The sequence below is a fragment of the Rutidosis leptorrhynchoides genome, chromosome 2, assembly GCF_046630445.1.
Source record: "Rutidosis leptorrhynchoides isolate AG116_Rl617_1_P2 chromosome 2, CSIRO_AGI_Rlap_v1, whole genome shotgun sequence".
NCBI lineage: Eukaryota > Viridiplantae > Streptophyta > Magnoliopsida > Asterales > Asteraceae > Rutidosis > Rutidosis leptorrhynchoides.
In genome coordinates this window covers 528,923,915-528,996,003 of record NC_092334.1, presented here as the reverse complement: position 1 = coordinate 528,996,003, position 72,089 = coordinate 528,923,915, and the positions used below count along the sequence as shown (strand labels likewise).

The window sequence follows — 72,089 nt, the reverse complement described above, 5'->3', positions numbered from 1 at the left end:
GTAAGATCCAACGGATTAATCTTGGTTTAGCATCTTGTTTTGAAAATAGGTATCTAAGAGCAGAATGGTCGGTATAGACCACCGTTTTTGCTAGAACGAGATATGATCGAAATTTGTCAAAAGCAAAGACAATAGCAAGTAGTTCTTTTTCAGTAGTTGTATAGTTCGTTTGTGCTCCTTGTAATGTCTTACTAGCATAATATATAGGTTGAAATCTTTTTTCAATCCTTTGTCCTAAAACGGCTCCCATTGCAAAATCACTTGCATCGCACATTAGTTCAAATGGTAGATTCCAATTTGGTGTTATCATGATCGGTGCATTAGTGAGTTTTTCTTTAAGAATATTAAAAGATTTGATACACTCATCTGAAAAGATGAATGGCGCATCCTTTTCTAGGAGTTTATTCATAGGAGTGGCAATTTTAGAAAAATCTTTTATGAAACGTCGGTAAAAACCGGCATGCCCTAGAAAACTCCTAACTCTTCTAACATTGGTGGGATGTGGAAGTTTAGCAATTACATCTACTTTAGCTCTATCCACTTCAATTCCTTCTTTTGAAATTTTATGTCCAAGAACGATGCCTTCTTTAACCATGAAATGGCATTTCTCCCAATTAAGTACTAAATTTGATTTTTCGCATCTAATTAGCATTCGTTCCAGATTAACTAGACATGATTTAAATGTATCACCGAAGACTGAAAAGTCATCCATGAAAACTTCCATGCATTCTTCTATCATGTCGTGAAAAATCACCATCATACACCTTTGAAAGGTTGCAGGGGCGTTACAAAGTCCAAATGGCATGCGTTTGTAAGCAAAAGTACCATAAGGGCACGTGAATGTGGTTTTCTCTTGATCTTCGGGTGCTATTGGAATTTGAAAATATCCGGAAAATCCATCTAGAAAACAATAGTAACTATTTCCGGCTAATCTTTCCAACATTTGATCTATGAAAGGTAAGGGAAAGTGATCTTTTCTGGTGGCGTCATTTAATTTTCTATAATCAATACATACACGCCATCCTGTTACAGTCCTAGTAGGAATAAGCTCATTTTTCTCATTTGTAATGACAGTCATGCCACCCTTCTTAGGCACGCATTGAACTGGGCTTACCCATGGACTATCAGAGATTGGATAAATTAAACCTGCATCTAGCAGTTTAATAATCTCTTTCTTAACTACATCTTGCATATTAGGATTTAGTCTTCGTTGGCGTTGCACATACGTTTTATGATCTTCTTCCATAAGGATTTTATGTGTGCAATACGAAGGACTTATTCCTTTAATATCATGAATCTTCCATGCAATGGCTGGTTTATGAGCTTTCAACACAGAAATGAGTTGTGATTTCTCATTTTCAGTAAGAGAAGACGATATTATTACAGGTAATTCAGATTCACCATGTAAATAAGCGTATTCCAAATGGTTTGGAAGTGGCTTTAACTCTAATTTCGGAGGTTCTTCTATCGATGATTTATATCGATATCTGTCTTCTTCTTTTAGCATTTGAATTTCTTCTGTTGTTGGTTCATATCCATTAGCTATAAGTGTAGCTAACATTTCAGCTTCATCAATTGGTTCATTACCTTCTCCTAAAGAACATTCTCCTGTTCCTTGTAATTCTGGAAATTCTTCTAATAATTCCGCATGTGCATCTATAGTTTGAATATAATAACATGTATCATCTGCAGATTGTGATTGTTGCATTGCTCTATCAACTGAAAAGGTAACACTCTCATCCTCTATACTTAGGGTCAGTTTCTTACCGAACACGTCTATCATTGCTTTAGCCGTGTTTAAGAATGGTCTTCCTAATATGAGAGGAACTTGAGAATCTTCTTCCATGTCCAAAACAACAAAATCTACTGGAAATACTAAAGTACCAACTTTAACTAGAATGTTCTCCATTATCCCTCTAGGATATTTTATTGATCTATCGGCTAGTTGTATGCTTATTCTGGTTGGTTTCAATTCTCCAAGGTCTAGTTTAGCGTATAGTGAATACGGCATTAGATTTATACTAGCACCTAAGTCTGCCAATGCTTCTATTGAACTAAGACTACCCAGAAAACATGGAATTGTGAAACTTCCTGGATCAGATAGTTTTTCTGGTATCTTATTCAACAGCACTGCTGAACAATTAGCATTCATAGTAACAGCCGAGAGTTCTTCCATTTTCTTTCTATTCGTGATTAGATCTTTCAAGAATTTAGCATATCTTGGCATTCCTGAAATCACATCAATGAAAGGAAGATTTACATTTATCTGTTTAAACATATCCAAGAATTTGGATTGCTCGGCTTCAAGTTTTTCTTTCTTCATTTTACTCGGGTAAGGAAGTGGTGGTTGATATGGTTTAACATAAGGTTTATCCTTAACTGTGTTATCTTCATTAACCTTTTCAACTACCGGTTCTTTTTCCTTATCTTGATCAGGTTGTGGTTCTTGTGGAGTAGGAATAGTTTCATCAGAAGTTACAGGTATTTCAGGTGGTTTAAGTGTTGTACCACTTCTTGTGGTAATAGCTTTAGCTGTTTCATTCCGGGGGTTAGCATTTGTATCGCTTGGTAGACTTCCCGGTTTTCTTTCACCTATTAACCTTGCTAGGTTACTTACTTCTTGTTCCAGATTTTGAATAGAAGCTTGTTGATTTCTAAATGCTTGAGCATTTTGTTCATTGGTTTGTTTTTGAGATGTGAAAAACTGCGTTTGAGTTTCAACTAGCTTCGTCATCATATCTTCTAAATTCGGCTTTTTATCATCGGTTTGTTGTGGTGGTTTGTTTTGAAAATTAGGTCTTTGCTGATTATAAGTATTATTGGATACTTGTTGATTGCTAGGACCTTGTTGGTTGTTGTATGGAATATTTCGGTTATAATTCTGGTTTTGATTGTAAATCGGTCTTGGCGGTTGATAATTATTCTGATAATTATTTCCAGGCCTTTGGTTTATGTATGAAATATTCTCTCTTTGTTCCATTGTTAATTCAATACTGAGACAATCTTTTGTCAAATGTGGTCCTCCACACTGCTCACAACTAATTCTTATAGCATGAATATCTTTAGTCATCTTTTCCATTCGTCTCTCGAACGCATCTATCTTTGCGGAAATGGAATCTAAGTCATGGCTAGAATCGGCTCTAGCTGCTTTAGATGATCTAATGATATCTTTTTCTTGGTGCCACTCATGCGAGTGGGAAGCAGTATTATCAATAATTTTGTAAGCATCAGTTTCGGTTTTCTTCATAATAGAACCACCAGCTGCTATATCTATGTCTTTTCTTGTAGTGATGTCGCATCCTCGGTAGAATATTTGTACTATTTGACAGGTGTCTAAACCATGTTGCGGACATCCTCTTAATAACTTTCCATATCTTGTCCACGCCTCATATAGAGTTTCATTTAGCTTCTGTGTGAACGTAACAATTTCTGCTTGAAGTCTTACGGCTTTAGATGCAGGAAAGAATTGTTTAAGAAATTTATCAATTAAAACGTCCCATGTATCGATCACCCCTTCAGGTAACGATTCCAACCAATCTTTGGCTTCTCCCTTTAAAGTCCAGGGAAATAACATGAGATATATTTGTTCATCCTCCACTTCTCGGATTTTAAATAGTGTGCAGATCCTATTAAAGGTACGTAGATGTTCATTTGGATCTTCCTTCGGCGCACCACTAAATTGGCATTGATTAGTCACCATGTGTAGAATTTGTCCTTTGATTTCATAATCTGGCGCATTAATGTCTGGATGAGTAATTGCGTGACCTTGGCCAGTGCGTTTAGCTCTCATTCGGTCTTCCATACTTAAAGGTTCCAGATTCTCCATAATTGAATTTGTTGACTCGGTATCACTAGATGGTTCTGATTTAATAGTTCGTTCCTCAACAATCTCTGTTTGAATGATTGGTGGTTCCGGAGGAAAGTTTAATGGTTCAGGATCTATGAATCGTTCCTGAATATTCTCCGGATTCTCAATTGTGAGGTTGGGTTCAAAAAATGGATTATCGGAAATTTGAACTGAAGTACTTGGTCGACTGGATGACGATTCTAAAGAAAAATCAACGGCGGTTATATTTGTTAAACGATGTCTTGATCGAGTTACAGGTGGTGAACGTACAAAAGGTGATGAACGTCTTGCTCGGTGCATTCACTGAATATCCTATTAGTTTTTAAAAAGGAAAGAAAAATTATAATAAGTTATCCAATCAATAGACTTTTCTGATTTTGCCCACGTTTCGAATAGCCAAAAGATGCAGCAGAGGGGCAGGATTCGTTTGGTCTCAATATAATTGACGACTGTTTGGCTCCAATAACCCGGTCCACGTACAAATCCAACTATTACTACGAACCAGAAAATTTTGATGTCTATTAATTTAACCACTTAAAATAAATTTTCGTAATTTTAAGAAATTTAGATAAGAAGTAGAAAAAATTCTAAGTCCTAAAAACTAGAATGGCGAGAAATAAGAGAGAAAAAGAGTTCGTCGAAAAGGGTTGAAAAAGAAAAAATGGTTGAAAAATAAAAGACGACGGAAAAATAAAAGAAACTTATAAAAACTTAAAAATACTTTACTAACCTAACCTTATTACTACAACTAACTTAAAATTATAATCGCAAATTGAAATTACTAATTGGAATGATAATTGATACATAGTAAAAGGTCTAAAAATATTAAAGCTTACAGGAAAAACTAAATCCCAAATGGAAATAACTTAAAAAGAAACTAAAACTTAAAAAGGCATCGCAAAATTCTAAAGCACCTAAATCTAAGTCTAAAGAAAAAGCACTTAAGGAATTTTACGGCAAAGCCTAAAAATCTAGGAGTAAAAATGACTATAGCAAAAACTAAGTTTAAAATTAAATATGAGCTAAAAATACAAATATTACGCTACAACGATTAAAAAGGGACAAAATATTAAAAGAAATAAAAAGTGATAAAAAAAATACAATTTTTATTAAAATATTATTTTTATATTAATTATATTAAAGTATTAAGTTTTAAATATAATAAAACTAATTAAAAGTAGTTAAAATTAATTAAACTAAAAACTTAATTAATAATAATAAAATCAAATTAGGGTTTAATTAATAATAATAAAATAATATCCGTAATAAATGCGTTTTTAGGGTTTGTTTGTGGCCCTGTCAGACCCCTCATGCGAGTCGCATGGTTTAAGGGGGTGGGTCATGCGAGTCGCATGGACACCCTGAACTGGTTCAATTGGACTGGTTCAAATGACAGGTCACGTAATATTTAATATTTTATTTTCTTTTTTTTCTGTTTTAAATTTAAATAAAATATATATATAATTAAAATAAAAACTTAAAAATAAACTTAAAATACTTTATAATTTTGTAAAAATAAAAGAAAAACTTAAAAATATACTTAAAATATTTTTTTTTTCGATTTTAAAAGCTTTTTTTTTTTATATATTTTTTAATTTTTAAAAATATAAATTTTACCAAAACTAATTATAACTTAAAAATTAAAAATTATAACGTTTCGCTTTGGCGAATGTCCCCGGCAGCGGCGCCAAAAATACTTGATGTCAAAGCGAGGTGTATATAAAATAGTTTATATTTTACTAGGAAAAACTATTAAATACGATACAATTTTACACAAGATATTTATTTATTTATAGAATGGATATACTTAAACCTTGCTACAACACTTATAGGCAGTGTACCTAATCGTACAGTAGTGTAGTTTTTAGTAAGTCCGGTTCGTTCCACAGGGAAATCTTTAAACAAAGCTCAACGCTATATTAGTTTACTTTTATAAAAATACAAACATATATATAAGTAATATTATTATTATAAAGGGGGGTTTTTACCGTTTAATGACCGGTTTGTCGATTTTAAGACTTTAGTCGCAGTTAAAACCTAATGTAAAATATAAAATAAATACAAGACTTAAATTAAAGCGTAAAGTAAATAACGATAATGAAATTGCAAATAATAAAAATGCGATAAAATAAAATTGCGATAATTAAAAAGTACGATAATTAAAAGTGCGATTAAATAACAAATAATAAAAGTGCGATAATTAGAAGTGCAATTAAATATAAAATAAAGGAAATTAAATATGAAATAAAAGAATTATGCTTATTTAAACTTCCGTAATCATGATGTTTAACGTGTTGATTTTAGTTTTATGCCCATGGGTTAATTGTCCTTTGTCCTGGATTATTCAATATGTCCGTCTGGTTTTTGTCCATAACAGTCCATCAGTCATAAATATAAAATGCGAGTGTCCTCATCAAATTATTCTTATACCCGAAGTTAAATATTCCAACTAATTGGGGATTCGAATTGTAACAAGGTTTTAATACTTTGTTTAATGAATACACCAGGTTATCGACTGCGTGTAAACCAAGGTTTTACTACTTTGTTAACAATTACACCAATTACCCTTGAATGTAATTTCACCCCTGTTTTAATTATTCTAGTGGCTATTAATCCATTCCCGTGTCCGGTTAAATGAACGATTATTCGTACATATAAATACCCCGCCCATCGTGTCCGATCGAGTGTATATGGTAATTTATAGGGACGCCCAATTGTAAATCTTTATATTAACATTAACAAACTTTCATTTAGTTAAACAAATATAAAGCCCATTAATAGCCCATAGTCTAGTTTCCACAAGTGTCGTTCTTTTATCCAAACCCCAATTATGGTACAAAGCCCAATTACCCAATTTTAGTAATTAACCCAACATCATGATTACTTCGTTTTAAATAAGCATAATAATAACTTAGCTACGAGACATTAATGTAAAAAGGTTGAACATAACTTACAATGATTAAAAATAGCGTAGCGTTACACGGACAGAATTTCGACTTACACCCTTACAACATTCGCTAACATACCCTTATTATTAGAATTTAAAATTAAAATTAAAATTAAAATATAAATTATATATATATATATATCGTATATATTGAGAGAGATTAAAATTATGTGTAAAACTCGGCAGAAAACTGGCTTTATATAGGACCTGACCAACATTTTCACTCCATGCGACTCGCATGGATTTGTGCCTCTGGCCATGCGAGTCGCATGGCCACTCTGGATCCAGCCAAATTAGTTTGTTTTCTTCTTGCCGACGTAATATAATAATAATATATAATATAATATATAATATAATATAATTATATATATATTATATTATATTCTTGTGCATAGTAGACTAGATATTTTTGGTCCGTTGCATCGGGCGTTTCTTCTAGGCTCAGGTCCCGGTTCCGGATTTTCGGACGTCTTTGCGTATTATTTTATATCGTGTACTTTGCGTCTTGTAACTTGTACTCTTGTCATTTTGAGACGTTCCTCATTAATATTTTGAACCTTTTTAATTGTATCTTGTACTTTTTAGCTCTTTGGACCTTTTTGTCTTCAATTTGTCGAATCTGTCTTTTGTCTTCACCTTTTATTATTTAAACGAATATCACTTGTAAATAGAACAATTGCAACTAAAAGCTTGTCTTTCTTGAGGAATAATGCTATGAAATATATGTTCGTTTTTAGCATTATCAGAAACCTTCAAAATTGATTTGATACCCGTAGAATTAGGAAGTTTTGATGTAATCGTTGGCATGGACTGGATGTCCAAAACAAGAGCGGAAGTTGTTTGCGCTGAGAAAGCAATCCGCATCCCTCGTAAGGATGAAACGTCATTAATGATTTATGGGGAGAAGAACAACTCAAAACTAAACTTTATCAGCTGCATGAAGGCCCAGAAACTTATAAGAAAAGGTTGTTATGCTATTCTGGCACACGTAAAGAAGATCGATACTGAAGAAAGAAGCATTGATGACATGCCGGTTGTAAGAGAATATCCCGGAGTATTTCCAAAAGAATTACCGGGGCTACCTCCACTCAGATGTGTAGAATTCCAGATTGATCTCATACCAGGAGCTGCACCTGTAGCCCGATCTCCATATAGACTTGCACCTTCAGAAATGCAAGAATTACAAGACCAGTTGCAAGAATTATCGGACCGTGGATTTATTCGTCCTAGTTTTTCACCTTGGGGTGCTCCTATTCTGTTCGTCAAGAAGAAGGATGGATCTATGAGAATGTGCATAGATTACAGAGAATTAAACAAATTAACGATCAAGAATCGGTACCCATTACCGAGGATTGATGATTTGTTTGATCAATTGCAAGGATCAAGTGTTTATTCTAAGATTGATCTACGCTCCGGATATCATCAACTGAGAGTGAAGGAAGAAGATGTTCCTAAAACCGCGTTCAGAACCCGTTACGGTCACTATGAGTTTCTAGTCATGCCTTTTGGATTAACTAATGCTCCAGCAGTATTCATGGATCTAATGAATCGCATCTGTAGACCGTATTTAGACAAATTTGTCATTGTTTTTATCGACGACATATTGATTTACTCGAAGAACAAGGAAGAACATGAGCAACACTTAAGACTGGTACTAGAGATACTCAAGAAAGAAGAATTGTACGCAAAATTTTCGAAGTGTGATTTCTGGTTACAAGAAGTACAATTTTTGGGCCATGTTGTCAGTAAACATGGAATTAAAGTTGACCCCGCCAAGATCGAAGCCATTAGTAAATGGAAAACCCCGAAGACTCCAACACAAATTCGCCAATTCTTAGGTCTTGCTGGTTACTACCGAAGATTCATTCAAGATTTCTCTAGAATCGCCAAACCCTTAACTGCATTGACTCAAAAGGGAAAGAAGTATGATTGGTCCACAGAACAGGAATCCTCATTCCAGTTATTAAAGAAGAAGTTAACGTCTGCACCCATTTTGTCATTACCGGAAGGAAATGATGATTTCGTGATCTATTGTGATGCTTCACGCCAAGGTTTAGGATGTGTATTAATGCAACGCACAAAAGTTATCGCATATGCCTCACGACAACTAAAAATTCATGAAAAGAACTATACGACACACGATTTGGAACTTGGAGCTGTAGTTTTTGCACTCAAAATATGGAGACACTATCTATATGGCACCAAGTGTACAGTGTACACCGACCATAAGAGTCTTCAGCATATTTTTGATCAAAAACAACTCAATATGAGACAACGTCGCTGGGTAGAGCTGTTAAACGATTACGATTGTGAAATCCGTTACCACCCCGGAAAGGCTAATGTTGTAGCTGATGCCCTAAGTCGAAAAGAAAGAGTAAAACCTCTTAGGGTCCGAGCTTTGAATATTACAATTCGTACCGATCTCACAAAGCAAATTCAAGCAGCACAGTTAGAAGCTTTAAAAGAAGAAAACGAAAAAGGCGAAATGAGCAAAGGGTTAGAAAAACAACTTGAAGTAAAAGCCGATGGAACCCTGTATTTTGCTGGTAGGATATGGGTACCAAAACATGGTAACCTAAGGCAACTAGTACTGGATGAAGCACACAAAACGAGGTACTCAATTCACCCAGGAAACGGGAAAATGTACCACGATCTCAAGAAGTTTTATTGGTGGCCTAATATGAAGACAGAAATTGCTACTTATGTAAGCAAATGTTTGACGTGTGCAAAGGTCAAAGCTGAGCACCAAAAGCCGTCAGGATTACTGCAACAACCGGAAATTCCGCAGTGGAAATGGGAAAGAATAACCATGGATTTCATTACGAAATTGCCAAGGACTACAAGTAGTCATGATACTATTTGGGTGATAGTTGATCGTCTAACTAAATCAGCTCACTTTCTACCAATAAAGGAGACAGACAGTATGGAGAAATTAGCACGCCTATATTTGAAGGAAGTAGTTTCCAGGCATGGTGTACCCATCTCTATCATATCTGATCGCGACACCCGATTCACATCACGTTTCTGGCAGTCATTACAAAAAGCATTGGAAACTCGATTAGATATGAGCACCGCTTATCACCCACAGACAGATGGTCAAAGTGAAAGAACAATACAAACATTGGAAGACATGTTACGGGCATGCGTGATTGACTTTGGAACCAGTTGGGATCGACACTTACCGTTGGCAGAATTTTCATACAATAACAGCTATCATACGAGCATCAACGCAGCGCCATTTGAAGCACTTTACGGTAGAAAGTGCAGATCTCCTATATGTTGGAGTGAAGTAGGAGAAAGACAACTTACTGGACCAGAAATTATTCACGAAACCACCGAAAAGATCATTCAAATACAACAGCGATTGAAAACGGCCATGAGTCGCCAAAAGAGTTATGCTGATGTAAGAAGAAAACCGCTAGAATTTCAAGTGGGCGACAAAGTCATGTTGAAAGTGTCACCCTGGAAAGGCGTTGTACGATTCGGTAAACGAGGAAAGCTAAGTCCTAGGTACGTAGGACCCTTTGAAATCACCGAAAGAATTGGAACAGTTGCTTATCGATTAAAGCTACCGCAAGAACTTAGTAGTGTTCACAACACATTTCACGTGTCAAATTTGAAGAAATGTTTAGCTGAAGAGGATGTCGTAATTCCTCTTGACGAAATACGAATCAATGATAAACTCCATTTTATCGAAGAACCTGTTGAAATCATGGACCGTGAGGTCAAACAATTAAAACAAAGCAAAATACCGATAGTTAGAGTTCGTTGGAACGCAAGACGAGGACCCGAGTTTACTTGGGAACGTGAAGATCAAATGAAGCAAAAGTATCCACATTTTTTCACTGATATCGCTCATGAAACAGGTACTACTCAAAATTTCGGGACGAAATTTTCTTTAACGGGGAGGTACTGTGATGACCCGAAAAATTTCGACTAATTTAAACCAATTCTCTTTAGGAATTAATATTATGTAAATATACATATATGTATGCATATATATATATATATATATATATATATATATATATATATATATATATATATATATATATATATATATATATATTATAAGATGTACAAGTAAAAACGACTTTCCTACAGTAAAACATTAATTGCTACAGTAAAAATGACTTTGCTACAGTAAAACACTATTTGCTACAGTGAAACCGTATTTTGCTACAGTGCTACAGTGAAAACGACTTTGCTACAGTGATTTGCTACAGTAAACACTATTTGCTACAGTAAAACACTATTTGCTACAGTAAAACACTATTTGCTACAGTAAAATACTATTTGATGTCGACGAACTAGCAAACAGAAACAGAAAAGGCGGCCATGCGATCGCATGGCAAAAACACTGAAAACTCATGCGATCGCATGAGCTACAGTAAATCGAAAAGTACTATAAAAGGTCAGTTTTGCTCGACGAATTTTTCATAATAATTTCTTTACGTAAAATTTTATATTTATAATTATAATTATAATTTTAATTTTAAGTTTAATAATAATAAAGTATATTCGAGGGTATTTTTAATTCGGGTTTCAAACCGTTTTAAAATAAGGAAATTTTGGGTATTGTTCGGGGTATTGTTCTTGAATCCAAGACCAACCATACAGTCGTCTACCATCATTATGTCTACGCAATTTGCCTACAATATTGAATCGCAATATTGAACTGTGAGTTATAGTCTCCCTTTTTAAATACTTTAAATATTTTTGGGCTGAGAATACATGCAATTTATTTTAAACGCAATAAGACACAAGTACATACAAAATTCTACACTGAGTTAAACCGAAAATCCCTTAGCTTTGGTAACTAGTAGCTGCCAGTACATAGGATATGGACTGGTGGGCGCGAATAATTGTATATGGATCCATAGGGCTTGACATCCCCGTCCGAGCTAGAGCGCTAGCCTTTTAACGGACGTATGTTATTTGAGTTTAAGACACGTTGGTTTGCGTGTATTAAAACGAATGGGGTAATTATCACTATAGCGTTAAGTTTATTTACAAGGGTGCTCTGTTACGTAGAATCTATTGATAAACTTTTGATGAAATCTTGTGGTCTATCTTTATACATGTTTATGACTCGAGCAATTAAACCTATAACTCACCAACATTCGTGTTGACTTTTTAGCATGTTTTATTCTCAGGTCCTTAGAATGCTTCCGCTGTGATGTGCTTGTTGCCTGCATGGAGTCTCTCATGCTTTGTACAAAGTTTATTGCATTCAAAATAAAACTGCGTTGTGTAATAAATAATTGGACTGTGATGTCAACCTGTAAATTAAAGACTTATGTATTTCGGGGTTTTGCTTATACCTAAGCACTCGCCCACATGTTTATAACTTTCTATGTTTAGAAAGTCACTTATTTTAATGAATGCAATATTTTATCAAAACGTATCATATAGAGGTCAAAACCTCACTGTGGAATCAATGATTAACGTGCCGCGTCAATAGCGATTTTGACGGGTCGTTACAGTTAGTATTAGAATTATCATTTAACATTAATATTAGTATTAATAGTATTATATGATTAGTAAAATTTCTATAAAAAGCATCATGTTTATTAAAATTACCATTATTGTTAAAAATATTATTTTTATAAAAACTATCATTTTATCCTATCATTATTATTATTATTAAGAGTATCATTATCCCTACTATTATTATTAAAACCTATTATCATTACTAACAATTTATTTAAAGTTATCATTAAAACAAAAAGTATTATGATTATTGTAATATCAATATCATTATTATTAAAAGTATTATGAATATAAAAATAAAAGTTTTAAAAATATTATTATTAGGATTATAAATATATATTAACCATATTAATAAATCTTTTTAGAAATATTCATATATATAATAATTTAGGTATTTTTAATATAACACTAAACAGATATACATATATATTAATATAACTATAAAAATATTAATCATTTTGAATATATACACAAATTAAAAATATATGTTATTAATATAAAAATGGTGTAATTAATAAATTTATATATATATATATATATATATATATATATATATATATATATATATATATATATATATATATATATTCATTCGATTACGATTATATGTATTAATGAATATACAAATGATCTAGGTTCGTGAATCCGAAGTCAACCCTGCATTATTCAGTTTCGTCGTATGAATATTTTTACTACAAAATATTGGATCTTGAGTTTCATTACTCCCTTTTATATATATATATTTTTGGGACTGAGAATACATGCGCTGATTTTATTAATGTTTTACGAAATAGACACAAGTGATCAAAAACTCCTTTGTAACTATCCATGTGCGCCGATTTTATTAATGTTTTACGAGTAGATGACTTTTCGTTTAAGACTCGTCTTAATCCGATTTATGGTTTAGGATTTGTAGCCTTCCGAAAGTCACTACGCCTTTGTAACGTTGTGCTGAAAATTATTACCTACTCGCACTTAAACCATCGCCACGGTCAAACGAAGACAAGTTAGGTTCTGAAAATTGGTCAGCAGTTAGAGGACTCACATATGGAGCCTTGGCCACTGGTCTCACGTCATTTCAGTTTGTATAGAGGTCATAGCAGCTGAACGAAGTTAGCCTTTGTTTCGATCTCTATTCTTGATTGAAAACTTACTTTACTTTTTACGTATGATGTTGATGATGATGACACTTAAGACTTAACTTACGTACATTTAAACCCTTTTGGGACAACTTACTAACTTAGTAACTTTTGACTTAGGTTGAGGACCTTTCGGACCGACTTACCTGCTTACTTATCTCGTATCGACTTTTACCGCACTTTCACTGTGAGTTATAGCTCCCTTTTTACTTTAACTACTTTTGGGACTGAGAATACATGCGCTTTTTATGTTTTACTTACTAAGCACGAGTACTTAAACTTTATATATGTGTGGGTGATATAACGGCATAAAATTTCCCCTTAGCTCGGTAACGTTTAGTCATTGATTTTTGAACCGGTGAACGCGAATCTTAGATATGGATCCATAGGGTTTGACATCCCCACTCGGGCTAGTCGCGCTAGCATTTAATGGGTGTTTAATACTTCGTAAACTTACTCGCCAAGTGTACTTTTAGGGGGTGATATATACGTTAAGTTAGTTACCAAGTGCCCACGGTTAAGCATATACTTTAACATTCGTGTTGAATTTTTAAGCATGTTATTTCTCAGGTGCATAGACGTATGTTGCTTTCTCTGTATTAGACTCTTGGTGTTAGACTTCCGATGCATTGCTTAGAGATGTCTCAATTACGAAACTTTTACTTTGCATTCATAACTTATGCTATATTTGAACAGTGGCTTTTTAATGACCTTCGTGTCAAGTACTTATATTAATGCTTTCTATTTGTAGAAGCACACTATCTTCCGTAAAATGTTATCTTTCCATGAATGCAAACTTGTTTTAAAACAGCATATAGTGTTGTAACCTTGTAATGGACCTGTTGTTGATGATCCGTACACGTTATTTTTTTACGGGGCATCACACAAACCACCCGACACATTAGTGCACTCAAGAATACCCCAAGAACAGCCACCAAGTCATGACCAACAGCCACCATTCAACTTGGAGCTGTAATCCGTTTAAAAACATGTTTTACTCATAACGGGTGATCCGTGGCTCGGATTTCGATGATCCGAACATGAAAGTTCATCCAATCATCAATCCTAACACACTAGTACACCCTAGAGACTCCAAAAGTGGTCACAATGTCGGACCAAACCTGAACACATTCGTTTTTATAATTTAATTTCATGAAAACACCATTTTAATCATATCTTAAGTTTCGGGAATCGAAATAACATGAATCCGGAGTCTAAAATCAATGTCTTGATGAAAGGAACACATCTAAACACTTTAATTTTACAAAAACATCAGTTAAGTTTACATAAATGATCAAATGCTCTGCTGTCCAAAATCAATCAAACCGAAATCATGAATTAACGAGTGATTCTACGCATACAATCAATAATCCAACATCATACAAGCACTATACTATCATAATAACATATAAAAACAGAAAAATGAAAGAAAAATCAAAAAGCTAGTGTTAGGGTTTATACCCTAATCAGGAATTGAATGATATGAACGTGTAGAGATCGAAGAGATGAACGCGATGATGATAAAAGCCCTATGATCCAAGCAAGAAATAAATTGATGGTGATGATGTTTTTGGTGTTCGGCGACGGCCAAGGGAGAGGATAGGGAGGGGAAAAGTTGAGAGAAAATATTAGGTTTGATTTAATTTGATAAAATGAAGAATAAAATGTGGAAGTGGAAAACAAAAGGGGTATACCTCCTCCCCATTTGGTTCGGCTGAATGGATGGGTATGGGGTGGGCTCCATGGCCCAATTTTGTTAAATGTTTAAATCCTTATGGCCCGAATGCCCGAACGAAACCCGAAACGTGAAAACGCTCTTACGCGATTAATAATTCAGAGAAATAACAAATACGCGATGAATAAAATATATAAACACTATATATAATTATATGACTTTGAAATATCATATTAAAAATAATTTGGATTTAAAAATCCCAAAAGCTTGACCGTTGGTTTGAAAACCGAAAAGATTCGCCGGATAGAAATCCACGATTCGTATAAACGTACAAATTTAAAATATGAATACAAATATTCACATAACACATAATAATTAATATATTATTACTAAAATAATAATATAGGTCATAGAAATGACGTGGCACGAATAACAATTAACGGACATTATATAATAAACGGTAAAAGATAATGAAAAAAGTAGGGTCGTGACACCCAGCCTGAGCCAGAACCCCCTGTTGTCATAGCTCCTTCTTTAAAAAGATAGGAACCCGAGACCTCAGATATCGAGAGTTCAAACTCATCTAAAGAACCCCGTCTTACCACTGTTCCCGTGTTTTGCACCAACTCTGTAGAACATGCTATGGTAATGAGTGACTTACATGAAGTAAAGACAGAGTTTGGTAAGTTAAGGGGACTTATTGATGGTCACTTTAGTACGCTTGAAGATCAACAAGAGGAATTGTCAACATACTCATATGATGTGTATAACATCTTAAAAAAGACTGCTATGAGACATGACAGAGAAATTGAGCAGCAAAATCAAAGGATTGGGGAACTGGAGAGGGGTATGCAGTTTCTCAAGGATCTTCTGTGGGGAAGTTCAAGACCCAACCCCCACGTCCTAAGAATGATTAGATCTTAGGATTTCTTTTCTATTTCCGTATTAGTTTTCGTTCATTGTAAAGGCTTTGCCTAAAACTACTATTCTTGTTTCGTCTCATGTGTAATAAAAGATGCTAGTTATCTTTGTGATGTTTAATGAAATTCAAGTGTTTTATTATATCTTGTTATTTCCCCTATCTATCTTACAAATTGTTGTGGGATCTTACTTGCTTACCACATTATATTTTTAACTACATTATAAACTTCTCAACAAACGCCAACATAATTATGTTTTGAAGAAACATGGTTCCCGGCGGATCAACCAACACAATTCCCAACGTCACTTTGACATTTGCCCAAATTCTAACAACTGCTTGCTGCCGCATAAAGTAATGGCAATAACCACACACCACGAAATCTTTCGACTATATGTCCACATAAGACTTCCATGAACTACCAGCTCCTTACATGCATGGAGATGGTAGATACTAATCTCATAAACTACACCAACCGATTGCAAGAATTTGCTTTCAAAAATCCTCACATGACTACTCGCGAAAAATTTAGGGATCCAATGCTACTTCTATCTTCTTTTTCTCCGTTGAAACTTCCATCTCGTAAAAAGATAAATATTGACTAAATGACATTAGTAGAAACTTTATGTAGTGATAAAAGTATGATTTAGTATAATATAATGATGCCTGATCAACGTGGTTATATTATGATAAGTCATGCAGAAATCCTAATGGATCATGATGGAAATAAGGTCTGATCAACCCTATGACCCTCGTGAACCATTACCTGACTCCTTACCCCTATATTGTAAACTAAAAATATCAACCTTAGATATTATATGAGACCACAATTTCTTTCATTTCCAAATCGATTTAACTCCCGGTGCTGCACAAATTGCAAAGGCACCATACCGATTAGCTCCATCTGAGATGAAGGAATTATCCAGCCAACTCCAAGAACTTTTAGAGAAAGGTTTCACTCATCCTAGCTCGTCTCTGTGGGGAGCACCCGTTCTTTTTGTAATGACCCGACTTTTTCGACTTGCTTTCGTGCCTTGTATTTTTGCGAAACTTCGATTTTGTATGTACTATGCTACTTTATACTCTGGAAACTTAATATACGTGGTTTACTTCCAATTATATGTTAAAACGTGCCTTAGAGTACGCAGGATACTTAACTTGTTCACCGGAAGCCTTTATAACCGTTAGTGTTACTTGACGTTTCGAATAAACCGCGAACTGCGCGCACATTTGACTTTTGTCATAACCGGAATATTATGACTGCAAAATATTAATTATTATTTTATAATAATAATTACCTGGGTTTTTGGATGCTTAATTACGCGTAGGAATTTAATTAAGCTCACTAGTTAGTCTTGTTGGACTTTCTACCTTGTTGGACTTAAGCCCACCCTACTCTACCTAGTGGCCCAATTAATTAGCCCACTTATTAATTACTAGTGATCCATTAATATATAAGACAATTACCCATTTAATTAGAGGGAACATGCTAGCAAAAATGTCAAGTATTATCCATAATGTTACATGGGTTCCTAGCATAAGTACCTACTTTAGACAACCACTAACCAAAAAGCAACTTTGTGTCCCCCCCTCCCCCTACCAAAATCACGGCCACAAAGGCCTCCCCCCTCCCCCATTTGCCTATAAATACTAGCCTAATCCCATCCATTTAACACTTGCTCTCATTTAAATTTCACACACAGTTGCTCTCTTATTTCCTTTCTAGTCTTTCTCACTCTAGAAACTTGTAAGTTTTGCTTTTTCTTCTTCTTCTTCTCCTTTCTAATTCGTGGTCATCATCATCATTAAAGGTCTTGCTTTTTAGCTTTGATCTTGATTAGATCTTGTAGATTCAAGCATGAATCCTTCAAGAACATGGAAGATTCAAGCTTTCTAGCTTTGAATCTTCACCAACTTTGTAGATCTATATTTTTCTCACTTTAATCTTGTTATTTTGTTATAAAGATTCAAACTTGTGTTTGTAATATTCATGTATCTTAAAGATCAAAGCTTTATGCTTCAAGATCTTCAAGAACAACCAAGATGCAAGCTTTCTAGCTTGAATCTTCATATCTTGTTGTTGGATCTAAGTTTTCTAGCTTATGATCTTGTTGTTTTATTATAAAGATCAAAACTTGTGTTTATGGTCTTCATGAAACTTAAAGATCCAAGCTTTATGCTTCAAGATCTTCAAGACCAATAAAGGTTCAAGCTTTCTAGCTTTGTGACCTTATAAATTGTGTGAAAGGGATCCAAGCTCTCTAGCTTAGGGTTCCATCACTTCATTTGACTTAGATCATGTTCATACTTGTTTGATTGATGTGAAGTTTGTAACTTTGTTTGTAAATAGGACTTGTAATTGTGTTAAGACTAAGGATATGATGTAACCTTGGTTCATCATCCATCTAAGACTCTTAAATGAGTTGTGTTACCACTTGGTCTTAACATATTGTGTATTGATGGTAGAATCTTGGTCAAAAGTGATGCTAAACCATCAACGAGTTGTACACTTGAAGCTACAAGCATCAAGGATGAGAACCGTGATGAGCATCAAGCACCAAGAACCCCACCGGAGCACTTGTCCACTGATTTTCGTATCTGATCAGGCCATCTGGGCTACTGTAAAGTTTATTTTCAGTTAGTTCGGTTCGAGTAGATGATTTTCTATTTAGGCCTCGTCTTAATCCGAGTTACGGTTTAGGATCTATGGCCTTCCGAAAGTCAATACTCCTTTGTAACGTTGTGCTGAAAATTCGGACCTACTCGCACTTAAACCATCACCAAGGTCAAATGAAGACGAGTTAGGTTCTGAAAATTGTTCAGCAGTTAGGGGACTCATATACGGAGCCATAGCCACTGACTATGCATCTTTTCGATTTACGTAGAGGTCGTAGAAGCTGACCGAAGTCAGCCTATTGTTTCGATCTCTATTCTTGTCGAACTTTCTTAGCTTTTATGATGATGAACGATGATGATGACGACACTTAAACTTATTTTATGCACTATTAGAATTTATAAAGACAACCTACTGACCTAGTAACCCTTGATTTAGGTTGACGACCTTTTGGACCGACTTACTACTTGCGTACTTTCATTACCGACTTTACCGCTTTTATCACTGTGAGTTATAGCATCCCTTTTTACTTTAATTATTTTGGGACTGAGAATACATGCGCTTTTTACGTTTTACATACTAGGCACGAGTACTTAAACTTTATATATGTGTGGGTTATACAATGGCATAAACATTCCCCTTAGTACGGTAACGTTTAGTCATTGGTTTTTGAACCGGTGAACGTGAATCTTAGATATGGATCCATAGGGTTTGACATCCCCACTCGGGCTAGTCGTGCTAGCATTTAACGGGTGTTTAATACTTTGTGAACATACGCACTCTCCAAGTGTACTTTCAGGGGGTTATAAACGTTAAGTCTAGTTACCGGGTGCCCACGATTATACAGATACTTTTCATACTGTTTTGTTATATTGAAATCTCGTGGCCTACCTTACGTTACTGTTACAACTTAAACTATAGCTCACCAACATTCGTGTTGACTTTTAAGTGTGTATTTCTCAGGTGCCTAGAGGTTTCTTGCTACCGCTGTTAGATTTGCTGTCTTGCTGTTAAGGACCTGCTGTATTAGTTATCCGCTGCATTACTAGAGATGTCTCATTCATGGAACTTTTCTGTTACATTCGTAGTTTATGTTAATTTCAAACAATGGCTTTGTAACGACCTTAGGGTCAAATACTTATGTTTATGCTCCTATTCATAGGATGCACGTTATCTTTTATAAAACGCTATCTTTTTATGAATGCAAACTGGTTTTCAAACAACATATAGTACTTGACCATATAAAGATCCTGTTGTTGACGAATCGTACACGATGGTTTTGTACGGGGCGTCACATTTGGTATCAGAGCATTGGTTGTAGGGAATTAGGTTGCATTAGTGAGTCTAGACCGAACCTAAGTAGGATTCACTAATAGGACTAATCTACAACTTGCTAGTTTACTTGTTTCTGCGAAACTTACTGCATGCTTTTGTCTACATTTTCAGCTGTATGATCTTACTGCATGCTATTGCTTATCTTCACTGCCATGCGAACTTGTTGTATGTTTATTTCCGCTATTGAATGATTACTATCTGCTTTCACATGTTTACTATCTGCTTTCACATGTTATTTCTGTTTAGCCCTGTTATTATTACTGCCATGCTAGGTTGCTGTAGTGCCTAATACGTGCTTGCTTTATGACTTACTGACATGAAAAAGTTATTTTTCCCTGATCAGATGTCGGATATTCCACCTGTCATCATTTTGGGCAGCGATTCAGACTCTTCAGCCACTTCACCTGCCACTGTTGCCGATCCTTCGATCCCGTCGGCGACACCCACCAGTGACCCCGGCGCTTCATCCTCCGGAACCAGCAGCCGTACGCCTGCCCCAGTGGTTACCTCAGACGGAGCCCAGGACCCCCCGGAGATTTCAGCTCTACTTGCCCCAGGACCCTCGGAGCCACAGCCCCACTCCGGTAGTGTTGTGATTCCCGGGGAATACGAGGACGTTCCATTCCGTAATGAGCATAACCATTGGTGCCGACGCCTTCCTGATGGACGTGTCATACCGATCCCACCTTTCAGATACAGGATCATGACTACCGAGCGCCGCCACCTCCAGCTGTTTTTGACAATTCATCATCCGAAGACTCATCCACAGACGACTCTAGTAACGATGACTCCGACGAGGAGGACCCTGATGATGCACCTGTACATCCACCCTCCACCCTGCCAAAGAAGCGGTACCGTTTCGACGGCACCGTAATTTCGGGGATCAACGGAGGTCGAGCGTTCACTGACGCACATGGTCAGCATCGTAGGGTTACCGCCCATAAGCGGGTTGTGCCTTACCCTGCTGATCCTTTCGTACGTAAGCCTTACCGCTATGCAGCATCTGCTTCTGGTGCTGGACCATCTGCACCACCGGCACCACCTGCACCAGCAGCACCGCCTGCTCTGCCAGCCCCTCCCTCTGTTGACGAATTGACGAGGGAGGTGGAGATCCTCCATGCTCGGGTAACTGAGCTCGAGGACCAGATGTCCCACGTAATGGACATCCTTTACCCACCGTCACCATAGGGCTTTGTAGTAGATTTCATTATGTAATCTCGTTTGTAGTTCATGTTTTACTTATGTATTGTACGAATCTATGCGAATGTATGCAACTCTTTATTAATGAATGGAACTTTGTATTGTTTAATTCTTGCACAGTGTTCTATTTACGTTACTGTGTGTTGGTTTTGCGGTATTTGTACCTGGTTGCGTTACTTAATTGACATGCGTTGTGTTGTTCCCCTGTTTACCACATACTATATGATTATATATTAAATGCTGGATTTTGACTTAAGTTAAAATTTCTGTTTAGAAGAGCAATGGCAAACGGAAGAGCAGTGCCCACAGCAGCACAAATTGAGGAAATGATTGCGGAACGAGTAGCTGCAGCTATGGCAAATGCTATTCCCCCAGCCCCACCGGTTAACCAGAATGTCCAGAACGGTTGCACTTACAAAGAGATTCAAAGCTGCAAGCCCCACAACTTTAGTGGCACTGAGGGGCCAGTTGGTTTGGCTAGGTGGTTTGAGAAATTAGAAGCTGTGTTCCGCGTTAGCAACTGCTCAGAGGCGAACAAAACCAAGTATGCCTCATGTACGCTGTCAGACGGTGCCCTAACCTGGTGGAACACACTGGATCAAGCTAAGGGTATTGATGAGGTTTATGCCATTCCGTGGGAAGAATTCAAGGGGGCCACGATTGAAGAGTACTGCCCCAGGACAGAGATACAAAAGATGGAGGCTGAGTTCTGGGAGTTAAAGGTTGTGGGCAACGATCTTGATGGTTACAATCGTAGTATCTGAAATTAGCGCTGATGTGTCCCACGATGGTCACCCCGGAATTTAAGAGAATGGAACGATACTTGTGGGGACTTCCCAAGTCCATTCAGGGAAATGTCACCTCTTCTAATCCACCCAACGTCCCGGCAGCTATGCGCATGGCGCATACCCTTATGAACCAAATTATCAGCAAAGAACCGAAAAAGGGTAAATCCAAATCGGGAGCCAGTGGTGAGAAGCGTAAGTGGGACTACAACAACAAGGGGAGAACCTATGATCAAACCTCCGCTAAGAGGCCTAACGACGGAAGGAACCCCAACCCGAACACTAGCTCGAACCCCAACTACAAGGGTACTCTACCACAGTGCAAGAGGTGCTACAAGTACCATACCGGGTACTGTAATGTGGTCTGTGAAAAGTGCAAAAGGACCGGGCATATTGGCAAGGACTGCAAGATTCCCATCCCAGCTGTGAGGACCAACCCAAATGGACCAAGGAAATACTATGAGTATGGACAGCAGGGCCACCTTAGGAATGAGTGTCCTAACAAGCGCAAGGACGGAGGACCACCGGGTGGAAGAGCTTTCAATGTGAACGCAAGAGATGCCCGTGAGAACCCCGACTTGGTTACAGGTATATTCACTATCAACAAACTATTAGCCTCTGTCCTATTTGATACTGGTGCCGATAGAAGCTATATCTGTAGAAACGTTTGCTCTAAGATAGATTGGTCATTAGTGCCTTTAGAGGAGAATATGCTAGTTGAGGTAGCCAATGGGAAACTTGAGAAAGTTGACCAAATTGGCCGAGGAGCTATTATTAACATAGCTGGCATGGATTTCGAAATTGACTTGATACCCATCAAATTGGGAAGCTTTGACGTGATTGTCGGCATGGACTGGTTGACTAAAGTAAGGGCCGATATTATCTGTGGAGATAAAGCTCTTCGTATACCACAAGGAGACGGTGAGCCATTGACTATTTACGGAGAGAGATGTAACTCGAAGCTGAACCTCATTAGTTGTATGAAAGCGCAGAAGATCATGAAGAAATGACGTCTTGCTGTTTTAGCACACGTGAAGGCTTTAGAAACAGAGGAGAAGAGTGTGAATGATGTGCGAACCGTGAATGAATTCTCCGACGTCTTTCCGGAAGAACTTCCTGGATTACCGCCACCGAGAGCCGTGGAATTCCAGATCGATCTAGTGCCGGGAGCTGCACCCGTAGCTCGCGCACTTTATCGACTAGCACCTTCCGAACTGCAAGAGTTGCAGAGTCAACTTCAGGAATTGCTCGACCGAGGGTTTATCCAACCAAGCTCGTCGCCTTGGGGAGCACCTATTTTATTCGTGAAGAAGAAGGACGGATCCTTCCGCATGTGTATCGACTACCGTGAACTCAACAAATTGACGATCAAGAATCGATATCCTCTTCCCCGAATTGACGATCTTTTTGATCAGCTACAAGGATCGAGCGTATACTCTAAGATTGATTTGCTATCCGGTTACCACCAGTTGAGGGTGAAAGAGAGTGATGTGATGAAGACTGCGTTTAGAACCCGCTATGGTCATTACAAGTTTCTCGTGATGCCGTTCGGATTAACCAACACACCAGCAGTGTTCATGGACCTCATGAATCGTGTATGCAAGTCATACCTGGATAAGTTCGTTATCGTCTTCATAGATGATATCCTCATCTACTCCAAGAGCGAAGAAGAACACGAGCAACATCTTCGGTTAGTGCTTGAACTCTTGAGACGAGAGCAGCTTTATGTCAAATTTTCCAAGTGTGAATTTTGGCTGAAAGAAGTCCAATTTCTGGGTCATATTGTGAGTGATCAAGGTATCAAAGTTGACCCCGCCAAGATTGAAGCTATCAGCAAGTGGGAGACACCCACTACTCCGACTCACATCCGCCAATTTCTAGGTCTTGCCGCTTACTACAAAAGGTTTATTGAAGGTTTTTTGCTGATTGTGCATCATTTGACCTCACTGACTCACAAAGGAAAGAAATTCGTTTGGGAAACCGAACAAGAAGCAGCATTTCAAACCCTGAAGCAGAAGTTAACCACCGCACCTATCCTATCTCTTCCTGAAGGCAGTGACGACTTTGTTGTGTACTGCAATGCTTCGAAGAATGGTTTTGGTTATGTATTGATGCAAAGGACGAAGGTCATTGCTTATGCATCTCGTCAGCTGAAGATTCATGAGCGAAACTACACTACTCACGATCTCGAACTTGGAGCCGTTGTCTTCGCTTTGAAGTTGTGGAGACACTATCTTTAAGGGATAAAGAGTACCATATTCACCGATCACAAAAGCCTCCAGCACATATTCGATCAGAAACAACTGAACATGAGGCAGCGACGATGGATCAAAACGCTGAACGACTATGATTGTGAACTTCGTTACCATCCTGGTAAAGCCAATGTTGTAGCCGATGCTCTGAGTCGGAAGGAGAGGATGGTACCTCTTCGTGTTCGGGCTCTGAACATCACCATTCATTCGAACCTCCATAGCCAGATCCGAGTAGCCCAAGAAGAGGCTCTCAAGGAGGAGAACATATCTCGTGAATACCTGAACATCCTGGTCTCTAAATTCAAGGTTAAGGAGTCTGGACTCTGATGTTATGCCGGAAGAATTTGGGTACCTCGTTATGGGGATTTACGAAGCCTTTTACTTGATGAAGCCCACAAGTTGAGATATTCAATTCATCCAGGAGCCAGAAAAATGTACCACGATTTTAAGGAACAGTATTGGTGGCCAAATCTTAAGAAGGATGTTGCAACTTATGTTGGGAGGTGTTTGACTTGCTCGAAGGTTAAGGCTGAACATCAGAGGCCATCTGGATTACTCCAACAACCAGAAATCCCACAATGGAAATGGGAAGCAATTACGATGGATTTCATCATGAAGCTACCAAAAACGGTGGGTGGATATGATACAATCTGGGTTATCGTTGACCGTCTTACCAAATCTGCTCATTTCCTAGCAATGAAGGAAACAGATACAATGGAGAGACTTGCTCAACTGTACATCAAAGAAGTTGTGTCTCGTTATGGTGTACTCTTATCAATAATCTCCGATCGCGATCCCCGTTTTGGTTTCAGATTCTGGCGTTCTTTGCAAGAAGTCTTGGGAACTCGTCTCGACATGAGCACTGCGTATCACCCCGAGATCGACAGTCAGAGCGAACGAACGATTCAAACTTTGGAGGACATGTTGCGTGCCTGTGTTATTGACTTCAGAAAGTCTTGGGAAAGGCATTTTCCGTTAGCCGAATTCTCTTACAACAACAGTTATCATTCGAGTATTAAAGCCGCGCCTTTTGAAGCGTTGTATGGCCGCAAGTGTCATTCTCCTATTTGTTGGGCCGAGTTAGGCGAAGTGCAGATCACCAGACCCGAGATAGTTCATGAAACGACGGAGAAGATTTCTCAGATTCAGGCGAGACTTAAGATGGCCGGCGATCGCCAAAAGAGTTATGCTGATCTTAAACGTAAAGACTTCGAATTCAACGTGGGTGACCGAGTAATGTTGAAGGTCGCACCTTGGAAAGGTGTAATTCGTTTTGGAAAGCACGGAAAGTTAAACCCGCGATATATTGGTCCTTTTGAAATTTTGGAACGTGTTGGACCCGTTGCTTATCGTCTGGATCTTCCGACTCAGTTGAGTGCTGTTCATCCTACCTTCCATGTATCAAATTTGAAGAAGTGCCTTGCTCCACCGGAACTTGTCATACAATTGGAAGAACTTATAATTGATGACAAACTCCACTTCGTGGAAGAACCTGTCAAAATTATGGATCGTGAGGTCAAAACCTTGAAACGCAATAAGATTCCAATTGTCCGAGTTCGATGGAATGCCAAGCGTGGACCTGATTTTACCTAGGAACGAGAGGATTAAATGATGCAGAGGTATCCTCACCTTTTCCCGACTCCATCACCATCAGCTTAAATTTCGGGACAAAATTTCCAATAACAGGTGGGTAATGTAACGACCTGACTTTTTCGACTTGCTTTCGTGCCTTGTATTTTTGCGAAACTGCGATTTTGTGCGTACTATACTACTTTATACTCTGGAAACTTGATATACGTGGTTTACTTCCAATTATATATTAAAACGTGCCTTAGAGTACGTAGGATACTTAACTTGTTCACCGGAAGCCTTTATAACCGTTAGTGTTACTTGACGTTTCGAATAAACCGCGAACTGCGAGCACGTTTGACTTTTGTCTTAACCGGAATATTATGACTGCAAAATATTAATTATTATTTTATAATAATAATTACCTGGGTTTTTGGATGCTTAATTACGCGTAGGAATTTAATTAAGCTCACTAGTTAGTCTTGTTGGACTTTCTACCTTGTTGGACTTAAGCCCACCCTACTCTAGCTAGTGGCCCAATTAATTAGCCCATTTATTAATTACTAGTGACCCATTAATATATAAGACAATTACCCATTTAATTAGAGGGAACATGCTAGCAAAAATGTCAAGTATTATCCATAATGTTACATGGGATCCTAGCATAAGTACCTACTTTAAACAACCACTAACCAAAAAGCAACTTTGTGTCCCCCCCCTCCCCCTACCAAAATCACGGCCACAAAGGCCTCCTCCTCCCCCATTTGCCTATAAATACTAGCCTAATCCCATCCATTTAACACTTGCTCTCATTTGAATTTCACACACAGTTGCTCTCTTATTTCCTTTCTAGTCTTTCTCACTCTAGAAACTTGTAAGTTTTGCTTTTTCTTCTTCTTCTTCTCCTTTCTAATTCGTGGTCATCATCATCATTAAAGGTCTTGCTTTTTAGCTTTGATCTTGATTAGATCTTGTAGATTCAAGCATGAATCCTTCAAGAACATGGAAGATTCAAGCTTTCTAGCTTTGAATCTTCACCAACTTTGTAGATCTATATTTTTCTCACTTTAATCTTGTTATTTTGTTATAAAGATTCAAACTTGTGTTTGTAATATTCATGTATCTTAAAGATCAAAGCTTTATGCTTCAAGATCTTCAAGAACAACCAAGATGCAAGCTTTCTAGCTTGAATCTTCATATCTTGTTGTTGGATCTAAGTTTTCTAGCTTATGATCTTGTTGTTTTATTATAAAGATCAAAACTCGTGTTTATGGTCTTCATGAAACTTAAAGATCCAAGCTTTATGCTTCAAGATCTTCAAGACCAATAAAGGTTCAAGCTTTCTAGCTTTGTGACCTTATAAATTGTGTGAAAGGGATCCAAGCTCTCTAGCTTAGGGTTCCATCACTTCATTTGACTTAGATCATGTTCATACTTGTTTGATTGATGTGAAGTTTGTAACTTTGTTTGTAAATAGGACTTGTAATTGTGTTAAGACTAAGGATATGATGTAACCTTGGTTCATCATCCATCTAAGACTCTTAAATGAGTTGTGTTACCACTTGGTCTTAACATATTGTGTATTGATGGTAGAATCTTGGTCAAAAGTGATGCTAAACCATCAACGAGTTGTACACTTGAAGTTACAAGCATCAAGGATGAGAACCGTGATGAGCATCAAGCACCAAGAACCCCACCAGAGTACTTGTCCACTGATTTTCGTATCTGATCAGGCCACCTGGGCTACTGTAAAGCTGATTTTCAGTTAGTTCGGTTTGAGTAGATGATTTTCCGTTTAGGCCTCATCTTAATCCGAGTTACGGTTTAGGATCTATGGCCTTCCGAAAGTCAATACTCCTTTGTAACGTTGTGCTGATTCGGACCTACTCGCACTTAAACCGTCGCCACGGTCAAACGAAGATGAGTTAGGTTCTGAAAATTGGTCAGCGGTTAGGGGACTCAAATATGGAGCCATAGCCACTGACTATGCGCCTTTTCAATTTACGTAGAGGTCGTAGCAGCTGATCGAAGTCAACCTATTGTTTCGATCTCTATTCTTGTCGAACTTACTTAGCTTTTATGATGATGAACGATGATGATGATGACACTTAAACTTATTTTATGCACTATTAGAATTTATAAAGACAACCTACTGACCTAGTAACCCTTGATTTAGGTTGACGACCTTTCGGACCGACTTACTACTTGCGTACTTTCATTACCGACTTTACCGCTTTTATCACTATGAGTTATAGCATCCATTTTTACTTTAATTATTTTGGGACTGAGAATACATGCGCTTTTTACGTTTTACATACTAGGCACGAGTACTTAAACTTTATATGTGTGTGGGTTATACAACGGCATGAACATTCCCCTTAGCACGGTAACGTTTAGTCATTGGTTTTTGAACCGGTGAACGCGAATCTTAGATATGGATCCATAGGGTTTGACATCCCCACTCGGGCTAGTCACGCTAGCATTTAACGGGTGTTTAATACTTCGTGAACATACGCACTCGCCAAGTGTACTTTCAGGGGGTTTTAAATGTTAAGTCTAGTTACCGGGTGCCCACGGTTATACAGATACTTTTCATACTGTTTTGTTATACTGAAATCTCGTGGCCTACCTTACGTTACTGTTACAACTTAAACTATAGCTCACCAATATTTGTGTTGACTTTTAAGCGTGTATTTCTCAGGTGCCTAGAGGTTTCTTGCTTCCGCTGTTAGATTTGCTGTCTTGCTGTTAAGGACCTGCTGTATTAGTTATCCGTTGCATTACTAGAGATGTCTCATTCATGGAACTTTTCTGTTGCATTCGTAGTTTATGTTAATTTCAAACAATGGCTTTGTAACGACCTTAGGGTCAAATACTTATGTTTATGCTCCTATTCGTAGGATGCACGTTATCTTTTGTAAAACGCTATCTTTTTATGAATGGAAACTGGTTTTCAAATAGCATATAGTACTTGACCGTGTAAAGATCCTGTTGTTGATGAATCGTACACGATGGTTTTGTACGGGGCGTCACACTTTTTGTCAAAAAGAAAGATGGCACGTTAAGGATGTGTATTGATTATCGTGAACTCAACAAACTAACCATCAAGAATCGTTATCCACTCCCACGTATTGATGACCTATTTGACCAATTGCAAGGGTCAAGTATCTATTCGAAGATTGATCTTAGGTCGGGTTATCATCAACTAAGAGTCAAGGAAGCTGATGTTTCTAAGACTGCTTTTCGAACTCGTTACGGACACTATGAGTTTCTTGTCATGCCTTTTAGTTTAACCAATGCTCCTGCTGTATTCATGGATCTTATGAACCGTGTATACAAACCTTATCTTGACCAACTTGTGATCGTTTTCATCGATGATATTCTAATCTATTTCAAGAGCAAGAAAAGAGCATGATCAACACCTGCGATTGATTATAGAGCTCTTAAAGAAGCAACAACTGTATGCCCAGTTTTCCAAGTGTGAATTTTGGTTGTGAATCATACAATTTCTCGGACATGTAGTTGATAGTGAAAGAATACATGTCGATCCGGCAAAAATCACTGCTATTCAGAACTGGGAAGTGCCTAAGAGTGCGAAATATATTCGCCAATGTTTGGGACTTGCTGGTTATTACCGAAGGTTCATCAGGGACTTCTCTATTCTTGCCAAACCTCTCACCAAGCTAACTCATAAAGGGAAGAAGTTTGAGTGGTCCGAAGAATAGGAATCTGCTTTTAAGGTTCTAAAGGATAAATTGACCACATCCCCGATTTTATCACTACCTGATGGCATCGATGAATTTGTCATCTATTGTGATTCCTCGAACCAAGGTTTCGGATGTGTCTTAATGCAACATAACAAAGTTATAGCTTACACATCTAGACAACTGAAGAAACATGAGAAGAACTATACCACGCATGACCTGGAGTTAGGAGCTGTGGTATTCGCATTGAAGATGCGGAGACATTACCTCTACGGGATAAAATTCACGGTGTTTACCGATCATAAAAGTATTCAACATTCTTTGACCAGAAGCAACTGAACATGAGACAAAGGCGTTGGGTCGAGTTATTAAATGACTACGACTGCGAGCTTAAGTATCATCCTGGCAAGGCAAATGTAGTTGCCGATGCCCTTAGTAGAAAGGATCGTGTCAAACCGATTCGAGTCCGCGCTTTAAACATGGTTATTCATACTAATCTTACGTCTCAAATTCGCGAAGCACAACTTGAGGAATTGAAGGAAGAGAATGTCCAACTTGAGAGACTAAAAGGTCTCGAAAAGCAACTTGAACTCAAGGGAAACGGAACAAGGTATTTCAATAACTGAATCTGGTTCCTAATCTTTGGAAATCTTCAAGAACTAGTCTTGGATGAAGCACATAAGACTAGGTATTCTATTCACCCAGACGCTAGTAAAATGTATCACGATGTGAAAGAGTTTTATTGGTGGCCTAATCTGAAATCTGATATTGCCAATTATGTGAGCAAGTGCCTTATTTGTTTGAAAGTTAAGGCCGAGCATCAAAAGCCGTCTGGTTTACTTCAACAGCTTGATATTCCGCAGTGGAAGTGAGAATGTATCACTATGGATTTTATTACTAAATTGCCCAAGACTTCAAACGGCAATGATACTATTTGGGTCATAGTGGATCATCTTACTAAATCTGCACACTTCTTACCGATCAAAGAAACCGGCAAGATGAAGAAATTATCACAACTTTATATCAAAGAGATTGTCTCACGTCATGGAGTCCCTATCTCAATCATTTCTGAACGTGACAGTCGATTCATTTCTAGATTTTGGAAAACTTTACAATCTGCATTTAGAACTCAACTCGGCATGAGTACTGCTTATCATCTGTAAATCGATGGTCAAAGTGAACGAACCATTCAAATGTTGGAAGATATGCTTCATGCTTGTGTTATTGATTTCGGCAAAGGTTGGGATAGACACTTGCCTTTAGCTGAATTTTTTTTACAACAACAGTTATCACTCAAGTATTAAGGTTGCACCTTTTGAGGCCTTATACATACGAAAATATAGATCCCCAATGTGCTGGGATGAACTAGAGGACAGACAGTTAACTGGTCCTGAAATCATATACGAAACTACTGAAAAGATCGTTCAGATTAAGAAACGATTAAAAACTGCCCACAGCCGACAGAAGAGCTATGCTGATAATCGTCGGAAAGATTTAGAATTCCAAGTTGGTGATAAAGTCATGTTGAAAGTATCCCCTTGTTGTTGGACCTTTCAAGATTATTGAAAGAATTGGTCTCGTGGCTTATTGATTAGAACTACCCGCTGAGCTTAGTAATGTATACGACGTATTTCACGTCTCAAATCTGAAAAAGTGTCTTGCTGATGACACACTCGTTATTCCTTTGGATGACATTCGCATTGACGATAAAATGCATTTCATAGAAGAACCAATGGAGGTCGTGGACCAAACTGAAAAACGCTTGAAACAGAGCACTATTCCTATTGTTAAAATTCGTTGGAATTCATGAAGAGGCCCCGAGTATACCTGGGAATGTGAAGACCAGATGAAGCGGAAATATCCCCATCTCTTCTCAACCGCAGATGCATCTGAGAAGTCTACCTAAAACTTCGGGACAAAGTTTTCATTAACGGGGAGGTACTATAACAACCCTCATCTTTCCATATCTACTTTTACTATTTTGCCATTAGGGTTGTGTGCTCGTAAACTTTATTTGACAAAACGTCGACCTAATAGTAAACTTTTAGTCGACACTCTCTGTTAATTAAAGTTTATGCATTTTGTGTTATTGTAAATATCGGAACTATAAGTAATAATTAAAATGTGACATTTCTCTAAACTATTAAACAATTGGGGAACAATTAAAATTAAAAAAAATTATGGAGTTAATTAAATAATATTTATGATAATTATCTAATAAAAAATATATATAAATATAAATATAAGCCGAAAAATATATATATTAATAAAAAAACGGCTAGGAGTTTAATAAAAAAATAATAATAAATAATTAAAAAATAAATAAAAATAATAATGATAAGTATTGAAATAAGGGGATAAAGACTACTAATCCTAATTTAATCCCAATCCTAATCCTTTTCTAGACTAATCCATGAGGAATTGTAATTAGTTTCAAACTCTAAATCCTACACTATAAAATAAGGTCCTAGCTCCTAGATTTCTCATTCACAACTTGTTCTCAAAAACATACCAAAAACTTCCCCTTGTGCTCTCTAGTTTTCGGCTCCCATCACCACCATACACCCCATTCGGCCAGCTTCCTAAACCGCCACCACCACCTCCAACTTTGATGTGTTTTTGAAGCCTTTCACCACCCTCCACTGCTGCATTTTTGCAGTCCCCAGGACTGCCCCAAACCGCAACACTCTGCTGCTGTATTGGACCCCCAAAACAGTCCCCTTTATCTGCCACTCTTCTGCAGCTTAGCTGCTGTTCTTGCGCCCTTAAAACAGCCCAAAAACCCGTCCATAAAACCACCCTGCTGCTGCATTTTTTTTAGAGGCCGCTGTCCGCTGTAAAACCACACCCAAACCGCCACCTTTTGTCGCATTTATTCACTGTTTTTGCTGCGTTTTCTCTGCTGTTTCTGCTGAGATTCCGCGTGTCCAACCAGGCCCAAGACCCGCTCATTTTGGCTGCTGCTTACTGCTGCTGCTGTTCGGGTTTTTGTCACCATCAAAGACCACCTTTTTCTTGCTTAAAACCACTCTTGAGGTATCCCATAAACCTATAGTTTAATAATACCTTTCATGTATTCAAATTTTTTTAAGGTATATGCATATGATAATAATTATACAAGAATGAAGTTCATGAATGTTAATATAAGTTATACATGAATATAATTAACTTGAAGAAGATTAAAGAATATAATGGTGAATACATGAATATGATAATAGGAATGTGATCAATGAATTGGTTAAAAGTATGATATTTGAATGTGATTATGATCATGATTAATACTAATAAGTTATGAATATATTTATAATAAAATTATCGATGTTAAAAGATAATGGTTATGATTGCGTAAAAAAATATAGATGTATTGCATGCATGCATGCAAATCGTGTGCATGTATGTGTATGTGTATATGAATTTAAAAAAAAAAAAAATAGGTAAAGAAGATTACATGTGGTTAGTAAAAGTAAATAAGAATTATAATTAATATGATTAAGAACGCTTGGTTAATCTAGTAAACAAGGTATGATGATAAAAGATTTTGTTAATGAAATTATAATACAATATAATAGGATAAATAAATAAAAAAAGAAAGATAAAGCTTACCTAGATTATTATAATTATTAAGTATGGTTAAGAGGATAATGATAAGTTTGAAAATACATAGGTTACTAGTTAAGATAAGATAAAAGTTGAAACATAACTAGTTACACAACACATGATAATATAAGATTATAAGGTTAAAAGGTTTAATTAAAGTGATAATATATAATACTATTATAACATATAAACCTATCTTATATTGTAACACATTAATTGAACTAAGTTATACTATCACACAAATAATAAACTATTAAGTATGATAATAATATATTAACCTATCGTATTTATATACCTATAACAAGAAGGTTATAATTAAAAGATAATGTACAATATATACGAACTTCACCGCTACTTACGATCGTAAGAGGACGATGTCTAGGTTGCCATTTATGGGACAAGCTTGTGGATCTCGAATGCCATGACTTAGATTCTGGTCAAGAGTCCTGAGCCCCCGGTTACATCTGGTCATCCCTGACTTACTTGATAGACGAATTTTGGGCAAGATTGTACAACGTCTTTGTGAAGAATTATAACCCGAACTTCTTAAACTAGAAGCTTACTATAAGTGGAAGCTTTTCATAAATAGTAGGTTTTCGAAACTAGAAACTTTCGAGAAATAGGAACTTTTCTCGAGAACCGTCACTGTCAATATAGTTGCTATATTAATAAACATACTTTATGTCTGTTAGACATTAACTAACTAAACGTTATATCTCTAGGTTGAGATCTTCGATTACATACTTCGTTCATTCTTCTTGCGTGGAATAACTTACTTGCGACTAAGGTGAACTTCATAGCCCCACTTTTTAACTTTCTTTATTTACTTATTTTAAACTTTGGGGTGAGACACATGCTGGCTTTTAAAACTGTTTTACGCTTAGATAAAAGTACTCGAAACTGTTTAACTGTGCTGCCATGCTATGTTTCATGCTAAATCCCTACCATGATATCGTTAATTGCTTTGTAACGCAAGCTTAGTTAATGTGAGTAGGCCTATTGAGAGTGACGTCTCTATCTAGTTGACCGTTGGTCAATGGATACATATTAATGATTCAACGACACGAACATGATGTGTTTTAGGGTAACTTATGTTTAGTCTCGATATCATGACTTCGACACTTACTTTGGAACGATGTTGCTACATCAAACTTGATAACTAAATCTTGTGGTCTAAAAAATTGGTTATTATTGATAAACCTATGTTGTTCACTCAACCATTTTTGGTTGACACTTTAAGCATGTTTTGTCTCAGGTGATAACTGCTAAAAGATTACTTGCTACTTGGACTATGCTGCTATGGAGTCCCCATTTTATATTTATGTTATTGCATTAGAACAATTACATTTACATCTTGGCTTCCTTTTGTATTGACAATTTAGTTCCGCTGCTATAATACTTTGAATTTTAATAAAAACGTCTCATTTAGAGTCGTTCTCGCTTTACACTTGTGTTTTGGTATTGGTTAGTCACATATGACCCCCGATTCCATTTAGAGGGTGTGACAGGAAAGGTGCGCTCCGCACACACGTTTGTGGGCGCAGCGCACTACAATTAGAAACTATGGCAGGTCAATTCCCTTTATTGGTGCGTGCGGCGCAAATACAGTGTGCGCCGCGCACTAAAACAAAAACTTTATAAAAATCAAGTCGAGGGCGTTTCAGTATAAAGATGGATTGAGCACGCAAAGGAACAATGCGCTTGATAAGTTCATTGAGTGTGTCAGTATTTAATCAGATCTTTCAATTATGGAGATGTTTGATGAATCCACTACAAGCATGACGGACTCGAGAGATGCAAGACATTTGGAGAATGTTAAGAAATTGGTTCGTCGCAAATTGAAAGGAGATTTGAACATTGATGACAACAAGGAGGATGACGATTCATTTATGTCTTTTAATTTATGCCTTAATGTCTTTTACTCTTTTAGTTTGTGTATGTAACTTTGTGTGTTTTCTTATGAACTATAATAATGGACTTTTTATTTTATTTTTGTTTTTTTATTAAGTATGTTTTTTATTATGTTAAAAAAGTATGTTGACAAAAATAATAAAAAAAAGTATTACTTACACACAAGCAAGGAAACTAAAATGTCACATCATCACCACAACTTCAACTCACATCACCATAACACAATCTTTTTAATTTTACACATTGTCACGTCATAAAAAAAAAAGTGCAAAAACGAATTCACACCCCCAGTCTACACCACCTTCTATAACGAATAGTTGATAATGAGTTCCATATTTTAATTTGATGCAAAAAGATATAGATATATTAGATATAATATAGATATAGATATTATATTGACACAAAACATAAATTATGTTCTTATCTTTTTACACGATCAAACATCATGGGTGCTATCTTTTTTACCCTCCAACTATCATACATATATAACACGTTAATAAACAAAATAATTGATCATGAGCATCATCAATCATCATATCTCGAAATATCTATTCAGACGGGGAGATTCTCAATGGGTGTTGGAGAATGTTTGGAACTATCTGAAGCCGTTAATTGAAGGCGAGCAATCGGAATAGCTTGATTTTGTAATTCTTCTTCATTGTGTTCTTCCTCGTCGTCAGAATCGGCTGTGGTTACATTAACACACGAACAACTATCAAGAGATGCAAAGAATGCAGATGCGATATTGTTGCCTACACGACTTGCTAGACCGGGCTTTTCGTTAGAATCGGTGGTTGAATTCTCCTTCATCGTTTTTCGGATTACTCCGATCTTATTCGATTGGAGATAATCGATGGATTCGAACTTTATTTTTTTTACTTTTCCAAAAAAATGGTTATGGTTTTGGAGGGAACGAAATATATTGTCATTGGTGGTTTATGTAAATATCGATTAATAGCCGATGAGAAGTTTTTTGTAAGGACATAAATTGTGTTACTTTGCATGACCTAAAAACAATTCGAAAAAATATTTAAAATCGTAACATGTACGTCTTTCATCCATTATTTATCTTTTATTATATTAGATCACTCATATTTATTACGTTTTTTCTCTACATCACTTACTGTTACATTAACTTTTTCTCCCCATTTTTTTACCATCACATACCTGATACCACACCCAACTATAACAGATTTTCTTCCCATAACATACTCCATCAAAATTAATTAAATAAACTAGTTTACAAGTGGTTAAATTATGAGTACAAATAAATATAACACAAAGTACGAGAGAGACTTGTAAGACTATTTGTAACGGGCTTAAGTAACGCCAGTTACTTGCCCATGTGGACCAAGAAATGCCAAAATATGCAATAATGGGGCGGCTCTTTGTCGTGTCTCTTTGGCGTTTGGGTTAAAGTAACGGGACAAGAAACACCATGTTACTTGTTTTTTTTATTTTTTTATTAATTTGAAATTATTATTTTTATCCCTTTTTAATACTTAACCCAATTATATTTTTACATATCATCACAGTACTCCTAACCAACACCAAAAAGCAACACCACCACTACTCCACTCAAAAAAATAACACGTCCTACTTATCAAAAAAGTACAAAAAGGCAATTGACAGCACAAGTAAACGATTTTCTCCCAACAGCTAACTTTGATGTATTATTCTTTTGCATAATTTTTTAGTTAAAGCTAGCCATAAAAACTATATTTAAAAATAACTTTATTAGAAAAAGACTATATACTCTATTTTAAAAAATAATTCAAAATCTTTCTATATAAATTTTGACGGAGGGAGTGTGTATATCGCAAAATGTATGAATAGACCCCAATTTAATTAGTTAGATTAAAATATTAAATATGGAGCATTTCAACCTCCACTCAAATCTTTTCTAGGGTTTTAAATATATCAATCCACTCAATTCACTTCACTGTCCGTACACTCCCAAAACCTCAATTACATACATACAATCTGTGTATATGCCATAAACCTTGACTTCATTTGATCGATTGTAAATCAGAATGATGGATCGATCAAGATCAAAACGATACTATTACGATCAGGATTACGATCACATGGAAACCCTAAACCCTAGAGTAAGACCACGTTATAATAACAACAATAATAATAATTACAACGGCGGCGGTGGTGGTCATCATTACGGTCCGCATAACAACCACCACCAGCGCCGGAACATGGGCGGCGCCGGCGCCGGTGGCCGGAAACCACAGGATCCGTCATCACTTATGGTTACTACTAGCTATAGGATCTTATGTAATGATACAAAAGCTGGAAGTGTAATTGGGAAATCAGGTTGTATAATTAAAGCTATTAGACAACATACTGGTGCTTGGATTAATGTTCATGAATTAGTACCTGGTGACGAGGAGCGAATTATCGAGATTTCGGATACTCGAAGACGAGATCCGGACGGTAGGATGCCTAATTTTAGTCCTGCACAGGAAGCATTGCTTTTGATAAATGAGAGGATATTGGAGAGTGATGGTGGTGGGATTGGGGGTGGTGGTTATGGTGGATATGGTGGTGGTGAAGATGATGAAGATATGTATGGTGTAAGAGGGGGTTTAAATGGTGCTAATAGATTGGTGTCTAGGATTGTGGTTTCTAGGATGCATGTAGGGTGTTTACTTGGAAAAGGTGGGAGGATTATTGAACAAATGAGGATGGAAACTAAAACTCTTATTAGGGTTTTGCCCAGAGATCATACTATTCCTCGGTGTGTCGATATGTCTGAGGAAATTGTTCAGGTTAAAAAAGACTTTAACTCGTATACAACTTGAATTATTGAACTTAATTGTGATGTTGCCTTGTTTGATGAATTGTATTTTCCTGATCATGATCAATGGATTGCTGGATACTTATGTTATGTTATAAGATGGATGTACATCCTTAAGATATTTTGGGAGTTTTGATTTACTCAATTTGCTTTGATTTATGGCTAGTACAGACCCATATAGACAGTAGTACGGACCCATATAGACAGTCTGATTGAGTGATTTTGACATGTGAGTGGTGCCATTGTTAGTAAGCATGGTTTAGCACAAGTTAGAGACTTTGAGTAAAATAGTATGGCCTTTAACAAGCATTTTAACTAAAATGTTTAAAGTATCGTTCTCATTGTAATTTGAACCCTCGGTTTCCATCTATTCTTCACATTAAATGAAAGTACGATGTGAACCACTTTGTGTGGTTAATACTATGTAACTGAAGAAACTTGGGTGCTCTTGTTGGTTAGCATATATGTTAGGTAAGTTGTGTATCTATGTGTAAAATTTGAGGTGTTTGGTGCACTAAAACAATCTGAAGAACACATTGTATTTCGCGTATATGAGAATTAATGTTCTTACGTTTTGTAATCGGATTCTGAGATATTAAAATTTTACGGAGTAATGGGAACAATAAATTTTGGTTTTTTATAATTTATCGTGTTTCTGTTACACTTATTTAGTGTAAATTCAATCATAATATGACAAATATATTATCTTTTATTACAGGTTGTTGGTGATATGGTTTCAGTGAAGAATGCAATAGAGATTATTTCCTCACGATTGAGGGAGAGTCAGCATCGGGATCGTAACCATTTTCATGGACGATTACAATCACCTGATCGGTTCTTTTCTCCTGAAGAGGATTTTATGCATCACCCAAATAACATAACTCGTCGACCATCAATGGATGGGCCTAATTATGGGTCAAGAGTATCTGGTGGTTTAAACAATTCCAGGAGCTTTAATAATGGCCCACGTCCATCTGGTTTTGTTAATGATACTGGTGCTAGTCCTATGTCTGAGAATGCGCAGTCCCAAAATGCAGAAGATCTTGTTTTTCGGATACTATGTCCAAACAATAAGGTTGATAGCATTACTGGGCAATCAGATGGATTTATGGATTTGCTCCAAAATGAAATTGGTGTAAACGTCAAGGTTTCTGATCTCGTGGCTGGATCAGATGAGCAGATCGTCATCATCTCTTCAGAAGAGGTATTTGTTGTCTCTATATTCGTCTAAATGAAAAGTGACCTAAATAACCTGACCATTTTGAAGGATTTTATGTTTTTGTTGGTGGGAAATTGGGCAGGTTGCAGGGGTTGGATTATGTGTCAAAACAGGTTGTAATGGGTTTATCCAAAAATCTTTTTCCAAATTTTGCAATATATTTTTTAGTAATAATTGGTGTGTAATATATGATTACAATAATTAGAATATTTCAATAGTATTGTAGTTTGAATACACTTATTTAAGAGATTGTTATATGCATTAAAATATCTTTTGGCCCGTTTGTGTAACCATATAACTTGTTCCTTTTAGTCTAGTATGTTATCTTTACTCATTTGACTCGTTAGTAATAAATCATAAGTAAGTGTGTTGAAACCGACACATCTAATGTTTACCATAAAATTCACACATATTTATCTATTCATCTCATACGTCTTGTTTGAGCTTGTTTCCTTTGAACAGCTTACAGTGCACTTCTGATTATAATAGATTTACTGCTGTTTATATTTTTCTCTAGTATCTAAAAATGCCAACTTTAATGTTAGGGTCCTGATGATGAGCTGTTCCCTGCTCAAGAAGCTTTATTGCATGTACAGACACGAATTCTGGATCTTGTTCCAGAGAAAGATAATATTATTACTACTCGTCTTCTTCTCACTGTTGGTGAAATTGGATGTTTAGATGGAAGAGACGGTTTTTTATCCGAGACCAAAAAAACGACCGGTGCAGACATTCAGATTCTGCCCAGGGAAAATCTCCCTCAATTTGTATCAGTTAATGATGAACTTGTACAGGTTTGTCATTTATCTATACTTCTTGGTTTCAATGTAATTACTTTAACATGCTCTTTTGACCCGTTTTTTGGAACCACTTATCCAAAATCTGCAACTCAAGTCAATCAGATCCATAAAATTTCCAGCGGAACTAATTAATGAAAAGACATAAATTTTCCTATTTTCTCTTCCTCTTAACATACCAGGATAGACTTTTATTTCCATTTCACAAAATACCAAATTCGTTGGTCATTTTTTCAATTTACTGCTCAAGTAATCAGAGTTTGCTGAACACTACCTGACAATTACAATTCCTAACATGAGAAACGTTATCTTCTACAACCCCTTTTCACCAAACACGCATATAGTAATTGATCTACTCATATCAGTGGAAGGAACAAATAACATTCGTTAGGTCTGTCTTCAGAGGCGAAGCCAGGAATTATGATTGAGGGGGGCATAAACTTATTATGTAATAGAAACACAAATCTCATATCGAAACGGCATACAAATGTTTTATAACGTTGAAATAAAATAAAAAGACATGAACTTACACAAAACTTGCATTGTGAAATATACAACTTATCGATTAAAATTACAATTTATAAAGTTCTTAAAGATAAAAATTCACTACCTACTTATATATATAATATGTATTTAACCTTAAATGTATATTGTAGTTACTTACAAATTATATAAACAGAATATAAATATATATTCGATCTGCAATATAAATTAGTATTTGAAGCTTAAAGTTGTTATTTTTTAACATATTCAGTATTTATATGTAAGATATCCATAACATAACATGATCACATGCTATATTCAAAATACGAGTAACATTCAATGATACGATTGCTAATTGATAGGGTTAAAAGTATAAGTACAGGGACTATAAATAAAAAATGATAAAAACTAATCTTCCTCCCCAAATATTACTCCAAATCTGCATCAAGTCTTACCAACTTCAAATCAGAGTATCCACAGTTTAAAATTTCTATCAACACTCAATGAAATTTCAAATATACTAGCTCTCCTCTACAACAAGTCTCCAACTTCAATTTTATGAATCTGTAACTCGATTTTTTTTTTTCATTAAAGCACAATAAATAAGCATATACACTACCATGGTTGGGGGAGGCAAGACACCCACAAGCCCCCCTACTAGCTCCGCCCCTGTCTGTCTTTATTAGATGAGCTACGTTCTTACTTATTAACAAACATCATAAATTAAATTTCTTCTAAAAGAAGTTAACGGGGTATCATATCAATGCTTGATGGACTTCTTTATGATTATCTGTTCAGATCGTTGGAGAGATAAAGGCTGCTAGAGAAGCACTTGTGGAGGTGACATTAAGACTACGCAGTTATATGTTTCAAGGGTTTTTTCAAAAGGATACTCAACCCGCCCCTTTTCATGCACCGAGCCCTGTGGGAAGTGCTTCAAATATGGAGGCAGCTTCTAGCAACAATGTATCTGCACGGGAAACGTATACAGGAAATGATACTACTGTTGCGTCCAATCAGAGCGTACAAACCACACCGCCCGTACTTCCAGCAAAGGTAAGCCACTCTTAATTCAGGTTATGTTTCTTAATTAATTGGTCAATTTTTGCAAAGTTAAAAGGAGTAGGTTGAATGCATCAACGGTTCAAATGTGCCACCATTCTTTTAAAGTGTGTATATCTGATATCTGATGCACCTTATATCATTTATTCAATCATATTGGACACATATACTTTTATTATGAATAATATATGTATGTATATGTATTTTGATCATTTGTGGTATGTTTTATATAACATTGGGTCTAATTTTTGTAAAGTAGTTACACTTGAAAAGGAACAGGTTGAATGTGCTTGCATTTCTCTTAAGTGTATATTTAATGCACCTTTAATGATTTATTCAATCATATTGGACGCATTGTTCTTTTATTCTAAAATAATGAAAGTTTTCAGACTGAAAGTGTTTTAACCCATTGAAGAAGTTATTGGTCTTGACCAAAACCCATATTAATCCACCCTTTTTTTCCACCTTTATCTATAGACTTATATAGTGTATAGTGTATTTTTGTCTCTCATCCACATAATTAGAGCACAAAGTGCAATTTCTTTTATTTGTTTCACAAAAGGCTTCAACTTGCCTCATGATGCATGTCATTGTTCTGTAGAGTGTTGGGGGATTGAACAACGAAACTTTAAATCAAACTGAAAATGGAAGTCGTGAAGATGCACCAAGTACAGTGAACAGGTAACGGTCCTGCTTTATTTACTAATTCGCTAATTCTGTAATTACACACCGATCATATACCATTTTCCTTTCTTCTTTTAGGAGACCTGTGCAACTTGTAACAAGGAGTATACTGGAAGTTGTCATACCAGATTATGCTGTTCCTAAGCTCATTACAAAGTCTAGAAATAAGCTTGCTCAGATTAGCCAAGTAAGCTTACCTACAACTTTCAAAATTTTCCAGTTTGTTAGACTAGAGGTGGTATATTTGATTCATTTACCTATTAATGGTTCGATTTGGGTTGTGTTTAACTTATAAGGGTCAACAGTAAATAGAAAATGTCCAATTCTGTGGGATGTTCTCTGAAGTGCATTATTATTTATTACTATTGCATAAAGCCTCCTATATCTTTATTAAGGAAATAAGTAATTATGTAATCCGGGTGTGTGAGATCCATTAAAAAAGAATATAATTTGTAATCGTATTTGACACACTGACTTTATAAAAGAAAATAAAAAGATTTATGTCGACTGCTTCGGGTCAGCCCAACCTACCTACTCCACAAATTATCCTGATCTGACCTGCCTACTTTGGCACCTCTAAGTTTATCTATCAATGTATTTTCTGTTGTTAATTGTTAATAGCATGTATTATAACTTGTATGTTAATTGTTAATTATATTTCAATTAAGCTTTCGGGAGCCAATGTTAAGCTGGTTGATACAAGCAGTGAAGCAACAGAGCATATCATCCAAATATCTGGTACCCAGGAGCAAGCAGAAAGAGCCCAGAGCTTGCTTCAAGGATTTATTTTGAGCAGTATGTAGTGCTATTTCTATCTCATTATGCATGTGTGTGTGCGTGTGTGCGTGTGTTAGCTTGTAATATCAGGCCCCGTTTGGCTCACATAATCCAATGGGATTCCGTGAGCCAAACGGGGCCTCAGTAATCAGGGGTTAATTGGCTGGGACCTAGTAGGGATTATCTGTCAAATCGGGGATTAACTGGATTGGGCTTTTTATACATTTAAATATTAATTTTCAGAATTATTAGTGTAAATCTCAAAGAAAACCATTACGTAAACAAACATAAACTTTAACACAACTGTCTAGAAACATAATCATAATCGTTCATTTGTTCAAAAACTCCAAAAATCTAACTTGAATTCATATTAAAATGTTGACCAACTTTGACCGACTAATCCAACTATGACCAACTAAATTCAATTTTGAACCAATAACGACGTTGACCGGTTAATTAAACGGATTTTGTAAAATCTAATCGATATGCTATACTTGACCTGTTAGACTTCCCACTATGCGACGTGAATGTTGAATCTAATGCCCAAGAAATCTAGCTGGCATTTTTTCAATGGGAATGATGGGAGTTACGTAAATTGGGCGTTAGTCACAAAAGAAACGTGCAAACAACACTTTTGGCACCCAATCAAAATATAACACATCATTTATATATTATTAATTTATTTTTTTACATCCAACTACCAATTACGTTTTGCCATATTACCCAAAATCTTCTGATAATATTTGACACTCCCAATAACAACTCATTAAAAATTGTCACAGCCAAATACCCTCAAACCTCCGAAAACTCTCGAATTTACCTCCACGACTTAGTGACTGTAGCAGGTGGTCTTAGGGATTTTACATAAACAAAAATTAACCCATTTACATGTAGTGAGTTGAACCGTCACCTACAATAGGGTATTATTACACCTTTGTGCGTCAAATATATATTGGCCAAACACGTGAATGCAAAAACACATCATAGCCATTTGTGGTTGTGTATTAGATCTTTGTTATGAACCACAGTTTTGACCATCACTCGTTGTTTAAACTTGCAGCCCAAGAAGATGCATAAAGCATCGAGAAGTGTTTGTACCTGTATGTGAAGTTCCAACATGTAGTCCGAAACAAGGAGGGATAAAACTATTCACATGAAGGTACTCATATCCCTTGTACATGAGTTAGTGTTGTAGAATTAAGATACAGAATGAGCACCATAGTTGTAATTTGCAGTTATATGGTGTTGGGTGTTTTAATATGTCGTGTTTGTGCAACAAAGTTACGTTTGATGCATTAAGTAACTTGAGTTGAAATTCAAGTTTTACCCAAGAAACAGAAGTAATGATTTCTTGGACATGTTTTTACTCCTCACAGTTTGTTGATGTTTTACTTGGTGTTCTCTCAAGGTTCTAAAAGTTTTTTTTTCATGAGTATCTAATTGAGTTTATTTCATAACCTAACAACTGTTTTTTTATGCTAATTATCAAAACTTAGTCTAAAGTAGTCGATGTTTGTATGATTGTGCCGAAAGGCAATTCAACTTAAAACGAACACTAATTTTTCCTTAAGACAAGTAATGAAGCTTGCTCACTAAATCGTTGGCGAGGATCATGAACCATATGTTTGGTAATGTTTGTTTATTTAAAATTGCCTTTCACTATGTATGATTTTAACTTTTATAAACAGCAAATTACATATATTAATTGTACGTGATAAAAGTAAACGCTGTTAATCATACTAAATCTGGAATGCGGATAAAATACGAGTGCAAATTGCAATCACGTTAACGGTGAGCGGTTTTAGTCTTCTTGCACTCTCCGAATAACTATGATTACCGGATCCAAAGATGAACTGCGAATTCAGTCAAGATCAAACTTGGTCAATCACTTTAGAGATAAAATCCTCTGCAGAGAGAAAGTTCTATTATGACAAAATGATGTACTCTGTCTATTAATGAAGTCCAGGTGGTCTATTTATCGGCAAAAAAAAGTCAGGTTCTCTTCAAAGAAGGACACACGTTGTATTTTGATTGGTGAGTCAACCATTATTCATCGGAATTTTGACCAGTCAACCCTTATTTTTTGGAACGCGACTTTCATCCCCCATCGCTATCCGCTCTTTATGACGTATGTCCGTTGAAGCTTATACTTGTATGGTTTTTTATGCTTTTGTTCACGTTTATGGTGTGTTGGAGCTAATCGATTCATTGTGTCCCACATCGGAAAATGAAAGAAACAAATGTACCTATATGAGCTTATGGGAACCTCCCTCTATCACCAATTGGTTTTAGAGAAATGTGGAACTCTTGAGCTTATATGTTGTACATGTTGGTGGACGCTAAATCGATCCTACAAATGGTATCAGAGCCTGGTTAAAGCCCAGATGTGTGAACGGTGCAGAATGGTAGCGGATGTTCAAAACTGAGATGACTATGGACGTGACCAAGGAGGAGGTCGGGTGTCCGGGAAGAGTCGAGATGGTATTGAACGAGTCCGTGGAAGTAGCGTGGAATGAATCGATTAAAGGGTGATTGTTGGAGCTAATCGATTCATTGTGTCCCACATCGGAAAATGAAAGAAACAAATGTACCTATATGAGCTTATGGGAACCTCCCTCTATCACAATGTATACAATGATGTGTCTTCTCCTTTTGACACAAATCTTTTAATGGTGACCAAAATTTGATCCTTTAGTGTAGCCATTCTTGAGATTCACTGCACTACCATGGTTAAATAATCAATAAAAACACTACTGAAAGTGTCACCTGCAAACGCCTTTTGCTACCTTTCTACCGCCGTTCATATTCTTTGATTAACACCTTCTGGTTGCTTAATCTCCCTTTGTTCTTCGATCAACAACTGGGTTAACAAGCCCGCCGATTTGGCCTGAATCACGACTTGTTTTTTCTACCCTTTTGATCCTCTAGAACATAAGAACTGACTACAGTCCCACTTCAATCGAACCTAAGCTCTTGATACCAATTGTTGGTCGAAGAACAAAGGGAGATTAAGCAACCAGAAGGTGTTAATCAAAGAATATGAACGGCGATAGAAAGGTAGCAAAAGGCGTTTGCAGGTGAAACTTTCAGCAGTGTTTTTATTGATTATTTAACCATGGTAGTGCAGTGAATCTTAAGAATGGCTACACTAAATGATCAAATTTTGGTCACCATTAAAAGATTTGTGTCAAAAGGAGAAAGCCACGTTATTTTCATTGTGGCAGCGGCGGTTCATATCGGGGTGACTATGGACGTGACCAGGGGAAGAGGTCGGGTGTCCGGGAAAAGTCGAGATGTAAATGAACGGGTCCGGGATAGAAAGCCACGTTATATGATACGAGTGCATGAACAAACCGATTAGGAGGTGATTGTTGGAGCTAATAATGTCCCACATAGGAATGAGAATGCAATAAATGATTGTATATAAGCTTAGGGAACCTCCCCTCTATCACCAATTGGTTTTAGAGTACTAGGGAACTCTTGAGCTTATATGCAGGGTATGGTGGTGGACCTGAAAATGATCCTACAAATGGTATCTGAGCCTGGTTATAGCCCAGATGTGTGGACGGTGCAGAATGGTAGCGGAGGTTCAAAACCGAGATGACTATGGACGTGACCAAGGAGGAGGTCGGGTGTCCGGGAAGAGTCGAGATGGTTTCTTATATCTTCATTATTTGCATATTAAAATAGTAAATCGTTTTTTGCATTCTCTATTTAATTTTTGTTGTACTGCCGAGTTGATGATAAGGGACCTATGTCCCAACATGGTGATACGTCTTTCTTTAAATTGTTTTTTTTATGCTAGCCGAATAGCGTATCATTAGCTGTACTGTATGCAACTATGCATCTACCTTTTGCAAGGTTTTATGAATTAGAAGTATACACTGGGTATCCTTTAGTTCGTGTAATCCATATGAGCCGCTTCCGTTGTAGCTTCATTGTTTCGTATCTACGGGATAAAGTTAACTTAAACAATCCAATCGTAAGTAAATAAAATACTAACGTTAGTTTAAAAATAATATTAACAAATATTTGTTTTATTAATATTTAATATATAAAATACAACAAAAAGAAAAAGTGTTAGTGAATCTGATAAGTTCTACGCTTGCCCCAACTTCTAACCACCTCTACTTATAGTAGTAGTCAGCTCCTAATGAAACACGTTTATGTTTCTGAAGATGATAAACGGATAACATTTTCCCTGTTCAAAATATGGAGAATATTTTTACACAAATGTACGTATTTGAGTTGGGTTATCTAGTGACCATTTTCGATAATTTTCCTTAACTATCTCAAAATATTGTACTAGTGACGTTTAAACTTTAGGCGGTTACTTGTACCTAGTCACATGATTTTAATCCGTAGAACTTCGAAACACAATTTCACAGATGTTACTTGTTCCTACACGCACACGTTCATATTATTGTGTGATATTCTTATAATTAATAATTTAAAAATTGAAGTTTATATTTTTGTGATATTCTTCTAATTAATATTTTAAAAATTGAAGTTTTTAAATAAATGAAGATAAGCTGTTTAAAAGTCCATAAAAAGCACGACGACCATCTTTTTGTCTACATAATAACTTATGCCCACAGCAAAACACGACTGGGCAGTGCACTACACTCGTTAAGGATCAAATGTGCCCTTTTCAAAGGAGATCATCTTTACTTAAAAATAAATAAATGTGCCCTTTTCAAAGGAGATCATCTTTACTTAAAAATAAATAAATGTAAGGAACAAGTTTCATATTGACGAAAATTTAATCCTCTGCTGTCTCTGATGATGCTTACAGCTTATATACTTGCAGACTTCTTATTTGTAGTGAAACGTGGCCAAGAAAAATATGTATGATTGACTTCACTACCTCGTAACCCCTTGTTATTCGATCTTAAAGCTGATTTTCTTTCCTGAAAAGAAAAGCAACTTATAAGAAAACAAAGAATTAGTAGATGAACTACGTGTATGTGTTAAAATATCTGAGCGTTTGTCGTTATAAGTATTCGAGAGAGTATTGTTAGTACATGAATGATGAATGTTTGCCTTGCTTTGCTTGCGATTCACCATATTTGTGTACACGCTGATTTCTTTGATGAAAAAGAAAGCAATCTGTACCAAAAAAAGAAAAAATAATAATAATAATAAATGAATTGCATGTCTGTTAGTGACGGATCTTGAACACAATTGTTGAGGGGACCAATCTATAATTTCCAAAGGTTAATCTTAAACATAATATATGATGAATATTTATATGAATCAAATCGATACATTATTATAAAGCGCGTGCTATAAATTCTAGGTGTCATTTTCTCAATTAATATGAATAAAATTATCCTACGTGTCAAATTCTCAACTAAACTAATCCTACGCGTCCTTTTATTATTAAACCAAATTAAATATTATATAATCATAATCATTATTATAAAAAGAAGGTACAAAAGATATTATTGGAAACAAAATTTTATTCTGTATTACTTTAAGATTATTAAGATATTACTCGGTATTAATTTATTAAAAGAAATCAAGATACACAAATTCAGAGTGTTTATCCCCACAATTTTATTCCGTATTATTTAAATAAATTATTAACTTTATTATTACATAAATAAATTATAAATTATTCCTATATTTGAGCAATATATTAACTTTATTATTAATAAAATTAGTATTAGTATATTAGTATAACACGCGTATCCGTTGATAAACATTATACGTAGTATAATTTAAATCAAATTATATATTTATATAATATAATGTCATGTCATTATTAGGTTATCAATTTATACTCCCTATTATGTTAATCCAAAATATATTAAATTTCACTTTATTAATAATATTCGTAAACAAATATATTAAATACTAATTAAAATTAACAAAAATGATATAAATTATTAAATTATATATATTTAAAAAATTAGTAATCCTAACTTTAATCCTATGGTATATATTAGAAAAATATAAATTAGTGTTTATAGTGAAAGGGCACTTAAGGATTAAAAATAAATTAAGAATTACTTATTGATCTATTAGTCATTAAACTTGATTTTTTTATTTTGTTTATTATTATTATTTTATTTTATTTTTTTTGTAAAAGGGGTTACCTGGTGAATTGAAATAAAAACAATAATACAAGAAAGCGCTGAGTTATAGGACATGCCATATAACCTCACAAAGAATCAAGCTTTAACACGTTAAAGCACCATGAGCCGTATCTCTACATATAACATAAAATCAAGAAACTTTTCAGTCAGACTTTAGTCTAAGAGCGCTCGGAGACGTCTTCCATCTGAAACTCATAAGCTTTAGGCGTACCGTAGAATAAATCGATTCAATGGTTGAACGAATTAGGTTTTTAATAATTGCTCTATTAAGACTTTATCTATTACTATACATTATATAAAGATGGTGATATAAATTCTACGTGTTATCTCCTGGTTAAATTCCATAACATGTCAACTCCACATATTACACTGTCACATGTCATTATTTATTAAATAAAAATAATATTTATTTAACAGTTTTAAATTTTAATTGATATCAATACCTAATATATTGCCTAAATTATATATAAAATAATATTAAAAATACCAAATATATTCAACATAATATGACTACGTGACTATATAAATTCAAGATATACTAATGTTTTATAAATAATGATATAGTATCCGTACATGTTTATATATATATATATATATATATATATATATATATATATATATATATATATATATATTAGGTTTTTGATATATACATATATATATATATATATATATATACATATATATATATATATATATTAGGTTTTTGAGCCCGTGCGTTGCACGGGTGTGTAAAAATCAGTGCAAAAAATATAATTTGCAGTTCATATTGGTATGTAAATATAGATATTAAAAAAATATAAAAAGTATAAGAATTATTTAAGAGCCTGTGTTGTTGACAAATTTTAAAAATTGTGCGTTGAACGGTGGGTAAAATAATCGAGGAAAATTAATTGATTTTTTCAAACAATTATTCTTTTGAGTTTAAAAGCCGGTGGTATTGATAAATTTTAAAAAATCCTTTTGAGTTTAAGAGCCCGTGGTGTTGACGAATTATAAAAGTTCTTTTGAGTTTAAGAGCCCGAGGTGTTGACAAATTTTAAAAGTGGTTTTCGGTGGTGTTAGTAACTTAATGTCTACAATTTTTTTCCTCACAATTAATATCTTTTTAATATATAAATTATATACTATGTAATATAAGAGTACCTTGAAATATTTTCATGAAACATAACATTAGTAAAATATAATTTATATTATTTTATAATTATACAATACAATTATTTTTGAATAAAAGTGTAACCCGCGAGTTTAATTTTAGAAAAATTGTTAGTCATTTCAGCAAAATAATGGTACTCAGATGAGTCGTCATGTATAATTAATATTATAATAGTTATATTTGCGTGTTCATAAATATTTAAAGGACTTAACTGTAAATTCGAATCACTTCCATATTTATTGCTAAAAAGAAAAGAAATGGTCCGTTGGTAGTGCATTAAAGCTCCGTTTCGAAGACAATTTATTGCGTTTTATTCGTAAAATTATTTCGAGTTGAACGGTGATGACGGTAAAACCCAACTCGTGGCGAACAGAAAGATAAAGCCGTTAAAAATTTTTGGTTGGTTTTAAACTCAGACGAATATATACTCGAAATATATACTCCTTGACACTCATGAAAAATATTAATTTAATATAGAATCTTAGATCTTATTTTTACTACTTGCGTACATAATAATCGAGATCTTAATATACGCATTACTAATTTTATATATATATATATATATATATATATATATATATATATATATATATATATATATATATATATATATATATATATATATATATATATATATATATATATATATATATATATATATATATATATATATATATTGGTATGATCAAGAGGGAAGTAACCAATCGGGGAGAAGCGGGGGAAGCAAAAACTTTTTTTTTCGTTTTTTGAAAAAACTTTGTTCGTGAACATTATAGATGAGATGAAAATATGAACATTTAATAAAGACACTTTGTGATAAATGTTTTTATTTTGGTGGAAAAACGCTCGAAGAAGTAATATATAACAATTAATGTGTTTTTCGAGCGTATGTTGAGGTTTTAGCTATTAGGGTTTAGATATTAGGGTTTATAGGGTTTAGATATTAGGGTTTAGAAATTTAGGGTTTAGGGTTTAGATTTAGGATTTAGATTGAGTTTTTAACATGAACGGTTTAGAGTTTAGGGTTTAGGGTTTAGGGTTTAGGGTTTATGGAATAAACCCAAAACACCAAACCCTAAACCCTAAACTCTAAATCGGGCTAAATTTTACTTCACAAAACATGAAAAAAAACGTTCATATTCTTCACGAACAATATTATCTTGAATGTTATTTTTGTCGATCGTTTTCCCGCCTAAATAATAACATTCATCACGAAGTGTCTTTTCTAAATGTTCATATTTTCGTGTGATCTTGATGCCGGGAAAAAAATTCCAAAAAAAAAAAAAAAAAAATTTGCTTCCCCCCGCTTCCCCCTATTGGTTACTTCCCCCATTGATCATGACCCTATATATATATATATATATATATATATATATATATATATATATATATATATATATATATATAGTGGTAGGATCAAGAGGGAAGTAACCAATCGGGAGGAAGCAAAAACTTCTTTTTTTTTTTGTTTTTTGAAAAAATTTTGTTCACGAACATTATAGATGGGATGAAAATATGAACATTTAGTAGAAAAACTTTGTGATAAATGTTTTTATTTTGGCGGGAAAACGTTCGAAGAAGTAATATATAACAATTATCGTGTTTTTCGAGCGTATGTTGAGGTTTTAGCTATTGGGGTTTAGATATTAGGGTTTAGATATTAGGGTTTATAGGGTTTAGATATTAGGGTTTAGAAATTTAGGGTTTAGGGTTTAGATTTAGGGTTTAAATTTAGGATTTAGATTGAGTTTTTAACACGAACGGTTTAGAGTTTAGGGTTTAGGGTTTGGTGTTTTGGGTTAGGGTTTAGGGTTTAAGGTTTGGTGTTTTGGGTTTATGGAATAAACCCAAAACACCAAACCCAAAACCCTAAACCCTAAACTCTAAATCGGGTTAAATTTTACTTCACAAAACATGAAAAAAAACGTTCATATTCTTCACGAACAATATTATCTTGAATGTTATTTTTTTCGATCGTTTTTCTGCCTAAATAATAACATTCATCACGAAGTGTCTCTTCTAAATGTTCATATTTTTGTGTGATCTTGATGCCGAAAAAAAAAAATTCCAAAAAAAACGAAAAAAAAAAATTTACTTCCCCCCGCTTCCCCCCGATTGGTTACTTCCCCATTGATCCTGCCCATATATATATATATATACATATATATATATATATATATATATATATATATATATATATATATATATATATATATATATATATATATATATATATATATATATATATATATATATATATGTGCGTGTGTGTGTGTGTATGTGTGTGTGTGTGTGTGTGTGTACCGGTAAATATATTGAGAAGATATATTATCTAAATATAAAATATATTAATATATAATTAAATATTAAATACATAAATTAAAATATTAAAATACTGAAATAAAGTTGGTTAATGGGATTTCAATCTTGAAATTGAAGCTCAAAAATCCGCTTATACATATAATAAAAATATTGATAAGATAAGATTTAATAATTATTTTATAGACAAAATTACCCAAATCATCCATGTGTTTATGTATTTTTGTCCAAATTGTCCCTGTGTTCACAAAACTGCAATAATCATCCTTAAATGCCAAAATATGTCTCAAATTAGTCCATGTCTTAACATTCGTTAAATCTCACCGTTAGTCTCAGTCTTGTGCAAGTCACTTGACATTAAATGCCAAAATAATACCAGATTTAAACTGAAATCCCAAATTTCATTCGATCCAAAACCTTAATTCTGTTCGTTTTCTTTCTACACCCTAATTTGTGAGACACTCTTACTTAATTTACATTTTTCTTGGCAACGTTAGGAATTTATCATGCTTCTGGATTTTGTATTGGAATTAATTATTTTCCTAACAGTATTTTCTGTTAATATGATATATATATAAGGAGTACTACTTTAACTGGAGTGTTATTTTTCACTCTCTTTGTATTCATGGAAAACCTACTCAACTCCATAGGTCTAATATACGATCTCAGCTACATGAATTGTGGTCAGTTTCATTTTGGTCAACTGATTTGAGGTTCCATTTTTCCTCAGTGGAAGTATTAATTAGTTTGATGTTGATAATTAGAATTGAAAGGATAACTGTACTTGCAATTAATCATCAACAAAGAGTTAGGCAAGTTATTTAAATTGTACGTAGTAACAAATTGTAATTTGTAAAAAAAAGCACATTTTCTTCTGTAAGTAGCTTCTTCAAGGTAAATTGAATTGATTGATTTACTTGTAGAAAGAATGAAGAAAACATATATTAAAAAAATTAGAAGACCTGCTACTTCTAATTTTATTTTTCTTGATCTTCACCAATTTTATTTTCTTTTTATAACAAGAGAGCAGAAAACAGATACACACATCGTGGGACAAACAAAAACATTTGTGGCTGCTAACATGAAGAGAATTACACTATGAACAAAATAATACATGTAGTCTTTCCCAATCTTTAGTTTCTTTTGAAGTTTGATTTTGGTGGTTTTTAATTGTAGAAAGAAATGGTACAGAATTAGGGTTTTGGATCGAATGAAGTTTAGGGTTTCAGTTTAAATCTGGTATTATTTTGGCATTTAATGTCACGTGACTAGCACAAGACTGATATTAACGGCGAGATTTAACAGAAGTTAAGGCAGGGACTAATTTGGACGTATTTTGGCATTTAAGGATGATTATTGCAGTTTTGTGAACACGGGGACGATTTGAACAAAAATACATAAACACAGGGATGATTTGAGCAATTTTGTCTATTTTATATTTAAAAAATACGATGCAAAACACGAGCTTTTCCACGGGCTCTTTCATAGAAGATTATCATGTAACGATTCTATTTTATTTACTTTTTAGGTTAATAATTATTGATTACATTTGAGCAATAACATCTGCAATTGTCGTCAATACTAACGATTTTAAAACTAATATTTACAATTTCCGTCCAACGGACGGGCTCATAAAACTAGTAACTTATTATATATCATGTAGAACAAAATATACGATGAATATTTATATAAATCGAATAGCTTATTAGATATCATGTAAAAACAAATAATTAATTTAAAACTAACTTTTACTTTCCATATATATATATATATATATATATATATATATATATATATATATATATATATATATATATATATATATATATATATATATATATTATTGTTTTATAACCACATTTTAATTATTAATATAGTATTGTTAGAAAAATGAGAATTGAAATACAGAAAAAGTAGCATAGTAATACATTATTGTAAGAAAAATTAGAATTGAAATATAGAAAAAGTAGTGGTTGCGGTTGCAGGATTGAACCTGCGCCCAAATCCTGAAATTAATTCATATTTTGGAATTGCAAATTACTAAAAGCCATTGGACGAGCTTGATATTTGTGTACTATTCTACAAAGAACTAATATTAACCGAATTTTTCTGAGAGGTCCATGACCCACTCATGTCCTCCCAAAGATCCTCCACGGATGTCTATGTTAAAGGAAGTAAAAGTTGGTAGTCAAAACTAGTTAGTCGTGACCTTATAGAGACTAATTGGTCAAAATGAAGAATAGTCGGATGTTGATCAATTTTGACTTTGACTGTATTTAATTTATTTTGACCGAAATATATCAGTCAAGTCGGAGAGTATTTAGACTACTTCAAAATCCCGACTAGGAGGATTACACAGCCAAAGTCGGGGGACTTTTACAATCGTGTTGTATGTGTTAAATTTTTGAGCGTTTGTGGTATAATATATAATACTTGTTGATATATACTAACGATTAAAAAGTTAAAAATAAAACAATACTTTAAAGTATTTGAGAGAGTATTTTTTTTTTTTTTTTTTTTTTTTTGAAAAGCCAAGAAAATTTTATTTCTATAAACAAAATTACAACATAATGGAAGGCTTAAAAAGTCCAACAACAAAACACGAAACAGACACTGAAAAATTAACAAAGGAATCTATAGGAGACACGATACAAGAATACAAATTTAATACTAAAATGAAAGACACGATGCAGTTATTTAACAGGAAAAACCTCCCTCGTCCTAGCCTACAATGAAAGGGACGTACTTGAAAACCAAGATGGAAAAGAAACATGATACAGTGTTGATAGATCAACGACAAAGCATTCTGATCTTTGCCCACTTAGACCCGAATCAAAACAGAATTAGGGGAGCGAGATGAAAAAAACCCGTTTCTTTAGCCAATCCATTCTTTAGATTTAGGGGACGCATCGAAGACTATGGGGTTTGTTAACCATAGTTGCCATTTCATATTTGCATGTTTCCATCAACTGTTTACACATTCGAAACACTTTGTTTGGATGTCGAAAATTACTTTTGGGCAACATTCTTTAATATCTCGGAATACATAATTGTTTCATTTTAACCATATGAAATAACTCGTTGATCACACAATCGCTTGCCATAGCAAGGATCCAAAGTTTGAGTTGATATTAGGGTGTGCACCTCTGGAAATGTCTGAAACACTCGAGAAACTTAGTGTATTAAATTTCCACCATTTTCGAATTCTATCCCAAATTTCCGAAGCAAACTTGCATGCGCCGAGAGTGTGATGAAGGGATTCTAAGTCGTCATCACACATCGGACATCTTGTGGAGTGAAGATCGATGCCATGTTTGTCAAGCTCGGTTCTAACAGGAAGCTTGTTTTGTTTAGCACGCCATATAGAGATTGAGATTTATTGAAGGAGAAGATAATTAAGTAAGGTGGGCTTACATACACGATTAGAAGCTGCTGTAGCAGCGTGCAGTTTGCACAGTAAGGAGCTGGTGGAAAAAAGTCCATTCCCACTAAATTTCCACGTCCAATCATCTTTAGATTCACTCGAAATGAAGTGCCTTTGATCTTGTCGATGAGATTAGTTAGCTCAGATTCTGACCGTCATTTTGGTGTTGACGACCAGGCCCATGTAAAGAGAATTTTGTTGTCGGTCCATTTGATATGATCACCTACCAAAGCGTTTTAATTTTTTTCTAAACGATAAATCTTCGGGAAAACAGTTTTGAGCACCTCGTACCCGCACCACTTGTCGTTCCAAAAGCTTGTCTCCATACATTTGTAACGACCCGACTTTTTCGACTTGCTTTTGTGCCTTGTATTTTAGCGAAACTGCATATTTGTGCGTACTGTGTTACTTTATTACTCCGGAACCTTGGCACACGTGTTTTATATTCATATATACTTAAAAACATGCCCTGGGGTATGTAGAATGCTTAACTTGTCCATTGGATGCTTTATAACCGTTAGTGTTACTTGCCGTTACGAATAAACCGCGGACTGCGCGCACGTTTGACTTTTGTCAGAACCGGAACTTTTGGACTGCGAAATATTAATTATTATTTTCTAATAATAATTACCTGGGCTTTTGGATGCTTAATTTTATTTATTTAATTGCTAAAGCCCAATAGTTAGTCTTGTTGGACTTTCTACCTTGTTGGGCTCAAGCCCACCCTACTCTAGCTAGTGACCCAATTAATTAGCCCAAGTATTATTACTAGTGGCCCATAATAATAAATAAATAATAAATAAATTAATTAATGAGTCATACTAGCATAATGGATAAGGTTTATCTAAATGTTACATAAGATTCTAGCAAAAGGACACACTTTAGACACCATTAGCCAAAAAGCAAGTTTTTTCTCCCCCTCCCCCCTCTAATGCCGTCCACCACCACCACCATGGTATTGGCCACCTCATCAATCCATGTGATCTTCATTTGCCTATAAATACTAGCCTTTAGTCCCTCATTCCAACACTTGATCATTTTAGCTTTTCACACACTTATTCTTTCTTTCTTTCCTAGCTTGTAAGTTTTTCTTTTCCTTCCTCTTTCCTTCTTAAATTCATGTACATCATCATCATTATGTGGAAGATCAAGTTCCTTCTAGCTTTGATCTTACTTATATCTTGTTGATTCAAGCATGAATCTTTCAAGAACATGGAAGATTCAAGCTTTTTAGCTTGAATCTTCATATCTTTTGTAGATCTACTTCTTTTATACTTTAATCTTTCTATTTTATGATAAAGATTCAAACTTTTGTTTGTAATCTTCATGCATCTTCAAGATCCAAGCTTTATGCTTCAAGATCTTCAAGAACAAACAAGATGCAAGCTTTCTAGCTTGGATCTTCATACCTTTTTGTTAGATCTAAGTTCTTTTTGCTTTGATCATGTTGTTTTATGAAAAAGATTCAAACTTGTGTTTGTTATCTTCATATATCTTATAGATCCAAGCTTTATGCTTCAAGATCTTCAAGAACACTTAAAGGTTCAAGCTTTCTAGCTTTGCAACCTTGTAACTTGTGTGAAATGGATTCAAGCTCTCTAGCTTAGGGTTCCATCACCTCATTTGACTTAGATTGTGCTATTACTTGTTGAATTAATGTAAAGTTTGTAACTTTAGTTGTTATTGTGACTTGTATTAGTGTTAAGACTAAGGATAGGATGTAACCTTGGTTCATCATCCATCTAAGACTCATGAATGAGTTGTATTATTACTTGGTCTTAACATATTGTGTATTGATGGTGAATCTTGGTCAAAAGTGATGTTAAACCATCAACGAGTTGTACACTTGAAGCTACAAGCATCAAGGATGAGAACCGTGATGAGCATCAAGTACTAAGAACCCCACCGGAGCACATAACCCACTGATTTTCGTATCTTATCAGACCACCTGGGCTACTGGAAAGTCAATTTTCATTTAGTTCGGTTCGATTAGATGATTTTCCGTTTAGGCCTCGTCTTAATCCGAGTTACGGTTTAGGATTTATGGCCCTCCGAGAGTCACTACACCCTATTAATGTTGTGCTGAAATTTCTGACCTACTCGCACTTAATCCGTCGCCACAGTCAAACGAAGACGAGTTAGGTTCTGAAAATTGGTCAGCTGTTAGGGGACTCATATACGGAGCCATAGCCGCTGACCGTGCATCTTTTTGATTTACGTAGAGGTCGTAGCAGCTGACCGAAGTCAGCCTATTGTTTCGATCTCTATTCTCGTCAACTTACTTAGCTTTTATGATGATGAATGATGATGATGATAACACTTAAACTTATTTTATGCACTATTGGAATATATAAAGACAACCTACTGACCTAGTAACCTTTGATTTAGGTTGACGACCTTTCGGACCGACTTACTACTTGCGTACTTTCATTACCGACTTTACCGCTTTTATCACTGTGAGTTATAGCATCCCTTATTACTACTTTTACTATTTTTGGGACTGAGAATACATGCGTTTTTTTACGATTTACATGTTAGGCACGAGTACTTAAACTTTATATGTGTGTGGGTTATATAACGGCATAAACATTCCCTTTAGCACGGTAACGTTTAGTCATTGGTCTTTGAACCGGTGAACGCGAATCTTAGATATGGATCCATAGGGTTTGACATCCCCACTCGGGCTAGTCGCGCTAGCATTTAACGGGTGTTTAATACTTCATGGACATACGCACTCGCCAAGTGTACTTTTAGGGGGTTATAAACGTTAAGTCTAGTTACCGGGTGCCCACGGTTATACATATACTTTTCATACTGTTTTGATACGCTGTTGCAGCACTGAAATCTCGTAGCCTATCTTGCGTTACTGTTACAACTTAAACTATAGCTCACCAACATTCGTGTTGACTTTTTAAGCGTGTATTTATCAGGTGCCTAGAGGTTTATTGCTTCCGCTGTTAGACTTGATGTCATGCTGTTATTGAATTGCTGTTATGGACCTACTGTACTAGTTATCCGCTGCATTACTAGAGATGTCTCAAATTATGAAACTTATATTTTGCATTCGTAAACTTATGTTATTTTGGAGCAATGGTTTGTAATAAGTCTTATGACATGTTATCTTTGTAAAACGTTATCTTTTAATGAATGCAAATCGGTTTTCAAACATCATATAGTGTTTGACCTTGTGATGATCCTGTTGTTGATGATTCATACATGATGGTTTTGTACGGGGTGTCACAGTTGGTATCAGAGCATTGGTTGTAGGGAATTAGGTTGCATTAGTGAGTTTAGACCGGACCTAAGTAGGATTCACTAATAGGACTAATCTACAACTTGCTAGTTTACTTGTTTCTGCGAGACTTACTGCATGCTTTGCCTACTTTCTGCTGTATGATCTTACTGCATGCTATTGCTTATCTTTACTGCCATGCGAACTTACTGTATGCCTATTTCTGCCTTGGCATGACTACTATCTGCTTTCACATGTTATCTCTGATTAGTACTGATTGCCATGCTAGGTTGCTATAGTGCCTAATACTTGCTTGCTTATGACTTACTGATATGGAAAATTTATTTTCCTCGTTCAGATGTCGGATATTCCACCTGTCATTATTTTGGGCAGCGATTCAGACTCGTCAGCCACCTCACCTACTGCTGCTACCGACACACAGATCCCGTTAACCAGTGACCCCGGCGCTTCATCCTTCGGAACCAGCAGCCATACACCTGTACCAGTGGTTACCGCAGTCGGAACCCAGGACCCTCCGGAGATTCCAGCTCCAGTTGCCCCGGTACCTCAGGAGCCACAGCCCCGCCCCGGTGGTGTTGTGATTCCCGGGGAATACGGGGACGTCCCGTTCCGTAATGAGCATAACCATTGGTGCCGACGCCTTCCTGATGGACGTGTCATACCGATCCCACCTTTCAGATACCGGATCATGACTACCGGTCGCCGATCATCGCCACCCTCAGCTGATTCATCATCTGACCACTCATCCACAGACGACACTAGTGACGACGACTCCAACAAGGAGAACCTTGATGATGCACCTGTGCAGCCACCCTCCACCCCGCCGAAGAAGCGGTACCGTTTCGATGGCACCGTTATTCCGGGGATCAACGGAGGTCGAGCATTCACTGACGCACGTAGCCAGCGTTGTAGGGTTACCGCCCGTAAGTGGGTCGTGCCTTACCCAGCTGATCCGTTCGTGCGTAAGCCTTACCGCCGTGCAGCATCTACCTCTGGAGCCGGACCATCTGCACCACCAGCGCCACCTGCACCAGCAGCTCCGCCTGCTCTACCAGCCCCTCCCTCTGTCGAGGAACTGACGAGGGAGGTGGAGATCCTCCGTGCTCAGGTGACTGAGCTCGAGGAGCAGATGTCCCATGTGCTGGACATCCTTTACCCACCGTCACCATAGAGCTTTGTAGTAGGTTTCATTTTGTAATCTCGTTGTAGTTCCATGTTTTCCTTATGTAATGTACGAACTTATGTATGCAACTCTTTATTAATGAAACTTTGTATTGTTAAATTCTTGCACAGTGTTCTATTTACATTACTGTATGTTGGTTTTGCGGTATTTGTACCTAGTTGCGTCACTATATTGGCATGCGTTATGTTGTTTCCCTGTTTACTATATACTATATTATTATATATTAAATGCTGGATTTTGACTTAAGTCAAAATTTCTGTTTCGAAGGGCAATGGCAAACACACGAACAACACCCACAGCAGCTCAAATCGAAGAGATGATTAATGAACGAGTCGCCGCAGCCTTGGTGGAAATGAACCCTCAAACTGAACCACCGCCGGTTATCCAACCCGTTCGAAACGGGTGCACCTACAAGGAATTCCAGAGCTGTAAACCACATAACTTCAGCGGAACTGAGGGGCCTGTTGGTCTCACAAGATGGTTTGAAAAGCTTGAATCAGTATTCCGAGTCAGCAACTGTTCCGAGTCCAACAAAACCAAATTTGCTTCCTGCACGCTATCTGATGGCGCCCTCACGTGGTGGAACACCATGGCTCAGGCACAAGGTATTGATGAGGCGTATGCTACGCCATGGGAGGAGTTCAAAGCGGCTATAATTGATGAGTATTGTCCGAGAACCGAGATACAAAAGATGGAAATAGAGTTTATGCAATTGAAAGCTGTTGGCAACGATCTCGATGGTTACAATCAGAGGTTTCTTGAGTTAGCTCTTATGTGTCCTACCATGGTCATCCCGGAATTCAAGCGTATGGAGAGATACTTCTGGGGACTCCCTAAGTCCATCAAGGGTAATGTCACCTCATCCAAGCCACCGAATGTTCCCGAAGCAATGCGCATGGCGTATACACTCATGAATCAGATTCTTATCAATGAACCAGAGAAGGCTAAGTCTGAAGCGGGTAGTAGTGACAAGCGAAAGTGGGATAACAGTAAGGGGAGAACCTATGATCTAACCCCCGCTAAGAGACACAACAACGGTGGAAACCCCAACCTCGGCACAAGTTCAAACCCGAACTACAAGGGCACTCTACCGCAGTGCAAGAGGTGTTACAAACACCACACTGGGTACTGTAATGCGGTTTGTGAAAAGTGCAACAGGACCGGACATGTTGGTAAGAACTGCAAGATTCCCGTCTCAGCTGCAAGGACAAACCAAAACGGGCCAAGGAAATGCTATGAGTGTGGACAGCAGGGCCACTTTAGGAATGATTGCCCCAATAAGAAGAAGGACGGTGGACCACTGCGTGGTAGAGCTTTTAATGTTAATGCAAGGGATGCACGTGAGAACCCCGACTTGGTGACAGGTATATTCACTATCAACAATCTTTTGGCTTCTGTCCTATTTGATACCGGTGCCGATAGAAGTTATGTATGTAGACACTTTTGTGATAAGATAAATTGGTCATTAGTTCCTTTAAAAGAAAGTATGCTTGTCGAGGTAGCCAACGGTAAACTTGAAAAGGTTGACCAAATTGGCCGAGGAGCTATTATTAACATAGCTGGCGTGGATTTTGAAATTGACTTGATACCCATCAAATTGGGAAGCTTTGACGTGATTGTCGGCATGGACTGGTTGACTAAAGTAAGGACCGATGTTATCTGTGGAGATAAAGCTCTTCGTATACCACAAGGAGATGGTGAGCCACTGATTATATACGGAGAGAGATGTAGTTCGAAACTGAACCTCATTAGTTGTATGAAAGCGCAGAAGATCATGAAGAAAGGACGTCTTGCTATTTTAGCACACGTGAAGGCTTTAGAATCAGAGGAGAAGAGTGTGAATGACGTGCGAATCGTGAATGAATTCCCCGACGTCTTTCCGGAAGAGTTTCCTGGATTACCGCCACCCAGAGCAGTGGAGTTCCAAATCAATCTAGTGCTGGGAGCTGCACCCGTAGCTCGTGCGCCGTATCGTCTGGCACCTTCAGAACTGCAAGAGTTGCAGAGTCAACTGCAGGAATTGCTCGACCGAGGGTTTATCCAACCGAGCTAGTCGCCTTGGGGCACACCTATTTTATTCGTGAAGAAGAAGGATGGATCCTTCCGCATGTGTATCAATTATCGTGAGCTGAACAAGATGATGATCAAGAATCGATCTCCTCTTCCCCGAATTGACGATCTTTTTGATCAGCTGCAAGGATCAAGCGTTTATTCTAAGATCGATTTGCGATCAGGTTATCACCAATTGAGGGTGAAGGAGAGTGATTTGATGAAGACTGCATTTAGAACCCGCTATGGTCATTATGAGTTTCTCGTGATGTCATTCGGTTTAACCAACGCACCCGCTGTATTCATGGACCTCATGAATCGTGTCTGCAAGCCATACCTGGATAAATTCGTTATCGTCTTCATAGATGATATCCTCATCTACTCCAAGAGCGAAGAAGAACATGAGCAACATCTTCGGTTAGTGCTCAAACTCTTGAGACAAGAGCAACTTTATGCCAAATTCTCCAGTGTGAATTTTGGCTGAAGGAAGTCCAATTTCTGGGTCATATTATGAGTGATCAAGGTATCAAAGTTGATCCCGCCAAGGTCAAGGCTATCAGCATGTGGGAAACCTCCACTACTCCGACTCACATCCGCCAATTTCTAGGTCTTGCCGGTTATTACCGAAGGTTCATTGAAGGTTTCTCTTTGATTTCGTGTCCTTTGACTGCGTTAACTCATAAAGGGAAGAAGTTTGTTTGGGAAAAAGAACAAGAAGCAACATTTCAAACCCTGAAGCAAAAGTTAACCACCGCACCTATCTTATCTCTTCCTGAAGGCAGTGACGACTTTGTTGTGTACTGCGATGCTTCGAAGAATGGTTTTGGTTGTGTGTTGATGCAAAGAACGAAGGTCATTCCCTATGCAACTCGTCAACTGAAGGTCCACGAGCGAAACTACACTACTCACGATCTCGAACTTGGAGCCGTTGTCTTCGCTTTGAAGTTGTGGAGACACTATCTTTATAGGACAAAGAGTACCATATTCACCGATCACAAAAGCCTCCAACACATCTTCGATCAGAAGCAACTGAACATGAGACAACGTCGATGGATTGAAACGCTAAACGACTACGATTATGAACTTCGCTACCATCCGGGCAAGGCCAATGTTGTAGCTGACGCCTTAAGTCGAAAGGAGAGGACGGTACCTCTTCGCGTTCGGGCTCTGAACATCACCATCCATTCGAACCTTCACATTCAGATTCGAGTAGCTCAAGAAGAGGCTCTTAAGGAGGAGAACATACCTCGCAAATACCTGAACATTCTCGTCTCTAAATTCGAGGTTAAGGAGTCTGGACTCCGATGTTATGCCGGAAGAATTTGGGTACCTCGTTATGGAGATCTACGGAACCTTATACTTGATGAAGCCCACAAGTCAAGATATTCGATTCATCCAGGAGCCGAAAAAATGTACCACGATCTCAAGGAACAGTATTGGTGGCCAAATCTTAAGAAGGATGTTGCAACTTATGTTGGAAGGTGTTTGACTTGTTCGAAGGTTAAGGCTGAACATCAGAGGCCATCTGGATTACTTCAGCAACCGAAAATCCCACAATGGAAATGGGAAGCAATTACAATGGATTTCATCACGAAGCTACCAAAGACGGTGGGCAGATACGATACAATCTGGGTTATCGTTTACCGTCTTACCAAATCTGCTCATTTCCTAGCGATGAAAGAAACTGACACAATGGAGAAACTTGCTCAACTTTACATCAAAGAGGTTGTAACTCGTCATGGTGTACCTCTATCAATTATCTCAGATCGCGATCCCCGTTTTGCTTCCAGATTTTGGCGTTCCTTGCAAGAAGCCTTGGGAACCCGTCTCGACATGAGCACCGCGTATCACCCCCAGACCGATGGCCAGAGTGAACGAATGATTCAGACATTTGAGGACATGTTGCGTGCCTGTGTTATTGACTTTGGAAAGTCTTGGGAAAGGCATCTGCCGCTAGCCGAATTCTCTTACAACAACAGTTATCATTCAAGTATTAAAGCCGCGCCTTTTGAAGCGTTGTATGGCCGCAAGTGCCGTTCTCCTATTTGTTGGGCTGAGTTAGGCGAAGTGCAAATCACCGGACCCGGGATAGTCCATGAAACGACGGAGAAGATTTCTCAGATTCAGGCAAGACTTAAGACGGCCCGCGATCGCCAAAAGAGTTATGCTGATCTTAAATGTAAAGACTTCGAATTCAACGTGGGTGACCGAGTAATGTTGAAGGTCGCACCTTGGAAGGGTGTAATCCGTTTTGGAAAGCGCGAAAAAGTTAAACCCGCGATATATTGGTCCTTTTGAAATTTTGGAACGTGTTGGACCCGTTGCTTACCGTTTGGATCTTCCGACTCAGTTGAGTGCCGTTCATCCTACCTTTCATATATCAAATTTGAAGAAATGTCTTGCTCCACCGGAACTTATCATACCATTGGAAGAACTTACTATTGATGACCAACTCCACTTCGTGGAAGAACCTGTCGAAATTATGGACCGTGAGGTCAAAACCTTGAAACGCAATAAGATTCCAATTGTCCGAGTTCGATGGAATGCCAAGCGTGGACCTGAGTTTACCTGGGAGCGAGAGGATCAAATGATGCAGAAGTATCCTCACCTTTTCCCGACTCCAACACCTACCTCAGCTTAAATTTCGGGATGAAATTTCCAACAACAGGTGGGTAATGTAACGACCCGACTTTTTTGACTTGCTTTTGTGCCTTGTATTTTAGCGAAACTGCGTATTTGTGCGTACTGTGTTACTTTATTACTCCGGAACCTTGGTACACGTGTTTTATATTCATATATACTTAAAAATGTGCCCTGGGGTATGTAGAATGCTTAACTTGTCCATTGGATGCTTTATAACCGTTAGTGTTACTTGCCGTTACGAATAAACCGCGGACTGCGCGCACGTTTGACTTTTGTCGGAACCGGAACTTTTGGACTGCGAAATATTAATTATTATTTTCTAATAATAATTACCTGGGCTTTTGGATGCTTAATTTTATTTATTTAATTGCTAAAGCCCAATAGTTAGTCTTGTTGGACTTTCTACCTTGTTGGGCTCAAGCCCACCCTACTCTAGCTAGTGACCCAATTAATTAGCCCAAGTATTATTACTAGTGGCCTATAATAATAAATAAATAATAAATTAATTAATTAATGAGTCATACTAGCATAATGGATAAGGTTTATCTAAATGTTACATAAGATTCTAGCAAAAGGACACACTTTAGACACCATTAGCCAAAAAGCAAGTTTTTGTCTCCCCCTCCCCCCTCTAATGCCGTCCACCACCACCACCATGGTCTTGGCCACCTCATCAATCCATGTGATCTTCATTTGCCTATAAATACTAGCCTTTAGTCCCTCATTCCAACACTTGATCATTTTGGCTTTTCACACACTTATTCTTTCTTTCTTTCCTAGCTTGTAAGTTTTTCTTTTCCTTCCTCTTTCCTTCTTAAATTCGTGTACATCATCATCATTATGTGGAAGATCAAGTTCCTTCTAGCTTTGATCTTACTTATATCTTGTTGATTCAAGCATGAATCTTTCAAGAACATGGAAGATTCAAGCTTTTTAGCTTGAATCTTCATATCTTTTGTAGATCTACTTCTTTTATACTTTAATCTTTCTATTTTATGATAAAGATTCAAACTTTTGTTTGTAATCTTCATGCATCTTCAAGATCCAAGCTTTATGCTTCAAGATCTTCAAGAACAAACAAGATGCAAGCTTTCTAGCTTGGATCTTCATATCTTTTTGTTAGATCTAAGTTCTTTTTGCTTTGATCATGTTGTTTTGTGAAAAAGTTTCAAACTTGTGTTTGTTATCTTCATATATCTTAAAGATCCAAGTTTTATGCTTCAAGATCTTCAAGAACACTTAAAGGTTCAAGCTTTCTAACTTTGCAACCTTGTAACTTGTGTGAAATGGATCCAAGCTCTCTAGATTAGGGTTCCATCACCTCATTTGACTTAGATTGTGCTATTACTTGTTGAATTAATGTAAAGTTTGTAACTTTAGTTGTTATTGTGACTTGTATTAGTGTTAAGACTAAGGATAGGATGTAACCTTGGTTCATCATCCATCTAAGACTCATGAATGAGTTGTATTATTACTTGGTCTTAACATATTGTGTATTGATGGTGAATTTTGGTCAAAAGTGATGTTAAACCATCAACGAGTTGTACACTTGAAGCTACAAGCATCAAGGATGAGAACCGTGATGAGCATCAAGTACTAAGAACCCCACCGGAGCACATAACCCACTGATTTTCGTATCTGATCAGACCACCTGGGCTACTGGAAAGTTGATTTTCAGTTAGTTCGGTTCAAGTAGATGATTTTCTGTTTAGGCCTCGTCTTAATCCGAGTTACGGTTTAGGATTTATGGCCCTCCGAGAGTCACTACACCCTATTAACGTTGTGCTGAAATTTCTGACCTACTCGCACTTAAACCGTCACCACGGTCAAACGAAGACGAGTTAGGTTCTGAAAATTAGTCAGCTGTTAGGGGACTCATATACGGAGCCATAGCCACTGACCGTGCATCTTTTCGATTTACGTAGAGGTCGTAGCAGCTGACCGAAGTCAGCCTATTGTTTCGATCTCTATTCTCGTCAACTTACTTAGCTTTTATGATGATGAATGATGATGATGATGACACTTAAACTTATTTTATGCACTATTGGAATATATAAAGACAACCTACTGACCTAGTAACCTTTGATTTAGGTTGACGACCTTTCGGACCGACTTACTACTTGCGTACTTTCATTACCGACTTTACCGCTTTTATCACTGTGAGTTATAGCATCCCTTATTACTACTTTTAATGTTTTTGGGACTGAGAATACATGCGTTTTTTTACGATTTACGTGTTAGGCATGAGTACTTAAACTTTATATGTGTGTGGGTTATATAACGGCATAAACATTCCCTTTAGCACGGTAAAGTTTAGTCATTGGTCTTTGAACCGGTGAACGCGAATCTTAGATATGGATCCATAGGGTTTGACATCCCCACTCGGGCTAGTCGCGCTAGCATTTAACGGGTGTTTAATACTTCTTGGACATACGCACTCGCCAAGTGTACTTTCAGGGGGTTATAAACGTTAAGTCTAGTTACCGGGTGCCCACGGTTATACATATACTTTTCATACTGTTTTGATACGCTGTTGCAGCACTGAAATCTCGTGGCCTATCTTGCGTTACTGTTACAACTTAAACTATAGCTCACCAACATTCGTGTTGACTTTTTAAGCGTGTATTTCTCAGGTGCCTAGAGGTTTATTGCTTCCGCTGTTAGACTTGATGTCATGCTGTTATTGAATTGCTGTTATGGACCTACTGTACTAGTTATCCGCTGCATTACTAGAGATGTCTCAAATTATGAAACTTATATTTTGCATTCGTAAACTTATGTTATTTTGGAGCAATGGTTTGTAATAAGTCTTATGACATGTTATCTTTGTAAAACGTTATCTTTTAATGAATGCAAATCGGTTTTCAAACAGCATATAGTGTTTGACCTTGTGATGATCCTGTTGTTGATGATCCGTACATGATGGTTTTGTACGGGGTGTCTCACCATTTCCTATAACTTTGACAAACGCATTATAAATATCAAACCCTAACTTAGTTAGGATTTGTTCAATATTAATGATATTAAACTAAGTACGATCCGAGAGTTTTTTAAGTTTTGAGAGAGTATTGTTAGTACATGAATGATCGATCAATGTTTGATTTACTGGTGAATCAATAAAAATGAAATGGTTAGACGTTGAGACAAGCCAACGAAATGACAGAGGTATAACCACTTATAGATCTATTCCAAGCTACATACTCCGTAATAAAATAATTTCTATAATCATAATCTCTTTAATAATTTAATTCATGTGTGCACAATTATGGGAGGCTTGGAAGATTTCTTTTACAATGGTGGACTTATGTAAGTAAATATGAAATAAATGAGAGGATAAAAAGGAAGTAGTAGTATATTAAGATCGTGCATGATAAATTATCATAAGGATGAATCTATATAGACATATAGTCATATAAAAATTTAAAATGATGATGTCATCATTAAGCTAATTATCTTTTAATTTTTATAATGATGATGTCATAATTATATATTAATTTAATTAAAAAAATAATAGAAAATCTCTTATAAAAGGAAATACTAATCTCTCCTATATTGTAATATTAATTTTCTAAAAAAATTTAAAAGACAATTATTATTACTAATAATTATTATTATTATTAAAAATATAAATAACCAATTTTGAACGAGCTTTATTATTATTATTATTTATTTTTAAATTAATAATTATAATTATTATATTATTAATATTTAAATATGAATTCTTTTTACGAAATCAATTACGTTACATATGTATGCAAAAATATATGTCTCTATATATTCGTAAAAACAACGACAAGTTTCTTAGTCAAATGTGTCATTAAAATAAATGACTTCAGCATTTACATTCACTTAATACCTAAAACATGTCATTAAATTATTTCGTTTAAACAAACCCGTAATTTTACGGGTCATTTTACTAGTTTATATTATAATGGTATCTTCTATCTTCTATCTTCCATCTTCCATATATCTAAAGATCGAGTCCTAGATGTAATTATGGTCAATTACTACAATATTAAATGAACATGGCCGGTCCTAAGAATTTGAATGCCCAGTTCGAACATCTCAAATATATGCCCCCCTACCCCCCTCAAAATATAATAATAGCACAACACAAATATTTAGGTGTTTAGAACCTAAGATATGCGGCTCATCCCCACGCTGATTTTATTTAAGAAATACAATTGACTTTGTTGCTCCATTGGTCCTTCAATTATACACGAAATTGCAATCTGAGTCCTTCAAGTTTTTTTTTTGGACTTTCGAGTCCTTAAAATTGAAAAATTTTGCAATCTGAGTCCCTCCGTCTAACTTCGGTCTAAATTGGCCGTTAACCTTTTACATGTGCCATGCATGTGAGGGTAAAAGCATCTTTTTACTCTTTTCTTTGACTTTTTTGCTTCATGGTCCTTCGTTTATACACAAAATTACAATCCGAGTCCCTCAACTTTTTAATTCGAATTTTTATTTGTTTTTTTATCTTTAATTCATACTTTTTATCTTTGATTCCTTAACACTTAATTTCTTACCTATAACATAAGATGATGACGAACAACCACCTAGGAAAAATTTTGCTTCCTGATTTCGAATCCGAACAAACTTCAGATCTGTCGATGATGATTCGATGAAGATGATGACGATGGTGAACAAACAAGATGATGAAGAACATGAACTAACAAGCGATTTAAATTGGACAAACCCTACCCGTTCCTTGACGGCGTTGCAAAGCGCCGTGTGACAACTCGAAAATTTCCGACCAAATTTAAACTTAATCTTTATATGATTTTGACACGATAAACAAAGTCTGTAATGTTGAGTCTCAAAAATTTTGGAACTATATTCATGTAATCAATTATCCTCTGACTGTGCTCGACAATTCACGAACATTTATGTGTATATAGATATGTATATATAATATATAGTTATATTAATTGAAAACGTTAACAAGGTATTAAATGTATAATACTTTCCATGAACGTATTTGTTACAATATATTAATCGACGGAATTAAAAAGATAATATCAAATGATTGAATTATCAAGATTCATTGTGATATGATTACGAGTCTCTGTTGAGAGGTCCACTATGATTTAAGAAATCTGTTACTTTTAACAATATTCGGAAAATGGTAAAGTGATTTTCAAGTAAGAACAAATATGTCAATTGACGAAAGTTAGAAAAATGTTAGTGGAGATTCCTGTTTGATTTCCAAGTCATGCTTTACAATATTTCCTCGTGACTTTGATAAGATAACTATTTTAGCTTTCATTTTATTTATTGTGAAAGTAAGAACGTGGAGTGTAAATAACTTAGATGTTGGATATCAACAAGTTAAGTAAATCGATGTTTTACATTAAGATGATTTCATACGTTTATTTAACCATTGGACTTTATCCCACGCTTCATCATCAAACGATAATTTAAAAAAAAAAAAACTTGAAAGCTATTATGAATAGATATAATTTTACTTTTCTAAAACATTTTATGATATAACGATTTTCATTATTTTAACAAAATGATTCTTAAATATATTTAGTTTTAGAAAACGAAATTATCACATTTATTTGATTTAGTTTCAAACGTACTAAAACGTTTTCAATTTAAAAAGAACTTTATTATTAAAACGTTTTATAAGATAATTTGTTTATGAATATAAAATTTGAAGAATTTAATTAAAAGCTTTGTATTATAAATTTGCAAATATATTTTTATTGTTTTAAAAAGATAAAAGTATTACTAAATAATAATTTCGAAACGATTTTAAATTATATATTGAACTTTGAAATATAATTATTTTTGAAATACTAAAATATTATATTATTAAATAAATATTTCAATTATATATAATATGTACAAATTTATATTTCTAAACGAATATATATATATATATATATATATATATATATATATATTACAATGTGATAAAATATTATATTAACTTAGTTATAAAACGTTTTGATTTAAAATAATAATATTATTATATATATATATATATATATATATATATATATATATATATATATATATATATTAGTAAATAACGAGACGATGATTTTTAGAAGCAAATGACCAAAACACTCGAACGTTCAAGTTACATTTCGAGTAATATAAGTTATTGATGAATTAAGCCTATTTATTGACGAATGTACATACCACGAAGCAAAAGGTGCAAGATTTTAAAGCGTACGAAATAGCATTTGAGAAACCGGAACCGGGACATTAGTCGAGCGTCAACGTACGAGTCATTGGAATTAAAATTACATGTCAACTATACAAGAGAATATAATATAATATATATATATATATATATATATATATATATAATTATATAGATTAAATATATATTTATATATAAAATTAATATAAAACCGTCGGCAAGGTACAAACAAATAAAGTGTGAACTGGAGATGGCTGCTCCGCGATCGCGAGCCTCTCATGCCCATTTGCTCCGCGATCGCGGCGATGGTGGGGATCAAACTGGGTCTATAAAAGCTCGATCGTTCTGCTCGATTCATCCATATATTTCATCTATCTCTCTCGAATATATATATATATATATATATATATATATATATATATATATATATATATTCTTATTATTATTATTATTATTATTATTATTATTATTATTATTATTATTATTATTATTATTATTAGGAGTATTAGTATTATTATTATTAGTATTATTATACATAAAATACTACGACGAGGTTCTGCTCGCATGTTTACAAAACGGGTTAGAGCTAAGGAAATTATGGGTTATAGCTATGGAAGTTATGGGTATTATTTGGGGGTATTGTTCGTGAGGTCAACCTAGCGGTTATCATTTCCGTTGCGTCCGCGTACTTTCCAGAAATATTGAATCACAATATTGATACATGAGCATTCATAACTTTTCTTTTATATATTAAATAGTGTATCCATGTCTAATGCTCGAGTATACATGTTTATGCATGCTTGTATACTTAATTTCGTCGTTAAATAGTTTATGATAAATCACGAATTTGATACATATGCTACTGAGATAAGGAATATGATATGCATGTCGTTGGAAAGCTGACGAAAAATTAATAACTTTTCATTTAGAAATCGTGTGGTTTCAATGAACGAATTAAAAGATATGGTCAACTGAATTATCATTAA

At 35.7% G+C, this 72,089-nt stretch overlaps 1 protein-coding gene across 1 annotated transcript; it reads left to right on the top strand.

The window, feature by feature from the left end:
* Positions 1 to 36,850: 36,850 nt before the first annotated feature.
* Positions 36,851 to 44,233, top strand: LOC139892945 (RNA-binding KH domain-containing protein RCF3-like). The gene is made up of 8 exons (XM_071876076.1): positions 36,851 to 37,767; positions 38,515 to 39,000; positions 39,561 to 39,809; positions 41,094 to 41,351; positions 41,959 to 42,038; positions 42,120 to 42,228; positions 42,710 to 42,836; positions 43,879 to 44,233. Exons 1-8 carry the CDS (start codon positions 37,021 to 37,023, stop codon positions 43,893 to 43,895), a joined length of 2,073 nt encoding a protein of 690 aa, XP_071732177.1. The 5' UTR covers positions 36,851 to 37,020; the 3' UTR covers positions 43,896 to 44,233.
* Positions 44,234 to 72,089: the final 27,856 nt, after the last annotated feature.

Bases quoted from the DNA above. Each gene is read 5' to 3' on its own strand.
- LOC139892945 (XM_071876076.1), top strand. From the start codon at position 37,021: ATGATGGATCGATCAAGATCAAAACGATACTATTACGATCAGGATTAC. The intron at 37,768-38,514 runs GTTAAAAAAGAC...CTTTTATTACAG, and splicing joins TGTCTGAGGAAATTGTTCAG to GTTGTTGGTGATATGGTTTC. The intron at 39,810-41,093 runs GTTTGTCATTTA...TTATCTGTTCAG, and splicing joins TTAATGATGAACTTGTACAG to ATCGTTGGAGAGATAAAGGC.